This window comes from Apteryx rowi, unplaced genomic scaffold, assembly GCF_003343035.1.
Source record: "Apteryx rowi isolate R43461 unplaced genomic scaffold, aptRow1 scaffold_517, whole genome shotgun sequence".
Classification (NCBI taxonomy): Eukaryota; Metazoa; Chordata; class Aves; order Apterygiformes; family Apterygidae; genus Apteryx; species Apteryx rowi.
Window position 1 is genome coordinate 22,996 of NW_020450780.1, and position 72,089 is coordinate 95,084.

Consider the following 72,089-nt stretch of genomic DNA (forward strand, 5'->3'; position numbering starts at 1 on the left):
GGTAAAAATTTCAGCAGGAGGATATAGTTGTGATATTAGAAAACCTTTTTTAAGCACCGGAAGAAGTTGCCTAAGAAAACTGTGAATTCTCTATCAAGCTCTATCACTTTAAGGTAGGTTAGACAAGCCCACCTCTTGTGAGCAGTTTGAGAGGGGAAATGGGTTAGATTACTTCTCAAGATGCTCCACAGTCAAATTTTCTATAATCCTGAGACAAAGAACAGTGGTCCAACATCTCTTCTGCAGCTGTATAAGTTTCACTAGCTACAGATCTGGAAGAGGCCTCGTGGAGAATGTGTGTTAYAGGGCAATGCATTCTTTAAAATATTGTCATGGTCTGAAGTTCCTTATTCAATATTTAGCTACCTGAATGACAGGAATTAAATTACAAGAGACTTTAGAAGGAAAGAAAGTGCAGACATGAAACACAGAAAAGATAGGGCACCATAAGAAAAGTAGAAAAGCAGCAGTGACATTTTGCCTCTTTATACATTTTGGTGGCACAGACTGTTTCCTAATATGTGTTTAAACAATAGTTTCCTCAGTATCAACTCAGTTTCAGTGTGGATCTTATCACAATTTTTTTTTTGGTGGAATGTTTTTGATATAACCAGGCAAAAATTAGTAGTTCAAGAAGCCTGAAATGTGTGAACAAAACTTGGAGACTGAATGGTTCTCAATCAAATAAAGCATCTTCCATGCCTTACTTGTTGTAAACATGAAATATTTCTAGTTTGGTTGAGAAGGGGTAGCTGTGTGGGGATCACTTTCTTCATTGCCATTTCTCTTTTGTTCTGATTGACAAAAGCACCCATGTGTTTTGTTACAGGTTAAATATGGTAAAGATTCCTTCTTTACTCACTGAAGGGTCTCAGTTATGAATGTGTGTTCTAATAAAAAAAGAGTGCCTATTCTCTCTAGCTTAGTATAGAAAATGTTTTCCTGGATCAGACATATTTCCGCTTCCACCCCTACTCAAATTTCACTTGTCAAAACAAAAGAACTACTTACAAGTACATTTAATTCGTATTCCTTATTTCTTAATCTTCTCTGTTTTACTTTGTGTGTCTTGTCTCTGGGCCTTTTTCCTTTGTAAATAATGGAACTGAAGAGTGCTACATGATATTGAGCAAATTGAAAAGTTTCTACCTTTAGTTTCTTCTTCCAATTTTTTGGCAAGTGAAGTGATGTTTCCTTTAATTTCTCCTGCTCCTAGATGGATTAAAGTGACAGATTATGAAAATAATAGACACAGAACGGCTTAAATCACTGTGTCTTTGTCAAAAAAATGAAAATTAAAAAACAAAGGGAATGAAGAGGAATGAACTATAGGAGAGAGGGAAACTACTGCCAAGGTAGTAGCAACAGGTAGGGTATTTATTGTCCTGTTAATGATTGTCCAGAAAAAATTAACCTGAATATCAGCATTCACCATTGTTCTAGGTAGCAGTATAACTTTCCATTCTCCACATTTTTCCAGCTCACTTCCTTTGTTGAGATTTGTCTTGTATTTTGGGTCACACAAGTTGTATCAATACAATTTAAAAAGATAAAGATTCCTTCTTTCCTTACTAAGAGGTTTAATTTGTATTTGTGTGAAAGAAAACACATGCTAATAAATACAAGGACCTATTTGCTCTTCTTAGCTTAATAAATTTTTTCTGTGCTCAGACGTATTTCCCTGATCCACCTCTTTTCAACAGTTTTTTTGGTTTTTTACTAGCTAGTACTCTAAGGTGGAACATGCTTTTGCTGGCACAGTCTATTTTCATTCACAAAAAACAGAATAAGCTATCTGACTTTATCTGTTGATGTAAAATGCAGCTACAGTAGGAGACTTTGACAATTTCTTAGAAAAACTTTTCTGAATCAGGCCTAGACCAAAGTGTAGCTCCTCACCCTCCTTATTAGATGTTGTCAGCTTCTTCGCATATTTAAAAAGACACACTCAAACACCAGGGACCTCTTTCTCTTTGCRGAAGGAGACACTATGTTTTGGATTTTGTGAGACAGCTTCTAATAAAAGTTTTAGATTGATTACTGCAGAAAGTCTGCTATTGCTTCATAAAATGAATGCTTCAAATGTAGCATCTGTACAGACTTTTCTTTCATCTGCTACTAAAATTCTCTAATCTTTGCAGGCTGTGAAGTAGCACAGCCTGCCCATTCAATCTTTCACTTGCATGATGATACATCTAGCCTGGATGAAAATTTACACCAATGATGAAAATGGCCTTGTTGCTGTTTGAGACAGTGTCAGGCTGACAGGTTGTCTAGTATAGCCTCCTGGTTAGCTATGTCATATACCCAGTGTGGATGTGATTACTGTAAGTCCTGTAGGTTACTGTAAGTCTGTAGGTTAGAATCGCTTGAAACAATTCTTGACACATAAAGCTTGCGTTTGTAGTGCTTTGCATTTTATGTAATGACTCGCACATGAAAATGAGAGCAAATAAAATGTAAAATGTTTCCTGAGTTGGTAGCACTTTACACCTTCTCTCTACCTTAATTATGGCTTGATTCTCTTCTGCTTTGTTATGTAACATTTTTGTACTCATTTTTCATTTTGTGTAACAGAAGACCACTTTTGATGACCCCAGTTTTACTTGGCAAGAAAGAAACATTCATTTCATTTTCAGAAACCTTGAGATAAAACAGAAAGCCAGCAAGATCAGACTTGGATTAAACTCTCCAGTTAGGAACAATCTAGTTTCTCTAGTCATTTAATTTAGTCAATAACTGAATGAGTACAGCACTCATGCAGGATAAGGAAGATAGACTCTGTTCCTTGCTATTTTCAGAGGATCTGAACCTCTATTTTCTATTTCCTTGTAGAACTAACTTCAATATTGCTTTAAGCAATATTGTTGTGTCTTCTTTGACAAATCTCTTTCAGTCTGTTTTTACAGGATAACTAAGGATAGCCAGTGACTCAGAGTTTAAGCATTTACCTAGTAGGTAGGATATTTATATCCCTCCTCCTGATCCAATAATTTCAGATTTTTTTAGAAAATGTAACAGAAAGATTGAAAACAAGCTTCTTCAGAGTACTGTACAAAACTTACTTTTAAAAGTGAATTGGATGGCTTCAAATATTTGTACTACCCCAATAAGAAGAGAAAGTTAGCAAGGTTGCCCTTTTTTAGGTCTTTGAATTTAGCCTTTCACCTGTTTATTTCAGATAAAGCTGGTACATTCAGTCAAATTTCCAAGTGCCTTCAACTCCTACAAAACCCATCTTTTTGAGAATATACACTATCTGTCCCTGTTTTATGCCTTTATCCACCTGCTGTGATATGCACTATGGAAACTGAAAAAACTGTAGTTTTACTCAGGAACATAAAGTGTTCCTGGCTGAGACGTTATATCTGCCTCTGTACACCCCATTATGTTCTGTATTCATCTGCCCCCGTAGACTGAGTTGCAGGTGAGCAGAATGTCGGGGAAGAAAAGTGATTCTGGATGCTGGGCTTTGTGTAGGTCACCATGAAGTGCTCTGTGTGTGAGGTGGGCCAACGAGAAAAGTTTAGGTCAAGAAAGAAACTAATAGTGTGGGCAGAGAAAAAAAATAAAAAGGTTTTAAGGAGTAGTATGGACAAATTACTACCAGGACTGGTGAACAACACCATGCCTATTTCACTCTATATTGGGTTGTGATAAAGATGTTGTTCTCCCCATACTCCCCTTCTTTCCAAACATTCTGGTCCCCAGGAAAAGGAAAGAAAAATAAAATGAGTGTGTCAGACAAAGACATTGCATACTTTAACAAGTTTTCCAAGTGGGTAGACTTCAGGGAAGGTTTCAGTCCATATCTACATGATGATTTGATGCTACTTTAGATTCTCTGTGAATACAGAAGACAAAAGAGACAAATCCTCCCTTCTTCCCATGCCTTGTTTTTATAAAGACATCACCTGAGAGTGATGAGCAATGAGAAGGGTGAGAGCAATGAGAAGGAATAGCAAAGGTGATCTATGCAAGAGAGATCCTTTTCACAGAAACAGGGAAGAAGAAGGAAAATCTGAAAATACTCTGATGGAAGTCAGGGCAATAGGAGGTTCACCTGAAGTAAGACAGTTTATCTAGGAGAGTTGAGGCACTACTGGCTAGAGATAGAGGTCAGATGAGATGGCAGTGGTAAAGCCATCAATGTAGAGTTGACTTTAGGGATGATTTTAACTAAACTAGGTCATGGTGCAAAAATAGAAATATTAGCTTCTAGCTGACAATCCACTTCACTCCTACCTTACAGGTAAAAGATACATGCTAGCTTATGGAGTCAGATTAATCTTGATTTTAAACACCTTTTTCTCATAAATCTATTGATAATTTTCAAAAATTTATAGTAAAGAAAATAATTTGCAGATTTTAACCTTTATCTCAGCCAATGAATCACAGAATCACAGAATGGTTGAGGTTGGAAGGGACCTCTGGAGATCTTCTAGTCCAACCCCCCTGCTCAAGCAGGGTCACCTAGAGCACGTTGCACAGGATTGCATCCAGGCGCGTTTTGAATATCTCCAGAGAAGGAGACTCCACAACCTCTCTGGGCAACCTGTTCCAGTGCTCTGTCACCCTCACAGTGAARAAGTTTTTCCTCATATTCAGACGGAACTGCCTGTGTTTCAGTTTGTGCCCGTTGCCTTGCGTCCTGTYGCTGGGCACCACTGAAGAGTCTAGCTCCATCYTCTYGACACCCTCCCTTMAGATACTTGTACACATTAATAAGATCTCCTCTCAGCCTTCTCTTCTTCAGGCTAAACAGGCCCAGCTCTCTCAGCCTTGCCTCATAAGAGAGATGCTCCAGTCCCCTAATCATCTTTGTAGCCCTTCGCTGGACTCACTCCAGTAGTGCCATGTCTCTCTTGTACTGGGGAGCCCAGAACTGGATGCACCACTCCAGATGTGGCCTCAGCAGGGCTGAGTAGACGGGGAGGATCACCTCCCTCGACCTGCTGGCAACACTCTTCCTGATGCACCCCAGGATACCATTGGCCTTCTTGGCCACAAGGGCACATTGCTGCCTCATGYTTAACTTGGTGTCCACCAGCACTCCCAGGTCCTTCTCGGCAGAGCTGCTTTCCAGCAGGTCAACCCCCAACCTGTACTCGTGCATGGGGTTATTCCTCCCTAGGTGCAGGACCCTGCACTTGTTTTTGTTGAACTTCATGAGGTTCCTCTCCGCCCACCTCTCCAGCCTGTCCAGGTCTCTCTGAATGGCAGCACAGCCCTCTGGTGTATCGGCCACTCCTCCCAGTTTTGTATCGTCAGCAAACTTGCTGAGGGTGCACTCTGTCCCTTCATCCAGGTCACTGATGAAGAAGTTGAACAAGACTGGACCCAGTACTGACCCCTGGGGGACACCGCTAGCTACAGGCCTCCAACTAGACTCTGCACCGCTGATCACAACCCTCTGAGCTCTGCCATTCAGCCAGTTCTCAATCCACCTCACTGTCCACTCATCTAGCCCACACTTCCTGAGCTTGTCTATGAGGATGTTCTGGGAGACAGTGTCAAAAGCCTTGCTGAAGTCAAGGGAGAAAACATCCACTGCTCTCCCCTCATCTACTCAGCCAGTCATTCCATCAGAGAAGGCTATCAGATTGGTTAAGCATGATTTCCCCTTGGTGAAGCCATTCTGACCACTCCTGATCACCTTCTTATCCTCCACATGCTGAGAGATGACATCCAGGATGAGCTGCTCCATCACCTTACCAGGGATGGAGGTGAGGCTGACTGGCCTGTAGTTYCCTGGGTCCTCCTTCTTGCCCTTTTTGAAGACTGGGGTGACATTGGCTTTCTTCCAGTCCTCAGGCACCTCTCCTGTTCTCCATGACCTTTCAAAGATGATAGAGGGTGGCCTAGCAATAACAGCCAGCTCCCTCAGCACTCATGGGTGCATCCCATTGGGGCCCATGGATTTGTGGGTGTCAGGTTTGTCTAAATGATCTCTAGTCTGATCCTGAACATTAACATCACACCTTAAAAGTGTTTCAGGGCCTTCCTTGCTGCACTACTTTCTATTCAATCATAATAAGATAAGCCAGCAAAAATGTTACATGTAAGTCCTCGGRCATATGAACTACAACCTTCTTTTATTTGGCACATCTGATGACTCGTATTGTTACACTCAAAATCTTGTTATAGGCAAGCAGAAACTATCACATAGAGCTAAGAATTTACTGTTAGTCTAATTAAAATCTTAAGAATCTAATCAGAATACAACAGTTGTTATTAGTCCAGTTATAACAATGCTAACACTTATAGTCCAAATTAATGCAGAAAATCCTCATTAGGAATACCCTTAAAATTGTCATAAAAGAACATTTACCACTCTCTCTCCCTTTTCTCTGGTGTGATGCACACTCTTCCAGTGTTCCCCTGGGTCCTAAGGCTGACGGTTTCAACTTTCTCAGGAAGAAGAGGGTTGATGTGTGGGAGGCAGTGAAAGGTTTCAGGGGGAGCTACAGTAAGTTATGGGCAACATACTCCTCCCGTCCTACTAGGAGGAGTATGGTGACAGGAGCAGCCTCCTACTAAGTCCTAGATCAGCTTTTATACCTTTTCTTAGCAGCCTGTATCCTTCTCATTGGTTGCCAGTTGTTACTGACATAAAGGACTGTTGTTTCCTATGTGCTGGCTCCCTTGGTCTGTCCAACTGTTGTTGTATCAGGTATCACAGTGCTAAGGTGAAACCCTAGAGGCAATGGGCACTTCTCCTCCAGGCAGTTGCTAAACCAAGCTGAACCCAGGTCAGGCCACAGCGAGCCCGGATGAGCCCTTAGACTCTGCACCGACAGGGCAGTGCTAAGTCTGTAGCCTTTTGCTAGTGATGGCAAAAGTCATATTTACTGGGCTACCTTGCGATCCTTTAATCAAACTTCACTTGACAGAGAATTGGTCAGCTGGAAGCAAAACTGTGGAAAACTCCCTGTAATGAGACAGCCACTTCAGCACTTCTCCAAGTGAGTCAGGAGGAGTGTAAAGGTGTAGTTGGGATTTGCATGGTTATTTAATATTTTGCAGTAGCTCCCCCTACAAAGCTAACTGAAAAGGGAGGCTGGCACTTTTGCTGCTGTTGACTTTTCTGGTCCTTGGGATTTTCTTGGTAGCATAACTTTTTCCCCTGTATTATGTCTGATAAGATAGAACAAGAGATGTCTAAGACAGGGGTCATGCTCTTCTGAGTTACAGCAGTTAATGTGAACTGTCAGCCTGCAGCTGTTAATGTTAGCACTGCTTTTGGCAGAACAAATCTTCAGCTAATGTGTAGAGTATCAGGGTATGAGAGGTTTAGARGACAATCAGCAGAGGATTTAAACTCATTATATTTGTTACCATGATTTTTTTTTTAATCTTAAATGCTAGATTAATAAAGTGTTTAATAAAGCTTTGCATGTAAGGTGAACATTGCATGGCTTTTATTCTTCGTCCTTTGAAAATGAAGACTTGGCTTCAAGAATTATTTGGTGGGCAGTTTAAATATCCCTAGTGAATAGTTAAGATTAGTTAAGATTATTTTCTTCAAGCCATCATCTTTTTTTCTTTCTTTTTTCTTTTATTAAGTATTTGGAGAGGCTTCCCAAATGGCAGCTGAATTTTTTAGAGATCTGTAGAAACAGATGATGGATGTAAAGTTGCCAGCTAGTACGTATTCCCCACTTTTGTCCTGAAATGCTTCTGCCCTTTGAGACAAGAGTACCAAAAGTTCAGAGMGACACCTTGAAATTGTTAAGCAAATGTGGTTCATCACTGGAAGTCAACATACATCAGCAAATAAAAAAAGAGAAAACGGATGACACCTGAAGGCAGCTGCGGTTGGAGGTGCCCACCTCAGCTGACCCACTTGGCACCTTGGCTTTGGTAGCAATGGAAAAAAAGGAATAATAATGCCTGACTGCTTCTGACTCCACAGTCAGACCAGGTAAGTAAATAAACATTTACCCTTGAGTAAAGCAGAGCCAGGTTTTTAGTGTGAATTTATGGATAATCTGTGGTGCCTCCTGGACCAGAAAAATGACACTCCTTAGCTGCTCTAACTGTCCCCTTCTGTAAATGAAACACCTTTCCCAAACGGTGTTTGTTTTTCAACCGTAATAAACACTTTGGTCATTTTTTGAGAGCTATAATAAAATGTGCTAAAAACCACCATTGTCTTTTTCACAGAAATGAGACATTACATCCAGTTCACTGTCTATAAACTAGCAGAGTAAATTTCGACCACTATGCCTAGAAGGCAGGTGAAATGTAAGTAAAACATGATTATGCAATTGGTGAAAACTGGCTTTTAGAATTTGTGTTGGTGGGTCCTTTAGGATGTTGATTGTAGCTGTTAGCCTATATAAGTAAAACTTCATTTTCAAGACAGTGTGCAGGCTATATTTTTAGAACTTGTAAAGTAGGAATGGCAATATGAAACATTTCAGATCTGATTGTAGTCTACATAGATCAAAGCTAAAAGTTGTGCCAACATCTTAAACAAATGGGAAAGAAGAATTACATGAAAGAAAACGCACAGCACTATAAAACAAGATATAAGCATGAACTGCTAATTACTGTAGATTCCAGAGAGCCAAAAATGATTCAGAGAAAGATGCACATAAGAGACTCAAAACGGCACAGGAGCACACCAACAGCAGTGACACAAAAGGAATCAGATACACAAATTAAGGAGATGTTTATAAACAGAGAAAATAAGTTTTAACAGACAATAGTGAGTCTTCTACAGAGATTCTTATCCCTAATGTTTGCTATAGTCCCTCTGGGGGCTAAAGAAAATGTATAAAACTCATTCTCTGCATTTTTATAGCACAACTTTTTGATCTGATTTTCTTTTGCCCATAAGCTTTTGCACATTGATACTGTAGGAAAAAATCCACATAGACTTTTTAATATTCTATTTATTTTTATTTTATTCTCACCTAGACACAATTTTATGCAGTTCATAGTATGATTGCTTTTGGTCCCCATTTTCCTTTCACTTACACCAGTTAACTTAATTTTCCTTAGGGCATTCTATTCTGATTTGCCAGCTTAGAAAGGAATTACAGAAGTATGTCATAGGCAAGCAGCTGTTTACATATGAAATGAAAATTTGATAATTATGTGATTTTAACTAATTTATATATGTCTAAAAGTAGTTATTTTTTTGTCTGACTCTAAGGTGATTCTAGTACTTTCTTTAAATGTGAAACACCATTGTCCATTAGCAGCTGCAGTTTCTTCCTCTAAGAGTAAAGTGTGTTTTCTCAAGATCAAATGGGAAAAAATTAGATGGTATTCTCCTACACATCACCGGTAATAAAAGTTAATTTTTGGTATCATTTTTTCATAATGTTAATTGTATTTCCTAGTGTATTGTTGCAACAGTTGATTGAAGAAATGTGAAAGCCATTCACAATGCTATTTGTAGTTGTAAAATAATAGAAATAGAAAACTATTCACTCTGGTCTATGTTATCCTTGCTCTTTTTAGTAACCAACGGGAATATGAGTGGATGCCACAACATGCTGACCCATCCAGAAAGGATACTCATTGCAGTGTATTGCATTATGACTTTACAAGTATGTTCAGAACTTTAACTTGGCTAAAATGACCATGTAAAGTGCTTAAAGTTGTGCTTTAAAATTGTTCCTTTCCCAAGGCTGTGTCTATATTTTCATATATAAATTGTAGTATCTGTTTAATTATATTTCATTGCAGTCACACAATGCAACATTTTACTACTGAGAAATAAATAATGAATGGTTCTTGATGAAGATCTTTATTCTCTCAGATAATCATGGTAATTTTAAAAAATTAGGAAGCAAATAAACTCACAGTTACCTGGTCCATCTATTGCCAGAATTGCTCGTTGTAATGTTTTCTGTCTTTTGAACAATTTTATTTTAAAAGCCCTGTGTAACATGGCTTCCAYTATTTCCATGGGGAGGCCATTCAATTTAGAAAAGAAATAATGACAGCTCTTAAGTGGGTTCCCCCCTCCCCCGGCCTTAATTTAGGCTCACTGAATGATCTACTTCCTTTGGGCATATCTGCTCAAGGTGACATTAGAGAAGACTGGGAAGTGAGCACACTGCTTCAAAATATTCAGGCTAAAAAATCCTTCCCAAACCCACTGAAATTAAAAAGAGTCACTGCACTGACTGCAATTAGTTTTGACCTGTGCCTTTTAAAGGACATCCCTCTTGTAAAGGCTACTGACTTTCAGACATTTAAGATTTCCAGCCTATAATCTAATAGAAGAAAAAAATATATGTATTGCTAAGATCATTAATGACTCTCATAGAGGCTAAGCTTGCAAACTGCAATAGCATGCATGTTTCATCTGGCTGGTTTTTGTTAAAAACCATATAGCTGGAGCAGGGGAAGTACATCATAATATGACAGACATAGTACTTCATACTCCATTTTCCTCTTCTCTTTGTACAAACTTGATTTTCACTGTTATATCTCTGATGAAAACTTGGGTTGTTACTCTGTGATCGAGATTGGTTGTCCTCCAGATATTTGCAAATCCTGATCAGTCACATCTGCACATAGAAATCCTGCCATCACCATGAAACTGACCCAAAAGATGTCTTAGGCTAAGTCTGCTCTACCAAATTAATGGTGCCAGGGAAGGTTTTGGGGACTAGGTTCAGTCATCTGTATGGCTAAATTCTCAGAGCAGTCTCTGACTACCTGTGAAGGCCCTTCGCAGCCCATTCCATACTCTTCATCATCTGCTGTATGCTACCTAATTATTGACTTCTTTCTTTACTCTGTCAGTGACAACAGCCTTTAGTGCCTTCTCAATGCTCAGTCTAGCAAATGCTTCTGTACTTTTCCCCAAGCAGCCTCTCATGCATGCAAATCTCACAGTGAACCTCGGCAAAGCCATCTCTCCGTTGTCTTCTAAATTTCTTAAATTCCTCCTTTGTGACATAGCCAGAGGAATAAAATAAAATACAATATAATACAATACAATACAATACAATAAATAAAATAAAATAAAACAAAACAAATAGACAGCAGGTAGACAACTCCTGTGTTGAGATCATTACACATCACACTGGTCCCTGGTACATCATAATTCCTTTTACTCCACTTCTGAGAGTATCCACCTTATTTATTGTCTCTGCTCTGAGAGGTCATGGCCCTTCATTTCAGATAAAGGCTTTCCTCTAATATAAATAATAAGGCTAAACTGACCACAGATAACACAAGGAACTGTCAGGATGGTCTTGAACATAAATGTTACTTTTTATTTATTTATTTATTCTGCTAGAGGTACACACAATGGAATAAAACAAAAAAATTTTTCTGAGATGGTCTTTACTTTACACACTCATGTCTTGGCTACTCAGTCATTTAAGGAACTAGGAATTAAACATAAATTTGTTAAATAGTGAATATATACATAGGTCTCTTCCTGATCACAAAATGTATAGGATATGCCTAAGCACTGAAAAATATTAGATTCAGATTGTATTTTTTTGTTATAAAACATATATTTCCTATTAAATTATTTAAAACACAGATTTGTTATACTGTCATGAGAAATAGCAAGTTTCAGCATTTATGGGATTTTTTAAGTATCCTGAAAAATGCCAAGACATCCTACTTTGACATTATTAAAATGAAGAAAGTTGTTTTTTCCGTAACAAGTGAAAGATAATTTCATTAAAAGTAAATATTCTTGAAAACAAAACAAACTTGCAGAAYATGTCATCTGACCTGATTTTCATTTACCAATTAATTTTTTTTCAAGATATTGACCCTTTTTTAATGGAAAAATAACTAAGATGCAGAGTTTTCTTACCTAAATGACATGGGAAAGGAAGCAAGTAAAACAAGTTCTAAGCAACCTGATATTTATTTTATCAATAGGAGCACTGTAGCGTTTTTTCAAATAATTCTATTTCATTGAGGGATTTTTTTTTCATTTTATCTTCAGGCTTTGTTTTCCTATTTTATTTGCATTAAATTACACTCTAATGTAGCCATCTTTCTTGTTCAGGCACTGTATGAAAATACATAGATGAGGAGCCTGTCAGAGCAGAGGGGCAATAGCAGATGAAATCTTCAAAGTTACTTTCTAATTCTTGAGAAATAAATGTACAGAGAGAATGTAAATTAGCTCCCATTAGCTAATCAGCAGGCAGGGGTTTACATAAATGAAGAAAAAAAAATATGGTATTCCTATGTTTTCACATGTTATCTGTGTACTGTGATTGGCTGAGACAATTCAATTTCAGTATAATAATTAAAAGCTGCTTGGCCTAATGGGAACGTTCAGACGTATGAGAAGATAGTAAATGTTCTTTATCATCACAAGTTAGGAAAATACTTTCAATTAGTATCTTAAAGTACTATGCACTGCTGTGTTATATTTTAATCAGTTGTCAAGATGAAATGTTTTTCTTTTGGTATTTTATTCAGATATAGTTATTTGCAAAGAAATAAATGTTCGATAAAAGAAGAATTGGAAGTAAAACATCCACTATACTTTGCAGATCAACTTAGCATTTTTCTTCCATTTTTTCTCCTGTTTTTTCCAGGGCAAGGACACCCAGAACACCTGTCTGCTAATACATCAAAGTGCTGCTAGACTGAATGCTGTTTCTAAAGGCTTCAAGACAAAATTCAAATTGAATAACCCAGTTCAGGTATTATTTAATAATAAAGTGAAGATACAATGTATACTTCCTCTTTTCTAAGATGTTCTGACCATTACACAGAGCCAATCTTAAACCAGTTTTCTTTTGATGCACATGCATCTGCCTGATGTCCTGATGCAGGAATGATTGTATTCCTGCTCACTGTAAGGTCTCTTAAATGCTGGCTAAATTACGTTAAAGGTTTGTTGATTTGGTAAGAGCAATATTAATTGTCATCTAGGGAAAAGAAGGATCTCAGTCAAGAAGCTACTTAATCAAATGTGTGACTTTAAGCATCTTAGTCATCCTGCTATTTTTAGGTGCATTACTGATACGCAATGTGATTTTGCCATAACTAGTCTGGTCAAAGGACATGTGGAAAATTTACTAATTTATCTCCCTTCTTCTCCATATGACAATATAATTTATAAATCTAGGCATTATAAATATAGAAGTGTTTTATAAATAAGATGATCCTTTTTGTGGAACTACACAAAATACGAGACTTGGAAGCTATGATTACAGCTAACAAGTTTGAAGAACAATCCGATTTTCTCTTGAACTTGAATTTTCTATTACCTAGCAAACACATTCCAAACAAGTGTATCAACTTTTTTTTTTTTTAAGAAAACTCAGCTTTCTCTTAGCTGTCAAAGTCTAAGCACATGCTATGTATGAAAACAGAACTGTAATCAGGAATGTATTTATACTATTTTAAAATTACAGTATTTAGTTAAATAGAAATCAGTCTACACCAGTGTTGCTATTGTATGCATCTGTCATATCTCCAGTGTCAGATCAATTTGTACTGAAGGCTGAAGGTGACCAATTGTATGTGATTTATGCATATACTATATAAGTGCAGCTGATTTCTACTTTAAACCCAGACAGATAGTTTGCACTCAAAAATATCTGTAATATAAATCATCATTTAGAAAAATGGAATAAATTAGAAGTAGCCTACTCAGATTTACAGTATGTGAAAAAGCCTACACTTCTTGTTTCCAAAAGAAGCTGATCATTTTATAGCTTTCTAGATTTGTTTTTGAAATCCTTTCCCTGTTTCAGGGATGTAAAAGTTCTGAGTGTGTTGGTACATGTGCATGAAGAAAGTGAATATTAGATACAGGGGGAAATTTCTGTTCTGATGGAAAAGGATGCAATAACATGGATTTTTAGGAAGCTGAAACTACTAACACAAGCTAAGAACTCATCTTAGATACTTTATGACAATCCTGTTTAAGAGTAATTTTAAAATCTTTATATATGAAATGCAAAATATATGTTAATGTTTTTCTATTGCATAAATATACTACTAAAATTGTTTTAAGAGTCTTACTTTTCCTATAGTAGCTGCTGTAAAAGAATAATAAGAAAGTGGCTAAGTAATTAAATTCTGCTATAATTATTTTTCAGAAATCTGGAAGGAGTAAGACACATTTGTAATCCAGTGGGTTTAAACATGCCTGGTCTTTTTGCTCTTGCAGAGTTCATAACCCGTGGAGCTGATCCCCACTGAGCCTTTTTTGCCTTACCTAATAAAGCAAAACCTTACCTATAACTTCCTGAAATAGTTATACTAGTAATCATGTCTCTCGTTATAATAATTCTACTGGAAAGCAGTATCAGGAAAAAATGGTAGAAAGAAACAACAAACACGTCAATAAGCAGGCAACCTGATTTCACAGAGATGGTGAGAAACCATTTTATTCAAATTTGATGTGCTCAGGACTATGTCTTTTGCAGATTGGTTCCAATGAACAGTATATAGCAAATACTTGGAATGAAAGTTTGATGATTGATTGTATTAAACATCATTTAAAATTGAGATTTTAGTCTTTATACATCACACATCAGGATTTGGCTTCCTGTTCATATTCAGAAACTAAATGTGTTGCAGTTTAAAAATTAAAAATGAAAAGCTTTTTGATTGATGTTGCTTTTAATTTAGTTGGAGCCATAAATCATCCTGTGACTTTTTGTGAAGGATGTTGTATAAATCTTTTGTATTCATTACTGGGTCACAAAGTGGCCTCTGTCTTGTTCTCTTGACTGCCTTTTTTTCACCCCAACCATGATGTAATAAAATTGGTTTCAGAGCATGCACATGACAAATATAGATATCTTATGCCTGATTTTCATCTCATTACAATCAGTACAACTTCACTCCTAATGTGAACACACACCTATATTGCTGTAGTGTAAATGGTATCAAAATCAGGCCCTTGGTTACAATAGTAAGGAATTTTAATTTAAACAACTAAAGCTTATGAGTGAGGAAATTAAGTGTGAGGACTACCTAGAAAGGCATACTCTTTTTTAAAATGAAGATGAACACAAATCCCAGTCTTAGAACAGTCAAATTGTTATTAAAACGGAAACAAAAACAATGGAATGGAAGGCATGGGCAAGGAAATGCAGAGGAGGTAAATTCCAGCTCATCAATATTAAGCATTTATTAATGCATTTAAGCATTTTTATTAMTAATCATGAATGTGCCTTTGCCTACTCTGACAAATAAATTTTACTTTCTTTCCTAGCAAAAATAAATATTCAGTAACATTAGTTAAAAAAGACATACTACATTTTTTTTCCTCTTACAGTTTTATTCTCTCTTCCCTACTGTTACAGTGTTTTCATCTGCTCGTGAGTCAAAACTACAAACTGTGCTGACCTGCATGGCTCTTCAATAATGTGGTTAAGTGTTCCAAAGGGACTATTTTCTGAAACTATTAAGCTCTCCTGATTTGTAGCCTCGGACACAGTTAACCTTGGGCAGGAACTGTACCACTGTCTTTAGTCAGGAACTTAGGAGTAACCACACTAGATGAGAAAACCTATGCATCTAGTCTGGTTTCCTCTGTCAGATAATGTTCAAGAAAAAGGGACATATAAGAAAATTAAAATTTCAATTTTCTGAACAGTCACAAATGACCTGACATGCCAGCATAAGAAATTCCTCTTAACACCAGGAAATTTAGACTGTAGTGTGCCTGAAAGGATAGGAAACAACCTCTAATCACAGGGGGAAAAAAAATCCTTTTTAATATAAAATGAAAGGTTATGTTGTCTTTCAGAGCATTTTTTTTAATCGTGTTTTTAATCTGAAGTATCTGGAGGTATTAAATTTCACATAATCAGTACATTCTATAAGTCAAATTAAAATATTTTCTTGCCTCTCAGCTTCACTAAATGTCCCCCAGCTTCTCTTGTTTTCCTTTTTGAATACTCAAAGTAAGCTCATGCTCTGAATTGGTCTGTGTATCACCTTTGATTTCATCTGCAACAGGGTTGCCTCCTGTCTAAATTGTCCCAGTTAGGGTCTGTTGCATTTTCACCAATGAGGCTTGTATTGGAAATAAAGCTGAAAATTGCAACTGTCTGTAAATCTTTCTGTTCCTGAAGTATCCCTGTCTGAGATTCAGATTCTCTGTGTGCATATTATGAACCAATCTTCATTACACTGTGGGTCCCAAACAGAGAACTATTGGGTAAGGCATTTAAAAAAAAAAAAAAATCTGTTGTATAGGATTCCTATGGACTGAGTTGAATGGACTAACCAAAATCTAATTCAGTTTCAAGTAGAGCATTTGAAAGTGATTTTATTTTGACTCATTACTATAAAGTAAAAAATGAGTTAAAGAAGCCCAGCTGAGAGAAGATATTTCATCATCTTTTAATGGATGAAGTTGACTACTTGCTTTCATTGTTTTCTTCCAAACACCCTTATCTTGCAATGGGTGCTTGTGAGCTGAGGGTGGCTGCTATAGGAAGCCTGTCAGACTCCAGTCTCTCTCTACCTCTATAAACATTCTGATTAGATAAAAGAAAAAATAAAATCACCTCAAGAATGGTCAAACACAGAAACGGGTTGCTTACTGAGGCTGTAGAGTCTCTATCCATGGAGATATTCACACACTCAACTGAACACAACAGCCCTGGACAATTGGATCTAACTGGACCTGCTTTTAGCAGGGTATTGGACTTGCTGACTTCCAGAGGTTTCATCCAATTTGAATAATTATATGAATCAATGATCCTATACCAGGTCTCACAGTTCCATCCCTACCCATCCTCTTGAAGTCCTGCAGACTTAGCTTTTCTGTTCTTTATTCATCAGAAGTTGAAGGTTATATTTCCCAGCTTTACTTGATGTTTCATGCATATAGAGGAATAATATGAATCCAAAAAATTTTAAATGTTATTGAATGCTATATTTGAAAGGCTTTCCTTTACTACATAAGTATTAGTGCCTAGACTGRCTGAAAATATTGGTTATATTGAGTCAATACACATTTGAAGCTTTTGCCAAATGGGGAAAACAAACCAAGTAATATATTGCAAAGAATTTTCCTGAGCAACTATGGATTATGTACAGAATGGTTAGAATTAGAGAATTAACTATTGGGAATGTATATGGAGAGCAAGTTATTCCACCTCTGTTCATTTTAGTGTTCTCTTGCTAAGATCCCTTACAATCCCTTCTCGATCCTTTTGGACCAAACCAGCACTGGTTGAACCCTAGGTATCCTGCAGGAAGGGAATTTCAATGTCATTGCATTCCTGTCCTCTAAGATTATTATGACAATTGTCATGTTACTACAGAAGCTAGCAATTCTCAGCATCTTTTAAAATAAGGTGCTATTTACTCAAGAAGCAAGGGTATCTTGGTCTGTCTAACTTAGTCTTCCACAAAACACATTTGCTTATGTGTTTTTTGCTACTTTTAAATGTAGTAACCCTGATTAAGAAATAAATGTTTGGATTTGGATTTGGAACAGGAGAAAGTCTACCTATGAGCTTCTCTTTTGAATTGCTTAGAATTAAAAAAAAAAAAAAAAAAAGAGGCAAAAAAGTCCTACATAGAATACTATGTCTTATGCTTTTGCCTTATGCCTTTTAGTTCTGAAGGAGGTTTTTTGCTTCTTAGTTATGAATATCTACATTTTCTGCTTCATTAGGTAAGGCTGCCATATTAAGGCAGGTAATTTGTTTTTACAGCTTCTAAAATTAACTGACATTGTACTTGTTCTTTCCTTCAAGTTAACCTGATCATTGTGACTAATATTCTGTATATTTAGTCTGTGTCAACATTCTTTGTTCTCTGAGTCTCTGTACTCTTATCATTGTTTTAATATTTTTTAGAAATTAGAAGGAAGAAGTGACAAAAGTATCTTCAAAGCTTAATGACTAAGACATTCTGTTTAGCATGATAATCCTTCTTCCTTCTCCTTACCCTGCCTTTTAGAATTTCCTTGAGTTTTCCTCTAATTATAAAATAACTAGTAGTTTTGTTTAACTCTGTTTTAGCATAAGCACATGATGCTTCCTGTGAATCCTGCAGTTATTTCAGGATTCTCATAYAACAGCTACACTTAAAAAGCTCCTATTAAAAAAAAAAAATTGTACTCATATAAAAGAAATCCCTTGTGTTTAAAAAAGGGGCTTATTACACATATCTTTCAAACTAGGATAAACTTTTAAAGTGTGTCCACAGCAGCTCCTAAAGTCTTCTGTGCAAAGCTTCCAAGACGGCTTTCTACTTTCACTAAATCAAAGATCTTTTGCACTCCATAAAAGATATACTAAAAGCAGTCTTCTTCAGAACCGGACTTACTGTCTCCAGATGACCCATGACTAGTAAATTACTTATGAATCCTGCTTGCTGTCATGACTTATTAATATCCAAAAGCCCTTTTAATCTCTTACCAAGCACTTTTGTGAAGATCTTGTTGTGGAACTCTAAAAGTAAGCCATTGGAAGTGCAGCTCTTGAGGTCCTTGATGTTTTATTCCTTAATTGAAACTAGGCCTTTGAATTTCTGCAACATCCACATGTTTACATTCTATATATGTTATAGTCTTCTACTTTATAGTGGTTTAAATAATGGATGGGAGAAACCAAGCTTTTCAGGAATTTCCCAAGATTTAGCAGGAGCCTGAACAATCAATAGGAGATGTGAGGCAAGATCCACAAAAACATTTTTAGGACAGTAAAGCAGAGTTTAGAGCCCAATTGGTATTCTTATGGTCCCTCTGGATTGAGTCATAAAACATAAGTAGATGAGGTGATTGCTCTTTTTTCTCCATAGCTCAATATTCAGGGTCTTCATACATGGCAAAAGAAAGATATGAGAAACTCAACCCCTCATTCTGCCTAGGAGGATGTGGAATTATATCTCTGCATGTCCAGGATGAACACTCTAGTTGGCAGACTGTGAGATACTTTCCATCTCTTCTGACTGAAGCTGACCACATCACAGAGAATAACTAAATAGGAGTTGGCCAATAAAGAGTTAAAGAGAAAGAATGAATCTTTCTAGCCTTGTGGTATAATGCTGAGCAGGATGTGACAAGACGGGATGTTGCTGTCTATGCTTAGGCTATCTTACTTAGAGGTGCATCACGGAGAAACTCTAGGATRTCAGAGACATCCACACAGGACCGGCAGGTATGACACTGTCTCTACAGAAACCCATGTCTTTTCAGAGCCATAGTAAGATGCCAGGATGGAATACCACGAGATATTTAAAACAATACTGCTCACTTACATTTAAACAACTCAATCTACCACTCCTAATTTCTTCTGTAAGTAATGTGAATCTAAAATAAGTAAAGTTAGATAATTCTTTAGAGAGAGCACTATGATAGCATTTTGGCAGGTGTACAGCCTTTCTTAAGAGAAATTCTATTGCCTTTATATTCAAATTATTACTGTAGCATGTCTAAAATTATGGTATTTTCCAAAAGGCCTTTCCAACAAATGAAGAGCAACAACACATGCCAGCTCAAGGTAAAAGAGTGCTGTTTGGATGGTCCCCATTAAACTAACATATCTTGGCAATATCAATTTCAAGTACCACAAAGCCCGTATGCTCCAGTATCCTGAAAAGAAAGGTGAGCAGATAAGTCTGTGGGAGCTGCCCTAGACAAAACATTTAGCAAACTTTGTTACCTTCTCATTTACTGACAAGATATTATAACCAGCAGTAGCTATAACTGACCCAGGAGGTTGTTATATCCTCCACAATGTTAACCCAGAAGCAATGCTGAGATCTTGTCACTATGAATCCCATTTAAAACAGAGAAAATAAAAACATATCCATTCCAAATGTGCACTACTCTATTCCTTTTGCATGGGACAACAAGAAAGAAAAGGTAATACAGTCCTCCACTGCAATAATATATTGCTGGAAATGCAATTGTAGGCAACTGCATACCATGCATACAAACACAGAACTGCTATCTCCCAATGCTATGTACTGCTATCTCAAAGACAGAGAGATATTGTTGATTCTGGAAAACATCTATATGAAGGGAAACAGTCAAATATACTATCCTTTTAAATCCTTCTCAGTCAAAAACATGCCAGATGACAAGCTAACTCGGGTAGCTTCACAAAGCACAGACAGCGAAGAGCTTTGAAGATACGTAAGGCAGGAGATTCTACGTTTAAGAAAGTGCAGCAGGTTTCTCAGAAGTCCTGCTTCATCCCATATGAACTTTTAATATTATTAAGTAAAGTCACTAAAGCAAACGTGAGCTTAAAGCTCCCTAGATGTGATCCTTATAAACCTCTTGCTTTTGCTGTTAAAGATGTACTGAGCTGATGATAACAGGCTGTTATAAACAGGCCAAAATTTTTAGACAGGAATGTTTAAGTAATTTTGGATAACTGAAGACTAAATCTATTCCAGTTCTATATTCTCAGTCATACCAATGCTGGTCTTAAGGGAAAACAAACTTGCAAGACTTTTTCTTAATAAATGAAACAGATATTTTTCCCGTTCGTCTTCATTCAAAAAATGCTTGAGTTCAAAATAGAATTTAAAAAATTAAGTTTAGGAGGTGTCATCCAGGAATATTAAATTACATAAAACTGAGAAACTAATAATGAGTTGTAAACATGAAATCACTGAGCTACCTGAAATGTTGCAAAGTTTCCATCTCAATGATATTATTGCTACAGCATTTTATTATCTGGACAAATAAGTCAGTGGTCTTTAATCATATTTCCTCAGTTGATAAAGGAATAAAAACAAAACATTCCCAATATCTCTCTTGACCTATGATGTCACTTATAACTTTATGAAAAATTCTGGCCACAACGGATTAAACACACTCTTTTATTCAAGAAACCAATGACAAAAACTAATAGACACTATGTTTTCATGAGTGGAGCCATAATTCCACAAGAGTGGCATCTAATATGTTTGTGACTAAAGTTGTGTAAATAACAAATTTTTCAGTACACAAGAAGCAAAGTATTTCCAGTTAAAGTGATAAGTCATTCTGTTGTCTTTTTAGCCATTTAATTCTTTTAACTAATGTTTCTACAATTAGTTTCAAAACATTCTTCAGGAATGAAGAATGTAAATATGTCTAAATCTGAAATATTTATGCTCTGCTTTATCTAATTTTTGAAAGGCTGCAACTATTGTCTGAATTTGACTCGAACTAGAAAAAGTTTATCATCCTCAGTGTTGGGTTTTTTTTTGTAAAACCAAAGCATTCAATCAGTTCTCCTTAGGGCTCTTAGTCAGATTGGGAGTCTTTTCCAGTGGCTTACTAAAATGAATAAATGATCCTTAGCGGCTCATGAATTGGGCCCTTCCTGAGCTATTTCTACAGTAACAATAGTGCCATTTTCCCTTCTGCCTGTAAGAAGATACAGATGACATTACATTAAAGGTTAACTCAATTAAAATGCAAGTCTGATTTTTCTTTCTTTTTTTTTCTGGAAAAAACGTGTAAAATGAAGGTGGGAAGCTCAGTCATGTCTCTGAGTAATACCTTTATGCTACACATTCTTTTCCTATTTTGTCTGTATTGCTCATCAGTCATAGCTTCAGGCAAAATATATTTAGCTTGCATTTTCTCTTCCCTTAAAAAAAAAAAACATACAGAGGGAAACACATCTATCTTGGTAAAACTAGTAAGACTTTGTATTAAAGATTAAGAAACATGAATACAATTACTAAAGGGTTAATGGGAATGATAAGTCTTTTAATACTTGTTTAATTGAATGTTGTAGAGATAAAGAAGTCAATACGTTGCTCATAGTTGTGGCTTATTGCTATCTATAGTACCTCCCCTTGAGATTCTTTGCAGTCCTCAATAACAAATGCAACAGACATTTATAACATGTTTATAATGACTGTTAATCTTTAACTCCTAAACTAATGATAAATGGAACTTTAATATACATGTCTAAAAAACAAAACTTGCAGTTGTGAAAATAAAGGAGAAGGTTGATGTGCATTTCCAAATGTATAACTCCTTGAAGCTACTAAAATTGCAACTACATTCAGCCAGTGTAATTTCTACGTATCCTCTTTATCTTCATTACTTTATGAATTAAACAAACATTGTAAATAAACAAACAACTTGAGTAAATAGTAATAGCCTACTCATTTTTTCCTCCTTCTGCTTAAATTTTGTAAAGCAGATCATAATGTACACTAAATTATAATCATGTGTTAATTAAAAATAGATGGTCCTCTAGGGAACTGTCAATAAGTTGTATAACATTAAAACTAACTTAACAGGAAAATTGGTTAGAAGTAAAATTCAGCAAAACTTTGCTTTTACTGTCATTAATAATGCATTATGAAAAGTTGTCTCCCTGTCAATACAAGGTTCCCCAAAATAGTTACTAAATACAATTACGCAATAAACCCTATCCTGCAATAACTGTTTATGGATGCTCCCTTGCTAACTACCGTAGAGTTGTTCAATAACAAGGCACTCATCTTGTGTGAGTCAGTATGGGTCTGAAGATCTGTTTGTGTTCTTTTGGCAGGAACTAACTGAAAATACCAAACTCTTAATAACACTTAGAAGAAAAAGAAAAATTCCTGCTACTAATTTTTTCTCTAGTATGAGTTTTCAGAACATGATAATAAGTTGGCAATGCAGATTGACTGGTAGTGGCTTTCAGGTTAAAAAGTCTAATCTTTCCAGGCAAAGTTCTGTAAGATTATTTCTCTAGTTCATAATGATGGTTTTATTCTATTTTAACATAATCACAAAACTGGCATTGGAAGAGGTGAACATTTCCCCTCCTTCAAAGCACAAAGAACATTTGCATTAGGCTGATGGGTTGTTTACTTCTGTAATTTTATTGTAGAAGTCAGTTGAATCAGCAAGGAGAAAAAAATGAAATATTTCTTCTGGGACTGATCCAATATGCTATTTTTTTCTTTTTCCTTTTCTTCCAAATTGAAAAATCTGTTATTTGCACAGCCTTAATCCCAGCCATCATGTCAGATTTACACTAGGCCTGTATTAGGTTTGATTTCACTAAGAATGGATTATGAGAGACTTATTTTTAAGGATTAAGCTTGGTTTTCACAAGAATTTATAAAGAAACATATTCAGCTTGGTCTACAAATAGTTTGTGGTATAGGTAATAAAGTGGCCTTCTTTTATCCACATCACATGGCTGGCTTAAATCCATGCAGACTGAGGGATCTTATGTCCACCTTTCATTCAGGAAAAATGTGTCAAATAATTCAAATCCTGTATGGTTGCTGCAGCTGAAACAATAATAGTCTCCATCTCTATTACTGGGACACTTTAAAACTCAAAATAGAAGCATGTGCCAGCAAATAGCTTCCTGTTTTTTTCCAGACATTTTTTCTGAAGAAAGTTTAGCTGTGTTTATGAGAAAGAAAGAGAAGCAGGAAAAAGCAAAGGTATAACAAAGCCTTGAGGAAAAGCTTAGAGAAAGGAAACTTTTTTCATGTTGAATGTTGGCTAGTGGATCTATTAGTTCCTGTTATCAGATCCACCTGTTTTTAAGGAAAAAGAGCTTTGTATAGTCTTTCAGAATAAAAGGTTTTCATCAAAATCTCTGACTTTGTCATTTTATCTTAACAAAAACAAGACGCAGAACAACCAGTCCTGGCTACTTATATTAAAAAGAGTTAATGTGCCTTTTCCCATCCTCTGTTATCTAGATCTGAATTTTATTTTCTGGAGTGATTACACTAAAATGGCATTACCATTTTATTGAAGCAAATGTAATTTTAAGTGGTAAGGAAGCTAACAGTTTTCTCTTCTCATTAAAAAAGACTGACTATGAACTGATATAAGAAATTTAATTTTCAAATTAATTAATTATTTATTAATTATTATTATTTACTTAGTTTTTTTAATTGTACATTTTAATTTAAAGATAGATTCAGTTAAAATGAAAATAAATATTTTATAAACTGGATTTTAAAGGAAGTTTCTCCTTTGACTTTCTAAAATGCTGGAAATCCAACAGCAAATTTAAAGTTGTGGGGCTGTAAATCCATGGAGCATTTCAAGGTCAAAGATGCAGAAATCATTTTTAATAACATTTTTAATAATTTTTAAACTCACTTCTCTATTAAACATAATGGCAGATGGCATGTTAAATAACAAGAAGAAAATGTGCATTCTCCACGAACTGACTGCCAAAAAGTGTGTATTCCTGTAGGTTACAGCAGGGACCCGTCTCAATGGAAATGGAGTTTAAGATTTATTGGGAAGTGGAAAGGATTTTCTCTCCTTTGTAGCTATGCTAGTGCTGTTTAGTGTAGGCTAACCTCAGAAGGGAGGTTTTCAAAGGCACACATGTCAGTCAGAAGCCCAAATCCCATTCTTTGGAAGTCAGTAGCAGTTAGGCACCAAGCTGGTATTTATGCCTTTGAAAACCTTCCCCAAGTGCCAAATTCTGTACAATGTTGAGCACCAATCAACAGGAGATAGGGCAGCTCAGCACTTCAAGGGATGAACAAGCCTGCAATCTGTTTTATGGCATTCACCTTGCACCAAAAAGAACTCAGCTGCTGCTTAAGTGATATTGTTGCTTTAAGTTAATGCTCTACTTTGGGAATGTTGTATACTTTTGTCTTAGTATGCATTATGCCTTATAGCCTCACTTGAGGTTTTAGTCCCTGTGAGTTTGACATGTCTTAGCTTAATAAAAACAATTTATTTTGGTATGTTTGAATGGCTATATCATCTGTCTCTTTTAGCTTTCTCTCATATATCACAAAATGTAAAAAATCAAACACAAAATTAAAAAAAAACTATCCTGGCAGTGTTCTATAGAGAAACTACTTCAGCACCATGTCAATAAAGAAGCTAATGTACAATGTCAAGTGCTGTCACTCTCAAAAGGCACAGTGAGCCTGACAGACTGCAGGGAATAATGGCACATCTTCAAAAACTGACAAAGAAAAAACACATTCATTATGTATACGCACCGATAAATATAAATTTGACTGAATGAGAGAAGAAGTCATTTTAAAAAAGTAATGGTGCAACTTGTATCCCATCCAGCTAGTATTTTAGGCCTTGTTTCAGTAAAGAATGAGTATTTGTGCTGAGCTTTAACTTGTACTGAAGTGCAGTCTTATTCAGCAAAACATGTCCTTAAAAGTGAGTGCATCTGTAATAACAAAGAGGCATGTTTAATTTCATATTTGCAGAGAGGTAGGAGCCATTTTATTCTTAATTTCTGCTTGAGGACAGAAGAAATTCCTAGGTTTAGAAACAGACTAAGAATGTATCACAAGTGTTTATAAAGAATTACAAATCTTCAAGTGCARTTCTATTTACAACATCCTATTCAGATCTCAGCTCTTATTTTTGTTGCATGTTCTGAAGATTCATTGGCAAATATTTCAGGATTCACAGAAGAAATTATCCTGGTTCATCCATGTGTCAAACATACCTCTGAGCGACACCATCAACCAAACTATGCCTCGGTGACAAATGTGCAACTGTGATGATTAAAGGGGAACTAACTTTGTGTCTGTTGCTGTTGCTGCCCTGGCAACTGATTCTTGCAAAATTTATGAAATATTACAATGCACACAGAAAAATTATGACAACAAGCACAGTAAAGAGAGAAAGAAAAAAGGTACTTCAAAAAAAAAATCAGTCTCCTGAGGTTCTTTTGTGAGATGGTTAAAAATTCCCACACCTGTGTTTTTTAATAATAATGACTCTCAGGCAATCTGTCATTATATCACTTTGCATTTTGAAATAGTGACAATCAGCACACATCACGAACGATAGAAGGCACACACTAATGATCTGTACCTGTGTAAAAATTTATCCTCTTCTCTCTGTTCCTTTAAGTGTTCTGCTTACGTTTTGCCAATGGTGAAAGGTGTCACAAATAATTTGATAAGGATTTGAATTTATTAGCACCATTTTCACAATCTCATAGTCACTGAAGCTAACATGTGATTTCATGATTTCAGCTACGTTTTGTTAAAGGTATTGAACTGTATCCTCCCTTACACATTTCTGAAAGAGAYGTCTCCATCATGACAGTAATATTCACTCAATATTTCAGATGCTGAAAGTAGTACTGTAAAGATAGAGCTGTATTAATCTGATAGAAAGCCATTCCATCCATTTATAAAATGAAGCCCTCTACAAAATTCGTGGTCTCTAAGAATGTTAAATCTTTCTAAGCTGAGCATGCAGTGAGAACTCTGAAATATTTTGTATTAAAAAATCTCTGATGGCAAACTTATAAAGAGTACATCTACAAAAGACTGAAATCTGCCACTTTAATTCCCAGCTTTGAATCACTCCAGTTTTCTATTCTCTACAAAAGTTAAAAATGGAGAGGAAGAAAAAAAAAATCAGAATAAAATGAAAACAAGCCACTAAACAGTCATAAAAATGCTTTTACTTAGAGTAACAAACATAAAGTCTTCTATTTTTAGAGCCCAAACCCTGTAAACACAGGGTTACATCTCTTGAAAATATGTAAAGGAATGTGCAGATAGTGGTGATATGTGACAAAGTATCATAGATATCACATTCATTTACTTTAAAATCTTTAGTACACAGCCTAATGGAAATGTTGTTGCTATGGAATATGTATTCAAAGCCTGTTCAAAACCAGTTTACTTCAGTCACTAACAGAGTATATATAAAAATCCTGAGAGTGAGGGAATATGACAGAATTTGCGTCTTCAATAAAAAATCATATTTAAGAACTTTTRGGGGGTGAAACTCACTGGTAGAAAATTCTCCAAAGGATGGAATTTGGCTTTTGCATTCAAATCACAAAATTACATTCAAACTCATCGCAAAATTTTGGATAAAATTCCCTAATGGAAAAAGTAGTTTAATTGAAGTTAAAAAAAAAATCGAATGGACAGTGTTGCTTTCATCAGTGATGCCTTTGCTTATAAAAAAAAATCAAAATTAAAAGTTTTACTGTTTCATTTTGCCATTGRTCAGCATATTTTGTTAGTTTTGTCAGTTCAATGTTTTGTTTTCATTTTTATGATGTAATATTTTATCATATTAATGTCATATATTTGATTATGTTTCATCTTATCAAAGCAAAGTGACACAAAAGTATCAAAATGATACTTTTCAGTGTTTCTGAATGGTAACTTTGAAAGCTTTAAAATATCCCATGGAATAGAAATTTTGTCTTCAGTCCTGTGAACAATTTTATTCACCTGAACTGCTGCCACTTAGAACATTCTAAATAATGGCAATTTGCATCCACTTCTATTCCCCCTGCAACTCTGTAACTTTGGCCAAAACTAGTTCTCCTTCCCAGCAAATCCTACAGCATAGTTCCAGAAATACTCAGGAGCATGTTGTTCTGCTAGACCTGCTCCCCATCCTGTCCCGGCAGGGACTGTGCAGGAAGATCGTACGGTGTCCATGGACAGCCTGGCGAAATGCCRACAGAGTCTGTTGCTCCAAAGACATTAAACAGGCGGAGTGCTGATGCTTAGGAGCACAGGCTTTGGGGCTGCCTCTACAGGTTAGCTATCTTGATGCCCTTCAGAAAAACAATAAAGATGCATCTCTTGCTGCTTCTCTTGCAGTGTCAGTCAATTTAAAAAGAAAAAAAAAACATAGAGAGGTGGTAGGAGAGGAGGATAGAGTCGATTTTTGGCTTGTATATTACTGTGTTAGCTTATTATTCAAAATCTTGTCTACACTTCTTTGGGAGCATTCTTATACATCCTTCTCCATACCTTCTTTACATCTTCCAAATGGGATCCTTCGCTGGCAATTCTGCCTCTGAGCAGATTGGTAAAAATCACGTTCTTCATCAATTTCTCAAGCTGATCAACAAGAAATGCTCCCTGTACACTTCTTTATCATTGAACCAGTGTACTTCTTGCTTCTTCTTATACCTGTTTGGTTGGCCATTTTCTAGCAAATATCCACGAACTTTCTTCTGTTATCCTTCAAAGGTGGTAGTCCCTCCAATTGATGTTTCTTCCTCTCCAGTTATTTAAAAAATTCACAGTCAAGTAATTTATCAAAACATATTTCTCTTGCTGCTCACAAAAAGCTTGACAGCAGCTAGACAGCTGTGCCCACTGTTTATCACCACAACTTCTCATATTTTCCTAATTATTGCCTTATGCTCCTCTCCTCTGCTGGCTGCCTATCTCCTGAAAACACTTTCAGGACATCTTTTTGTTTTATTTTCATAAACTAGAGATCTACTAAAATACACGTGTATATACCCACATGTATAGCTATATATTTTCTATGAACAGTAGTGTGCTGTGAATGGTTCCTGCAGAATGAAAAAGGTTAAAAAAAGAATTAAGGGAGAAACTGGCTGAGAACCTTCCACATTTCTTTAGGATTTTCCTAACTGCAATGCAGTGGAGGGGATTAACTGACCCATGCTGACATATGTGGCACTAAAGTTTGCTGTAAATGTATGAAAGCCATTTCTGCACTATCTACAGGCAGGAGAACCATCCAAACAGCATTTCTCCAAAATGGAGATGTAGATGAAGCTGCCAGGCTTCCTAGAGAACTTTGCAGTACTGTTATGCAGTATCTGTGCTAGGCATATTCTTTCCTGGTCAACTTTATGATTAGAAAAATCTCTGTATTTTTCCACAGAATACAGGAGGCTTAATGGGTCAAACCAAGTAGATATCCTCATAGAGTTGATCTCCTACCAAGTGCTTAGGTTATTGAAAGTGCAAGCTAAGATTTTTTTTTTTTTAATCCAGCAATAAATTCCTTTTTAGGACTTGCATCCCCTAGGCATACAGAACATAAAGGATCTTTCCTACCTGGATCCCCAAACAAATTTGTTTTTGAGGAGCTTGGGCTGAAAGACTTTGAGGCTTGACTTTCACTGCTGTCTGGGATATTTGGTTGTTTTCTTATGGGTAAAAATGATTGGCAGCTCACTCAAAGCTGTTTTATGGCAAAAAATAATGTATCAAATAGCTAAAAAGTTTCTGTAGCTTTTGGTCAAACAGGCTGTTCTATTCTACCATTAAAATGAATGCTGTCAAATCCTGAATAGTGTTTTGACAACAGTGTTATTTTCCTTCATCATCTCAGATCATTTTGCTGCCCAGATACATTTTGTTAAGATTTTTTCTGTTTGTAGAATGCATACTGTAATCTTCAGAAAGTACTTTCTAACTCAAAATTGCACAGAAAAATATTTTCCATTGACAGAAATAAATCCAATCAGCTGCCTAATAAATATTGATAGCAAAACAATACTGAATAGAAAATGTATTTGTTATGTTTGACTATCATATTTATTTATTCATTTATCACCAGGGGCAAAAATATTTTTAAAAACTTTATGAAATTGATGAATATTATCAATGGATAGCCAACCAATAGAACACTTGCTGAAGAGTTTTGAAAAGCAAAGTGCTCTAAGTAGAAATAAATATACAAAAAATGTCATTACTTACATTGTATTCAAGCATTTTTAATCTTATTGACTATAAAATGTTTTCTATTAAGTGAAAGTAAAAGGCAAATGGCTAAACTGAACTGACATCTGTTATTCTTTTGTTTTCATTTCTCTCATTTTTTTTTGTTTATCTCTCTCTACATGGAAATTACTTGACATGCATAAGACTATGAACAATGTTTTTGGTGAATGAAAGAGTTCCAGTTAATGAGGACATATACTTGCAACCTTTTTCAAAAATATGCTCTGCCTAGATTAGCTTATTCTTATATTGTGCTCTGCTGCAAGGTGTTATTGGCAATATGACTTTTCTGCGAAATTCAAGCAGGCATAAGATTCTTACTAACCTGATATTTGGAAGTGGTTATCATGTGGGAAACTGTTATCGTGTGATATTCCTTATCTTTCATGTAATTTCTAGAAATTTTATGCTCTTGAGTAAAGATGCAAACTTTTTTTTTTTATCTCAACAATTCAAAAATCAAAGCACAGTTGAAGGAATTGTTTTTGAGCTGAAAAATATTCTGGGGAACCTCAATGTTTCGCTTTTGGTGTTTTATGTAAACTAGACACATTGCACTTAAAAAGGAAAAACAAATGTTAATTTTTTTCTAGTTTGTATCACACAATTTTTTTTTTAAGTCCAAAAGAAGCTGCCAATTTCAATCTGAATTAACAAATAATTTTGGTTGAACAAATCTGCTTGACAAACCTATCATCCACAAAATGAACAAAGCAGGCCTACCTCTGTTCTTCAGTTATATTTTCAAAGTTTGCATCATGCRCATTTCTTTCAGAACCTGATTATGTCAAAAGCATTTTCCTCATGAGCAAATTTCCTGAATGCTCACCACCTCTACAAAATGAGACTCACTCTCAGTCACCTCTTCTGCCACAGAACTCTTCACTACATTTCAATTGAGAATCACATGCACGTGCAACCAGACACAAAGTGAGACTGGTCTTCCATCATTCGAGAAATTGCCACCAAATTGACTTTATCAATGCACTTGATGATAGTTTTCAAGTTATGATATATGAAGCAGTGCATTAGAACTGGTGCAGGAATGCTGACAACCATCTATCTACCTTTGATTTCAGGAAGCTCTGTCACAAAAGGCACTACTATAACAGAAAAACACGTAAATGTAAATCTCTTATCATTCCTGTGTTCAAAGTTGAGACAAAAGATGTTGTACCTCAAGACAGGGTACCTAGAGGATTGCTTACCTCTGCCCCGATTGCAGCACCTGTCTGACTGGCTGTGGAGCCTGCTGCAGTCTTTTGAGAGAATTCCCAGCAGACATTAAAACAGATCAAATACCACTGCAATGTAATGCGCAAAAAATAAATGTGATGAGAAAAGGTACTTGTAAAGCGATGGTATTTTTTTCTTGCCCTTCTAACTTCTACCTGTTGCTTAGGCCTCAAAGTCTCTACCTTGCATCTCTGCTGTCTCGGATAAATTAGTCTGCTCACTTTTGGTTGAGATGTTGAGATTACCACATTGGTGAGAAACTCCATAAGGTGCCGGGTTAATCAACAGCTTGATTTTCATTGTTTTAGCTCTCGGTCTCAGTGTAGATCTACCTCTCTCTCTCTCAACCTCAGGCAACATTTGTGATCTTCACAGATAGAGATCTATCCTCCTTGTACTGATAGACTGTCTCCATCCTCTCTCACCAGCAGAGCTGATAACCTGCAGAGTCCTGCAAGTCTCTGATGTAAACTGTACATCATACACTATTTATTGCTTGAYTATCTGGCAGGCATTTAGTAGTTATCAGTTCACATCACCTTTTTTTATTATTATTTTTGTAGTGCAGGACAGGAAAAAGGCTTCATTCCAGCCATTCAATTTTAAGCTTTCTTTAGCAGTGCTGCAGTCTGCTCTGGCATTAATCATATTAGGGTTAATTGTAATGGAGAAGAAAAAATGCTTGCAATGAAAGCAACTTTTCATGAAAGTGTTTATGTTATGGACATAAGAAAGATACTTTTTATGAGGATTTCCTTGAGGAGGATTGTCAATACTTCACATGAAAACTGTGCATTTTAAAATTTAAGTGAAATTATATATTATTTTTCAAACTGCTATTGGGGAGTGGCACAAAAGCACCATAATAAATTATCTAGTTTTACTGAATTTCATTTACTATAAGTCAGTTCTTTTGAACTTAAGTCTTTTGCTAGAGGGACTAAGCTTTCTATAGTCTACATGTGATACTTCATTGTGTGGCTGTGATAGGTAGGATATGCAGAGCCTGGTTGTCTAGGGCAGTTCTTAACTACCGCTCAAACGGAATGTAGTATGGCAGTTGCACTGCAATGTGAGAAATGATTGCAAAGAAAATGTGGAAAAGAAAAAGAGAGAATTACAAGAAGAAATGTAGGATAAGTAACAGTATCTCATGCTTCATTTGTAGTAGAAAGTAGGACTAAGAAGAAAAATATGTTCCAAAGTAGTTTTAGAATTTAGATTTCATTTTCTTCAATTTTTTGATTCTTTCTCTGCCACAGACCTTCTACGTAACTTTTAGTCAAAACAAATACACAGACCTGCAAGTTATTTAGACATCTATATCCAGAAAACAACATGAGAACAGCCATACCAAGTCAGACCAAAGATTTTTCCATGCRTGGTCTTCTTTTTAACTGCAGCCACTAGCAGATGCTAAAGAAAAAGCAAAAGAGCCAGACAAGCACACGGTGGTATTTATTTGGTATATTTTAATATTCTCAGGAAGTTTGCAATAGTCTAAGACAAATATTCTTTTGAGATTTTCTTCCATTACGTTGTCCAAATTGTTTATCAACCTGTGCAAACTTTTAGCATCCATAACATTTTGTAGACATGACATCTGCAGCTTGATTATACACTACATGAAGAACTATTCCTTTTTTTTACTCTAAATCTGGTTTCTATTAGCTTTAACCAATGCCCAGTCATTCTCGTATTAGAAGCGACAGTGATCAGTTAATCCTTGTTTCCCTCTCCATGCCACTCATCATTTTATTGACTTCTGCCAAATTTTCTTCTATGCATCTTTCTCTAAACCTTTTTCAGTTCTATTTTATTCTTTTGATGATGACAGACAATAATGAGAGATACCATTTAGTCATCTAACCTCTTATGAAATTCAATGAATCTCAGTTCCTCATTAACAGAATGGGGTTAATAAAACTCCTGCAATTTTTGGGAGCATGTGGGGATGTATACAGAAAAGAGTGTGAGGCCTTACGAAAATGAGGTGTATAGAGAGTTCTCAGTGTGGTGAAGTGGAAGACAGAAGTGTGCTAGTAATGTGCCTCTAAAAGCCTTGGGATTATATGAAAATATAGTATAACCTGCTTTTTTTTAAAATCACATATAATGCATAGTGACTAATTGCCATCTATACAGCCTTGCCTTAGAATTATCATTTTCAATCATGAGAATGAAAAGCTATCAAAAACAATCTTAAACTTACAAAAATGTAAACTATCATCAAAGATACTATAGGACCTGTAGGTATTAATCTTGTAAACAAGGCACAACAGGCTACAGGCACTTTTTTCATGTAGGCTACATAAATGGCATGTGCTAAATTAATGCATGAACCTACTGAATTCTCATAATCCACTTTACTGTGTAAAAGCTTACATAGTAGTGTGTATGTCTAAATGTCTGTTTGCAAATACAACCATACATTTTGTATATGAAATAAATGTGTATACCAATATGATTGCAATATCAGTAGCCATTTCTGAAAACCCGGTCCTCAAAACCAAACAGAAAGCAGATTGTAAACTGTTTCCTCATTAGAATATGCTATTATTAAACTAGTTTAACACATTGGTGTTAATTTCAAATCACAAAGAAGGAAGGGCTTAACATATGTTGGTGCAATACTGGCAATAAATATCAAGTCCCCAGAACTGAATTTGTTGTATTTACAGGTATATTTCAGAAATACACAAATGCTTATTTGCCTTATTTTGAAGGAAGCAAAGATAAAGCATATGCAATACTATAATTCCCTATATGACTTCTCTGTGCAAATTGATTCAATTTGATTGAGGCAAATTGATTTCTTTTGCTTGTATTTTTAGCAAATTCATAAATTCATAAAACTTAGACTGCTTCTGCTCAATCCAAGAACACATCACCCATTGGGAGGAATTAACTTCTTATTTCCCAGAGGAAAACACCTGCATTGAAAATGATCTCAAAGCTATTCAAAAGCAAGTAACAGTATGCAGGTCAAGTAGCAAACCACCTCCTTTTCCCCAGAAATCCATATGTTTGAGAACTCAGGGACTCACTGACAGCAATCATCAGTGAATGCTGCAATAAGGTACTACAAATACCTAGGAAAATGTGTGGTCACAAGTGACAAAAAAGAAAGATAAAAAGCATAGCTTTTCCTTATTTCATATCAAGAAGGCTGTTTTGGGAATGGAGCTGACTATACAGGAACATGCTTCGTAATATGTCACATCAACAACAGTAAAATGTCAAAAAATACATAGAACTGCCAGAAAGTGGGGAAGTCCTGTGTGCTGGCTCATACTCCCAGAATTGACAGTGTTTTCCAAATGACACTCTGGATTAAAGAGAGCGGAACAAATCTTGGGAGCAGATGTTAGAGTACAAATCTCCTGTCGCCAGCTAAGCACCCAAATCATTGGATTCTCCCATCAGGCTTTTTCTTCAGTTGTGTCTCCTGGTTGCTTTGAATTTTGCATTACTTCTGCAGGAGAGGTGAAGAGTACTTCTTTCATTCATTACTTTTTGACTTCTTCTCTCCCCCAGCTCTCCCTTTCTGTCACATTCACACACGGGCCCATCTAGCCTACTCTACAGCATTCCTACAAATGGGAGACATGAATTTAAACCTTATCCTACTGACCAGAATATTAAACCACAGTATTCAGTTTTCTGAGCAAGCATTCTAACTACAAGTTATAATATCAAAGGATAATTAAACTGCCTGTCACCTCTTCATCTGGCTACATTTTGCCAGAAAGAGAAAGTCAAACTTTTCTTTGTTTYAATACATGCTCTGAGCATACCCATAATATCAGGATCTCTTGAAGATGTAGATATTGCTCAGTTCTATTTAAGGGTTTTCATCTAACTTTGGCAGGATGACTACATGTAGCTGCTCAGATTGGGACAGTCTGAGCATGAAGAACTAAAATAACCATCTTCTGAAAATGTTTTGGCAGTTTGGGGCAGTTCTGGAGTTGGATAGCCCCTGTGAAAGTAGTTTTCTGAGGATGTTTCTGTTTTACAACTTTAAGCTCAGGGACATAAAGTTTACTGAAGTTCTGTTTTAGTTATTTAAGTCTATATTTGACTCACAGTACAATAACACTGTAGGCTGGCAAAAAAAAAGTAAGCAAAAAAGAAATAAAATGGGAACAAGTAAAGAAACTGCAGATTTTTCTTGCTCTTTTGCATAAGCCAGAATACAGGCTAGAAGGCAACCATCCTTTCCGTGCAACGAGACTGAGCATCTATGATGTGTATCCTTGCAACAGAACTAACCCTTAAGAGACTGTGCACAGAAAAAAAAATCACAAATTAGGAATTGAATACACACTTTTGAGACATGTAAAAACTAAATTCTTCCTGTTATGCGTTAAAAGGGTTTAATGTTACTTTACATGACATTCTGTATTAAATTAGTTTTGTACAAGKCAGCAGTATCCGTTAAGAAAGAACCAGAAAGTATTTATTTGCCTGATTGTATGGTATAATATTGAATGTAAATTGTTTTTCTTTCAGCATTTTTTTTCCCAATAGCTTCACCTAATCTGTGCATGCCATTTCAGAGACAGTGTCATGACTGCACATAATGTGGAGTGCAGAAAATGTGCAGAAACATAGCTGGATAAGCACTGGATTGAGACCCAAGAGACTGCTTTCTTTTCCCGGCTTTCTAATGAACTTTTTGGATGGCTTTGTGCAAGTTGCTTCACCTCTCCTTCCTTGCTTCACCCATCTGAAAAATGATGATAGTATTAACCCATCTTGGACAAAACCAAGTCCATTGCAAGGTAGAGGAAAAGGGGCTCTTGCTCTAGGAGCCATCTGAAGGGAGGTGCCAAATAAGCACTAACTTTGCTAATGCCATTCTTGTTCTAGCTGCCAACAAAGGGAAATGGCTGCAGGAAACAGCCAAATGAACCAAAGCACAAGAAGGAACACACTACTGAAACGCCTTGCTACAGTTCTGACAAAGTCACTACGTAAAAGTTAATATATCATATATTTAGAGATATGATTGAGAATGGGGAAATAATAACAACAAACCATCTTAGGCTTTTGGGAAGTTCAGATGTTGCTATACTCTTGCCCATTGTCCAAGCTACATTTCAATATAAAGCTCTGAATATTAACATGCTCCTGTATTGAAGGTGTCTATGTTTTTTGGATTTTTATTATTGCTGGATATACCAATTACAATAACTGAAAATAAAGAATTGGCTCACTAGCATAGACTTATAAAAAAATTGTGTTGAGCTATGCCTGATACAAAGTAAAACCAAAATCTCAAGTGCAGTTGATAGCAATCTGTTCAGATTAGTCTGAACCTTCTTTCCCCCCAAAGCCTTTTAATATATAGCCATTGAATAAATATATAGAAATGCATTTTAATTAACCTTTAAAAATCATTGTCAAAACAATCAGCAGACAGGAGGGAAACTGCTACTATGGTATCACATTTTCTGCAAAACTGCCACACAAAATCTAATAATGCATGCCTGTGCTAATATTGAAGATTGAGAGCTACAATACCTTTACCATCTGTTTTTAAGTTATTAGGCATGTAATCATCCAAGAAAACCTACGTACTACTTCTGCAACATATATTTCCACAGATGCTGCAGAAAACTAGAGATGTTAGGTCTCACAGGTCCAAACATTTTTATCATCCAAAACTTAATTGAGCCATAAACAAAAAGAGAAAAATAGAGGCATGCTTTTAATAAGCAAACAACTGAACACAGTATTTTGGGTTTCCACAATGACAGCCTAGTTTTTAGACTTCGTGTCTGAGTATAGCTCTTGCCATGCAGTGACCAGCTGTTGAAAGCTCCTGGGTTGCCCTGGCTTCCCCTGGCCTGGGAGGCAGACATGGGCCATCTTCAAATTCTGAGGCTCTTCAGATTCTTTTTTTTTTTTTTTCAAATATTGGCAAATGTTTAATTAATTGGCCTTTTTCTTAAAATCTAGGTGGCATCTGAGTGCCACACATGCTCCCCAGAAGGAATACTTTTTAACAGCTTTGCTACAAGGGTATTATTGTAAGGCATATCTTCCTAGCATGCCAATATAGTATACTGGTTTCTCAAGAGAAACATTTGTAACAGAATATCTGCATATGTTGAATGTGGATTAAAGATTGGCTGTAATGAAATGGATGTACACATATGCCTTCATAATGGAGAGAAACTTGGATATGTAACTGAATTTCACAGCTCTAAAATGCAGTAGCAAAGTGTGTCACAGTTGTGTTTGGCTGACACTTTTTAAGGGCCGTTACAAAGATGGTTATAAATCCTAGTGCAGGTAGAGCATTCAGGATCAACAGGCCAGGGCTATGAACCCTGAAATCATTAACAACATTTATGTTCTTCAGAGCATGAGAAGCAGAGCTATAAAGCTGTAGATGTGTTTGAGGGGTTTGTTTCTCTATTAATAGCCAGTATTTCTGTTAATCTAATCTGAAAGATATGCATACTGGCTCTGGTTCACGTGTAGGAGTGATAACAAAACAATGACAGAGAATAATAAAGAGAAGGAAGGAGACAGGAAAGGAAATATGAATGCCGCTGCAGATATTGCTCTGGAGGGATCGCAAAGTGAGGCCATTTTTTTTCTGAGTAGTTGTTTCTGCTACTGCCTCAAAATAGAGGCTATTGGCCTGTCATGGTTCAGGCAGAAGTAGAAGCTACTAGAAGAAACCAGAAAATTTCAGAGGAAGTTTGGAAAAAATGAAATGATGGTAGGAATATATCCAAGAATTCAAAATAAAATAAAAAATATTTATAATTGTTTTTGAATAGCTGAATTTTGAAAGTGTTTCAGACTTGGGTAAATAAAATGTTCTGAAAGACCTGAAAACCCTGAATATATTGTTTGCAACTATTTTACAGATTTTGACTTGAAACCAAATTGTTTAAAACTGAAGTGAATTCAGTAATGTTTCTCATATAGCAGAAGAACATTTCCCATTCAGTTTTAACAGAAACTGCCAGACCAGAGTCCCAGCAGCTGTGCATCTTTACCAGAATCTCAGCTTTCATTGAAAAGCAAATAATACAACTTCCCAATATCTTGTTTACATAGAAGTTATTCCAGACATAAGTTTTGACCTAAACCTTTACATCCTATTCAGCTTTGCTAAGATTCAAAATAGCTGAAATACTGTGAGTTTTTTTTCTTAATTTATCCTTTTTTGGAAGGGGGAGATACATTTTGGCATGTAGGAAATACTGAAGTCACACAAGTTATTCTTCTTGACCATTCCCAACATGGATGGGCTAAAGAATAGACAAATATGTTACCAGACACTTTTTTTTTTTCCAACTTTGGTGGTATGAGAATGATTTGTATGAAAAGCTGACTCCTTCTATCCTATTCTCAACTATATCTTGGAGCTTTTGAGACATATCCTTTGCTAAATTCTGCTTGGAATAAAGAGTTGTTTTCCACAGTGTTTTACCACTGGGTAGCTGCAGAGATCAATGCACTTGATTACAGCTTGTACATTCATATCACAGAACCCATTTTACATCGTTAATAAGAGCAGCCTGACATTAGCTCAAAGAGAAAAGCAATCACTTAAGCTCTTCCCATTTGCTTGGTTTTTAAGTGCCAAATGTTACCTCCTGCACAGATATTCATGGGGAATGAGCCAAAGGGAATGTGAAATTCTGTGAGCTTCCTACTGCAAAGTTTCCTTCAAACTTTTTCTCTGAGAGGAGAAGTTTTGTGGGCCATGGAATGGCCAAGAGACATTCTCTGGGTGTTTTTTTTGTTGTTGTTGCTTTTTTTCTGCTTTTCTGGCCTTCTGTGAGCAAAAGAATCCTTGTCCCTCTTTGATAGTGTCTCAGATATAGAGCTTCAGTTAAGAAGCCCCACCAAACAGCAGCGATTCAGACATATGCGTACGTGTGTTTGTGTGTGTATAGATATAGGTATACATGAAATAAATCTGTATGAAAAAGTAAAGATGGTCACCAAGACAAGGGGATAATAAAAATAAATAAATAAATAAAGTATGCCAAACCAAGAAAAGCAATAAGGCTTTAGCAGGTTGCACAAGTATACATAGTGGTACACAGGGACTGAGATTATTTCTGTACTGTCCACTGAAGCATGGTCCAGAGGACAGCATACTTTATCAAATACTACTTACTGTATACTCTGCACATCCACATAACTAACCCTAGGGTGACAGTAACTCAGCAACCTACAYACCCTACACTGCCTTGCCGCACTTTATATCAAGCTCTTATAGGAAGGAACATGGATTGATTTATCTGTCATCCACATCACATTGTCACTAAGCATTATGGGATATGTGGCAGAACTTTTACCCAGGCAGGAAAGGACATTTCCCACTCAACCCAGGAAATAAAGGCAGGAACATGTCTAGTCCTTCAAAAATGCTAAGTTTGTGCTCAGCTGGTACCCATGCTCAGAAAYCAGGCTAGACAGCAAAGCATGTTTCTGGAGGACTTGTTCCAATGCACAGACAGTGGTAGATGATGTGAATGAAATTTAAGAAACTCTTCAATGAAAGTCTAATGATTAGGTAATGGAAATATGCAGCTTCTTGTTTCATACTTCTGTTCTTTAAGTACCCTGTATTGAGAGAAAAATGATAAATAAAATTTTGATGTGAAAAAGCTTTGAAAGTGTAGCACATTACAATACAGTACTAAGATACCTAAGCCAGCTTTTCATGAGGTAAATATTAATAAAGGCTACTCACAGCTCTGTAGAATGTGGTGAAACCTGAAAATGAAGGCTATGTTCACTTGCTCTGTATTGTTGGGTTTGATTCTTACCACTCAGACCTTCCTAAATTACTTTAATTGGTTTATTGTACACAGATTCCTTGAGCTGTTGGCACTAAACACAAGGAAACTGTTGTGTTAAAACCTAATTATATCGGGAAGCTGAAGTTCAGAGAACAAGAGTAAAGACAGGAAAGCTTTGTGATTCTGTCTAGAAAGGAGAAAAGGAAGCAAATCTCTGTCAACTTGTAGGATGTATGTATTAAACAGAGATCCACTGTCCCCCAAGAATAATGATGTGATTATATATTATATGAACCACATTTATGCATCTGTACATGCAAGACAAACTTCTGTACTTCATTGTTGAACATCTAGTTCTGTTCTGCTTTAAATTTTTATGAAGATTCAATAGGGGATAGAAGATTTGCAGTACTCCTAAGGCGACATATCTGAAGTTTAATTTGAGAACTATCATGTTAAAGTAGGGAACTAGAGGATGTTTTTTTTTTTTTCCCCATGTGTGCCATTTATCTTTAACGCACAATTTATTGTACTTTTTCCTCTGTCTGTTACTGTGAATACTGTGGATGTAGTTTTCTTGATTATTGTCACTGGTTTTTGGGTTGGATTTTTTTTTCTTTTGCTTCCTCCTTCCCATCTGTATTGAAACACTTCCCAGCACAATTCAGTCAGGAGGGCTGGAGAGCAGCTGTCTCCATGGTGCAGGCCAGTGGTTTGCCAGCAGGCCATGCTTCTGCATGGGTTCATTAGTTTTTCTCTCCCTCCCTTTTAGCTGTGATGTCACCATTTTTTATATGCTAAGTATAATTTAAACCAGGGCCCAAATGACTTCACTTTCCCTTTGTGCAGCTAAAAAGTGTTTGTCTTTCTAACACCGGTACTCTTTATGAAGGTATTATATGGAAGCTCACTTTCAAGATACTAAAATGACAATATAAATTCAATGCCGCAGGAGTGATTTATCACTTTATGATAATGCCAAAACATACAAATGATAAGACTGAGGGGCTCAGTGAGAAATACGAGGGTTTTTTATCATTATTTATGGACTTATGTAATATGAAGGAGTGCATGCTGAAGGAGGAATACAAAAACATTTTATCTAACAGCTTGATTTAGTGCTTCCCATCTCTGATCAATGACCACCCTTATGCTTAGAAAAGACTGAATACTCCGGAAAGAAGTATGTGTCTTCTTTATGAAATCTAGTCAGAGAACTAAGTGGGCTTGGCTATGTTGTTGCAATTAACTCTTTGAATAGGGTATAATTATTAATTCATTAGCTAATGTATATGTTGGTGTAAACATCAGTAAGCTTAAAAAGGGGCACTTCTCACAGAGTAGTATAGCTGTTAAGGAGTTCATCAAAGAGAAGGAGGGACTCAGTAGTGCAAGGATGTGCAGGATCATGACCAAAATTAAGATGCAAGCTGATGAATGATAAAAGGAGATTTGAAATCTTAATAATAGCAAAATGATCAGGCATTAAATTGTTGGTATGCTTTGTAAAAGAGATATATTATTTTGTTTTGATTTTCAGTTTTGGTATTATCTTAAAATGTAATCTATTTCCTTTACTCTGTCATGCAGTTCTAAACTCTACATTTGAAACTAGGTACCAGCATATGTCGTGCTCTTTTCCACCAGATACTAGTCTGATCTCCAGACACTTTCCATTTATAACAGACTGACAATAATGAAATCCCCTCTGAGTTTCAGGTTCTTGTTGCTCCTTAGTGGAATTACAGAAAGCTCTGTTTCAGGTATTGTAAAGCATAAACATAAATATTAAATAAAAAAATTACATTTGTCTTTGTAGGATGCTAGTGTCAGTTTCTGTAACTATATAGTTTATGGTGTAGTGATGATAGCTTGTAGAGTACAAGACTTATGTCATACATAAAGGCATGTGAACATACATATGTTTAACACATATATGTACTTTTAAAGCAGCCAATACACAGGAAAGTGACAGCTGCTATCTTAGATAACACAGCTCAGAGTGAACAGAGTGCCCTCCTTAAATGTATATGTGGCTCTCTACAGTCAAGAGTAAGAAGTTAGCTGAGGAAAGCAGAGATTGTAACATGTCTATATTACAAATCCAGCCTCATACTATTTCAAATCCGCAGCAACACCCATCTATGTGTCTACTGCCACTGTAGTTGCTAAGCAGAGTTGACACTGAGACAGTTATCTCAGGAGCTGGCATTTTAGCCTGAATCAGATTCCATAGGTTGTGTTACAGCGGCTGTATATACTCTGTGGTAAGGAGAAGGTAAGTAACTCAGATTAATCCCACTCCCATAAGGGAAAGTGCTAATTTGCAAATGCCAAATTTTCTTCCCAGTTTACTATCTCTGTACGCTAGTTTTCAATTTGATTATGAAAGTGTAGAGTTTGTGTGGATAAACTGATGCTTTTCCTTCCTTCATTTTCTGAACAATTGCAGGAAGACTGTCAGAAAATTCAGCTATAAGGGATCATTGATGCTGAGGCAACTGGAGGCGCCTGGACAAAAATATAGATACGGTAGGACTTTGAACTGTATCAGTGACCTTTGGGTTATTCCTGGAACATTTGTATTAGCTAATTGCTTTGATTATAAGTTTCCTTGTGGAAGATGGGATTCTTATGAATAGGTACATTACCTAGTGCTGTGATGACTTGTGCGGTCTGATATGGCCCAAAGATTGCCAGGAATGATCCTGAAATATAAAAGATATTTCAAAATTCAGAGACAGGAATTAAGAGAAAAAAGCTGGAAGCATCTAGGGCTTGTTTTCTCCCCCCAGACGGAACCTACTGTAGCACAAAAGGAGAAAATATTCTTGCTAGAAACTGCTGAATGGTTCTGTTGTAAAGTTGCAATGCAGAGCACAAGAAAAACTATATATGCCTTTGCAGAATTTTCTTGTGTTTAAAGACTGTGCTTCAGCTCCATTTGAGGCAAAAAAACAAAAAACAAAAACAAAAAAACCCACCACTTTGTTTACTCTCCCTTCTGGAGCAGCAAGACATTAAGGTACTATATGTTTTATATATTTTTTGTTAGCCTTCTTAGGGGATCTTATTTCCCCTTCAGTGAAGATATATCAGACTATGAATATATTATATACCTCAAGAACACTTTCAAGTTCCTGGCTGCAGACACATACTGTGGCTCCATCCCAAATCTATATCAATACAAGGTCCACAAATACAGCACACTTCCTGATCTCTTCCTATTTTCTTTTTCATAGAAAGAAAACATAAACCCATAGGCCAGATGCGATCAGCAGCATGCTCTGAGAAGGTGCTCAGTCTCAGCACTTAAGGGACCTGAAACCTAAAGTTCCCAGAAACATAACTGTAACAAGAAAGTATATAGGTAGTCTCAGGGACTATGAGGCCAGTAAAATATTTAGAAAACTTCTGGGTTGCTGGTTGAAAGACTGAAGTCAACTACTGTATTCTGGGCAATGAGACTCATTGAAACAAGATATGAGAAAAGTTGATTTTCCTACATAGGATGAAAACAGTAGGATGCTCAAAAGTGATGTTCCTGAACTTAGACAATAGGGAATGGTTGGCAGGAGAGAGATGCCACGATCTCCAGGCTTGGATGGTTTACTCAGGATTTATTTAGAGAAGCATTTCCACCTATTTCCAATCTACAACTTCAGACTTTCTACTGAAAGTAGGTGATCATGTTGTTATTGTTTTTTTTTTTTTCAAATAATTGAATAGAGCTAATTTATGTCTTCAGAAGCACAGGAGGAAAGACTGGATGATTTACTCCTTCCATCTTACAGCTTAGTGATTATGTAATGGCTCAGGAAAAGGAGAATCGAAGTTCATAATTTAGGTAGAGGAAGCCCAAACTAATAGGTACCACATTTCAAGACACGTCCCTAATCATTGTGCTAGAAGACATTCTTAATAGGGCATTATGCACATCTGCCACAGTGTTACTCAAAATTTTGTTATGAGCAAAAGTGAATACACTCACACACCATATTTATATATGCAGAGAGAACAATTTATTGTTAGTCTAATTAAAATCTTAAAGTCTAATCAAAATATAGCAGTTATCATCAGTCCAGTTACAGTAATCCTAACACTCAYAGTCCAAATTAATATAAAAAGCCTCATTAGCAATACCATTAAAATTATTATAGAAGGCAACTTACTAATATCTCACATTTTTATATGGTACTTGGTTTACCCATGCTTCTGGGTCCTAATTGTGTTAGTCTTCCTCAAGGAGAGAAATGGTGAGGTGTCACAACAAAACATCCTTCCAAGTTCTTTACTGGGAGGAGGTTGGTATGGCTCATGATGGGGTTTTCTTTCTCCTCAGAGAAGGGGAGCTCTTCGGTCTAATTTTATGTTTTCTTTTCTGCTTCCCTCTCTCTTGTTCCCATGTAAAGCCTGAGAGTGGCACAGTCACCTCCCCCAGCCCCAAATCCCCTAAAGGCCTGCTGTTTGTTGTGTGCTGGCTCCTTGGCTCTGTTCAACCGTATCGGGTACCTCAGAGTGAAGTTGAAACAGGAGATGCAATGGGCACTTCTCCTCTAGGCAATTGCTAAAACAAGCTGAACCCAGTTCAGGCCGCGGCAAGCCCAGATGAGCCCTGAGACCTTGTGCTGTCAGGGTAGCACAAAGACTGTGGCCCGTTACTACTCATAGCAAAAATGGTATTTCCTGGACTAAAGCTGAAGATGTGAAGAAAAGCACTCTAGATTTATTGGCCAGGGAAAGCACTGGGAAAGAGAGTGCATGAGGAAAACCATAAGGTCTTGGCTTAGTATTTAGGTCTGAGTGACAACAGACCCAAGCAGTGGTGCCTATTCTAAGGACTGTTTGTTTAAATTAAACAGTCATTGAACAAAATGACTTAATTTTGCCTGCACTACCAAGTCATGCTTCTCCTTGCTTTTCCTTCTGGTCTACCCAGCCTTGGGTTCTCAGGCATTCGGGAGGACAGCTACAGCAGCAGAGTACACCGCCCATGAAGAATAGTCAGTAGCAGAAATGGGTGATCTTGAAGTRCTGAGCTGCGTGTGTTACGTGGAGTCTGCCACCAGCTCAAGCCCAGTGGAAACAGACATGGGGGCAACTGGTTAATTCAAATCTCCAGCTCCAGGAAGAAAGAAACTTTCAGGGGCTTCTGAGCTTCCCATCTGGAGGTCTTCTTGAGACTTAGTGGCAAACCCAGCTTACCCATCCTGCAATGGGAACACTAGGGAGCCATTGTCATTATTGTTAGCCTAATTAAAACCTTAAAGTGCCTCTGATGGCTCCCATAGAGACACCTCTCCAAAAGCATGAGATATTTGTGATGTAACTGCCTGTCAAAGGAAGATTTTAGGTTTTCAGCTCATGGGGTCAGGGAGAATGGCCATCCCRTTCTATAATGGGGGGAGAACTCTCTTATGAAATGCTTTGATTTTGACAAGGATTGTTCAGTTCCTTTCTATTCAGTTAAGTTATGTTTTTATATGTAAATATATAAATAATAATGTATCTAAAGTAAAAAAAATGTATTTAAGTTCATATCAAAAGTTACACAAAATTGTAAGATGAAAAAATATTGTGTTAATTAACATTATTTCTCACGTGGATAATATATTTGAAAAGTCTTTTTTTTTTTTTAATAGACCAGGTAAAAAATCTGTTTGTTTCAATCTATAGCACTCTTTTAATATGAATACATGATTTTGTTCTATTTTGATTATAAATTTGATGTACATAAAAATGACTTTGTAAGGTAGATGCCACAAAATAACATAGACTCCTGGTATTTGTTATGTCACATGTATACTCAGATTCTCCTACTGCATATAAAAAAGAAGAAGCAAAAAAAGAAAAGAATATTTTATTCTTAACACACATAATGTAGACAATTTTAGCAAAAAAGCTTTCCTTAAAAGAAATTTGTTATAAAGCAGCTCCTTTCATATTTTCATAGTGTCTTACAAAGGGAAATCACCAGGGCACCAGGCACTGTTAATGCCCTTTCATTCTATTCTAGTGGATCTGCAGAGATACAGGAAAACTCACACTCGGAATAAACTAAACTCTCCACAGTGGCCGTGTGAGGAAATGGTAATTTGGCTATATAATCAAATTGCAATGTGTTCAGTTAGCAGATGTATGCAAATAAAGGGAAAACCAAATTTAGATTTTGTGCCAATTGCTCTTTTATATGCTTGCTCATTTTTGAGGGCTCCCTATGATTTTTTTCTAATTTGCTTGATGGTAGTAACATGCAGCACGGTTTTGAACCTTCTGGCTGCAGCACTGCAGTTTGCCAACAGATGGCACGATGCATTTCCATCACTCCATGTCTTTCAAACAAGGTAACTCCTGGCTGTTCATCTCTGAAATAAACCCAAAGCACCACCATAGGCCTCAACTCTGTAAAGATTTAAACATGTGTTTAAATTTGCATACCAGTATCACTAAATCTCATTTTCCTGCTGTGCTAAGGGCTCTATTTTTTTCCTCTGCGGTAAGAGAGCAGCTATCAATAGCTATGTAATATCAAATTATTTAGGTATATAATCACAGTAAGAGAAAAGATTCTTGAATTATTGCTATGGAACCTGTTCACTATATTGTTTTCCACAAAGACATTCAAATGTATATAATTTTATGTGAATATGGTCCTGGACTAATGAGTAAAATAATTATCTAGCACTGCACTGGAAATATTTGGCCCAATATGTTTCTAATGTTTCTTTCTTTACTTCTGGTCTGAAGAGCCAAAGAAATGTTATAAACAATTACACAGAAAGGATGTGATTTGAAATAGTATGAAATATGCACTGAATGTATACAGAATTGTGTGACATATACAAAAAATAAAATAACAGTACAGTATACACTTTCACCTTTAGATAACCACACATGGAATATTTCGTGGACCATACTTACAAATGTTCCATTACAGCTGGAGTTCAATCTGTCTAGTGACATTCAGGACTCTCTTGCTATAGGGCAGAAAAAGCCCTAGGATTACCACCCCCCCACACACAGAGGAGCAGCACAGGGTATGGATACACTGTTAGGCATTAATTTTGTAACTCTGTAGGACTTTGAGGTTAATCTTCACTTTCAATACATGGATAGTACAGTATAAGAGAAATAAGGGCAAGCAACGAAAGATTTTATTGAAGTGCAGAAATATGTATAACATGGTAAGAAAGACTAGTCTGGACCTTGTGCTGGAGGGTCAGTGGACACATAGGCCAATGTTACTTGTCTTTCATTTACAAAAGAAAACCTTGTGAAGGCTCAGATCTTCCCAGTTCCTTCTAGGCTTGTTATTAATCATGTCAGTAGAAATGCTGATATCTATATATAAATATCTCATCGTTTGGCTGTCCAGCCTAAAGGTTCAACTGCTAAACCTTTTGTCACCACTTCCCAGAAAAGGGAGCTGCTGTCTTGTAAGTATGGCATATAACCTTTGCTCTTGATCATTTTTATATTTCATCATAATTAAAGACATATTGTTCATTTTTCATGGCTTACTACCTTGTTTTTAGACATTTCAGTTTGTCAGGGTTAAGACCATTTAATGTGTTCCAGCTTGATTTTGAAATGTCCTGTTTCTTATCTATAGCCTTGCAGAAACGTGAGAGTATTACATCAATAGAAATATCTTTATCAAAAAAACTATAATCTCATAAAAAATATTAAGTTAGTTTGATTTGAAAGAAGATTTGTTTTCTGTAAACCCGCACAGACTGTTAGTAATTATATCGCCTTATTTTAATTTTTTGAGTCCTATTTCAGTCATACTGTTATTTTGTTTGGGATCAATACTGGGTTGACTTGGGTCACCAGGCAGAAAAGTACAAAAGAAAACAGGTCAAGGCCTAATCATTCCTCTAACCCCCTTCCCCACCAATTACTTGAAGTGGAAAATATCTAGAGATCTTGAACAGTGTTCTGTGTCAGTCTGATTTGAAGTCTGGATAGGTCTTTGGAGAATGTATGAATTTTTGTAGTATTTTTATGTTCACTGCTCAGTCACTCAGTCTTCAGTTTCTTCACCTATAAGTGTGGTGTTTCTAGGAGGAATATTGCATTAAACCCCTAAGAGACGAGAAGTCTGGGGTATTTTGACTGTTTGGACTGAAGTATAATGACCCTTCAGAGTTAGGAAAGGCTTTGTTCCTGAGGGAAGATGTTCACTGGAAAGGCAAGGAGAGTATAATTCACCAGACTAACATTTAACAATGATTTCTCTCTCACTTAAGGTTCAGTCTTAAAAGAAACCATGCTTGTTTGAGGAAAGGGCAAGGAGAGAAAGAATACAGGACCCTGCTAAGTAAGATGGAGTCTATTAGAAGCAGAGAGACATTGACAAATGTTTTACAGAGTTCAGGAAGAAAGATGGTCGTTTCTGTGCTCTAACTGACAAAGACTTTGCTGAGATGACATTCTGATTCAATAACTTTGCTTCTCTATCTACAACTGCACTTTTTATTTTAGAAAAGTTTCCATGTCTGGCTGTGACTTACAGCTATTTGCTACTACGTTCCTTTACAAGGGAAGCTCCTCGTTCAGTGTGGATTTAACTCTGTTAGAGAGGTCACAGATCAAGAAACTTTATCCTCAGCGCTGGAGTCCAAGAACCCTGAGGGACTTGGGCATATACAGAAACTAAACCAAGAGCGACCTTTAAAGATTCACACAGAAAGACTGTGTAAAAAAACAAAAAGATTCTTTTGCACAAATCTGTGGCAACATTTCATTTAGGGTGAAAGGGCAGAGGAAGGAAGCCTTCTGGTGCATTTAGTAAGACTAAGGTACTCAGATACCAAGATCATTTTTTCAAACTCAGAATAATCTGCCAAACAATGTCAGTATAAGGCAGGACTCGGCAGGTTCATAAGCAGACACGAGCTGATAAGCTTGTGGTAGTGCCTTGTGTGGATATACCAGCTTGGACGTCTTCACATCTGGCGTGTGAAGATTCCCAAATCTTTCTGAAACAGGATGTTTAGGGGCATCAGGAAAAAACATCACTAGAAGCATATCATTTTAACAGAAAGACCCTTGGGTTTCTGTCTAGCCACCAAATAGCTAGAGGATATGAAGTGGACTTGTTTTTGACTGCAAGACTGCAGTTTCACTGGATGCAGTATCTCCTCCAGATGAGGACTGAACACCATATAAGATATTCACTGCAAAGGGTCATAGACTGTAAAAGTCTTTCCCTCATCTGTTCAGTCAGATTAAACCAGAAAGCTTTCAGGTCAATTAACAAAGCCCTTTACAGCTCCCATGGACGAGGCAAGGAATGAAACAATGTCATTTAAGAAAGCTTTATATCACTATGTATTCTGATATAACATAAAAACTGGTAGCTTTTATAATTACAATTTGTATTTTTATAATAGCTTTTGTGAGCTTTTTATGATAATACATATGCTATGCTGCTTACTGAGTGTTTTTTTTTCTTTTTTTTTTTAAGGAACCTGAGTATTAAATGTATGCTAAGAATGAATCTTACTGTTTAAGGTTTCTGAACTACTTATTTTACATGCCTCATTTTCTTGACTGTGAATCTCAACAGATTCAGAGTTTCTCCTAGATCATGTTAATCATGCAGTACACGACTGCAGGCTGTCTTCTTTCTCCAACAAAGACATTCCTATCAATACAGATTATGTTTGTACTTTTTCACAGTGCTAGTCACCATTTCTGGTTTTGTTTATTCCTAATTTCTGTCTTTTTCTCTAATGTTTTGAAGCATTCATACATCTTTACATCCACCAAAATGTTAAAGCTGAGCAACTGATGCATTTGCAGACAAATCACTCAAAAGAATTATTCATGCATTTATTTTCTCAAGTGCCTCCAGGTGATTAAGCTTAAAGCCAAGTTCTGCTTCTGTGAGCAGAACCCAAGAAGAAGTATTTTGCCCACAGCAGTTGTGAGAATCTCTCCTTCCTTGCTCTGCCAGAAGGTCCTGAGGTACCAGGCCACAGCTGTCATCACAACACTAAGCTTGAGGCTGTATAATTACACAAATTGCTGCTTCTTCTCTCTTACATGTCTTTTGAACAACAAAATGAGTGCTTTCCATATAGCCACTGGTTCCACCTTTTACAGACCTTTGTATTTGGATGCATCAGTCACTGCACACAGTGCTGTGCTGGAAGGCTAATGACCTGCAGATCTCAGCCTGCCTCCATCCCTTGGCGCAGCCAAGCTCCAGCAGCTCCACTGTGCTGTGAAGCTCTTGCTCTCGTCATGAGCAGGTGTGATTCTTCCTCTTACAAACTGAGTGACTGACTTAATTCAGGGTGCAGCACTGAATCTGAACAAATGATTACTCACCTCAGTGGCAGACTGAACTTGCCTTCATGCAATCACCATTTACATATGGTAACAGTGTGTGAAACACATATTTACCTCAAGGCTTCTGTGGAAAAAAAATGTATTTGCCAGTTGGATACAGAAGCCTCAAATTCTGTTCCTCCTGTGGGAGCTCTGTGCATTACAATCAAGCTCCTTTTTGATCACTTTTTGCAGCTCCTAACCCCTACAGATTGTTCCTGCTCAAGTAGGCTGGTATGCAACACTCCCACTTGAGATCCTCCATGATGTCATCATTAGCATGCTTTCTTGAGGTAAACTCAGGTTAAGTAGGGTCATGAAAATGACAGCAAGAACATGAATATAAAGAATGTATCCTTGCTGTATCCTAACTTTTGTATTAATAAATTGACCATCAGCTATTTGCAAATTTGGAAGCAAACTAAGTTCAATACAGAATATGGTCACCATGAACCAGTATTTACATTAAACTAGTATGTGATTTTAAGTCATTGCCTTCCCAAACCAGAGACCAGAGCCCTGAGCCCATTCCCCACCTCCTAGGAGTTCAGCTGGCTGCTGAATGTTGGCTTGCTGGTGGGAGCTGTTGTGATGAGGGATTTGAAGGAGGCCTCACCTTGCCTTCAGCCTTTAAGCTGAAGCTCTCACCTTTGGTACCACTTCAGCTACACTGTAGTTGTGTTGCAGCCATGTCTGTGCTTGGCCATGTACTCAGTTGATCGGGACCCTGACCTGCAGACTTGACTTCGTGGCTCAACCGGCCTGCCCTTGCTGACCCATGACACCTGAGTTGCAGCCATACTTTTAGCAGAAAATGACCATTCATCTCTCCATGAGATGAGAACATTCCATGAGAATGAACATTTATCAGATTCCCTTGGGAGATAATGTTTAAATACTTGAGAATTTTTTGATAAAATGGAGAATTGCCTAAATATCAGAGATATCTAGTGCTACCTCATTAGACCATTGTTGGAAGGAAGGTGATTGAATTGCTGCTAGAGGTTTGTGTCATTTTTTTTCCATCTAAGTCCCCTGTTAAGAGAAGTTCAGATGGACCAGATCTCATTCAAAGATTTTCTTGCCCCTTTGCCATTACCCCTTCTACTGCTCTTATGTGTACAGGAGTATTTAACAAATGTTGTTAGCACTGACATATCCACCATATTGTGGTTGGTGCTGACCTCAGAAATACTTCTGTTGTACTCCCAGGGAATGTATAATGGGATGGGCAAAAAACATATTCTCATAGAGATGGAAAGCTCAGCATAAAAATGCAGTTAGGGAGCACAGAAAACAGCAGAGTGACTCTCAGCGCAGAGATCACAAAAGACCTAATTTGCCAGAATGCCATTCCAAGCCCATGACCACAGCATTATTAATGCTACAAGAGTATGGAGTGCACCTGAGCCCTCTCAATAACTTTTTGGGTTAATGTGTGACTCGCAAACACAAGGGGCTGTGTGTGTAGTACACGAGAATGGAGGAGGAAAGGCAAGCATGGAGGAAGGAAAAGAGTGGGAATAACTCAAGGGAAAGACAGAGCCCTTTTGATTCTTGAAATAAACTGAGCATTGTTTTTCTCCCACACATAACTGTAAAAAGTGAATAAAGCAAAGCATTCCAGAAGAGAGATGAATTCACATGGCTGTGGCTTCAAATATAACATATATTTAGATTAGTTATCAACCAGAGAATTCTATGATAAGGAAACTATTAAATAGTAGATACATTTGATCTCAGATTTGTCCAGATTCCAGGCCTGACCGTCTTTATTTTCTCATCAATGGCCAAGGTAAAGTGACCAGATGTCTCAGATGGCACAAGCACCAGTTTTTAATGGATTGGCCCGGTGTTCAGTGATTTTTTTATTAAGATGCAGACACATCCTTTTGTTATTCTGTCACTGATCCACCTTCAGTACAAAAATGGCTGATTCACAGACCCTGCTCCTCCTCCCCTGTATGTTATATCTACAGTAGATGATCAAATTCTCATTAACACAGGGGAGAGTACAGCCTGGCGCCTGCAAAATGTTTTCAAATATGACTGCTTAATGTCTCTTGGCAATGCTGGCGTCTAACAGGAAGCCAAATGCTGGTGCAGCCAAGGATGTATTCCACGAGGTCTCTGTCCACAGGCAATTTAACTTCAACACAAAGAATTGGAATTTGGCTTCTTCGCTTTCCTCCACTGCTGCATGCTTACTCCCATTTCCCACTTTTCAGCACCTCTTTTTGCTGTTCAGCTCAGTGTCCCCTCTCTGTTCTCTTTCAGCATCTACTTTTTGATTTCCAGATGGAGGAGCCGGACCCTTCAGAGATTATATGAATAAGGAGACTTTTTTGTCATTGTTACTTTTAGAGAGCTCTTTCTTCCTTTGCCATTTTAAATTTGGCATTTGCATTACTGTTCCTTTGACTATATCTAACAGGATGTTTCCTTCAGGTAAGAGAGGAAGTGGAGAAAGATTAGAAGTAACACAGGAATGAGACCTAAGTATCAGTTTGATTTTTTTCTACTGAAAGCATAGATCTAGACTTTCAGCTCAGTATCTGTAGGCAAAGCAGAGAGTTCAACTAGAGAGAAAAACTTGCCAGAGAACACGGACATCCCACTGCCTCTCTGCTAGGATCCCTTCCTGCTCCAGAGGCAATCACCTGAGTTAGACACTGTTCAACAATACATTCTTTTTTTTTTTTTTCCTCAGCCAGTATCAGAAATGGAGAATCACTCAGCTATGTCCTGTATATGAAAATTATTTTATTTTATTTATTTATTTGTTTTTTAATGAGCAGAAACACATTGGTCAATAATAAAGATCAGGAGATCTAGAGATAGCTGATTTTTTGAAGGTGGAATGACAGCCACAGAAATGACCAGAAGCCACAGTTTCTGTAAGTAGGCACAGGGCTTCATATCTTACTATTAAGCCAAAGGGAGAAGGACTGAGCCATGGACGGACATTGTTATCACTTACTCAAAGCCTCTCTCCATCTTCTATATTAATATCATATGCATCTGCTACAAGAAATTTCTGTTAATGTGACACAAGCCCATAGCCCATTACTGTATTTCTGCTGTCTTACACTGAGCAACATAAACCTTTAAAAAAGCATTCTGTCTAACATAGGAGGGGATCACATACCAGGCTTTTAAGACACAAATGTCCTGGGGTGTTTGTTTGTTTGTTTGTTTGTTTTATTCTCCCCAAGAGACAGATAGAAATTGCTTAAAATACCAGTTCTCAATTTCATTATTGAATATGCACAGCAGTAACATAATGCCAGTAAGCCAAATATCAGAAACAGAACTGGCTCATGAAAGAGGAAGCATATCCTACTCTGGAGTAACCTAACAAGTGGTGGCTGACGTGTCAGCCATTTGGTTCCCTAGGATCTGCCTAGAAGGAAGGCTGGCACCTAAAATATAAAGCAAGCCATATCCATTTAGTATTTTTTGTCCTTTGTGCCTGATTCTACCCATGATCTAGGCTGTGAAGTGCCTGTTCCACTGTGATGTCTGTGTATCATGACTAGGAGCACACGCCACTGCTGTCTGTAAATAGGGCTATAATAGGATTGACATGTTATGTGGTAAATAACCCACAGGTTGTTCCTGAAATTTGTGTGATTCTGGACATCCTGATCAATGACCAAGATTTTACTTCTTGGAAAATGCTGAATCAGGCACAGCAATTAGAGATAGTAGGCTTTTGAGATGTTACCTTTGGAGAGAGGCCTTAATTTTTTGTGGCCATTGTTAGATGAAAGTGTCTAGTGATGTTAAATGGCTAAACTGCCATTTAGTTTATCCAACTATTTATAATACTTTGCATATCCACAGTTTTCTTGCCATTTCAACAGGCTCTAGTGCCTTTCCTCACTGTTTTAATAAATGACTGGTACATGCTATTTGATAACATCACTTTCCATCCAAGAGATGGCAGCATTCAAAGGGAGTGAGTGCTACATTGTGCTATCAGTACAGCTTTTATTCCATACAAGTTAATCTTCTGAAGCATGTTGGAATTTTTGATCAGTCTAAAATACAGTACATTTGCTTGAAAAAGGACTTTGAAATTTTCTTCTATAAATTCTAAATGAGATAGTGATACAAGCTTCTCCAGCTCATTAATAATGAATACAGATATGTCTTTTTTATCTGCATAGGAACATAGTAAATGAAATCAAAGTAGCACAGACACAACTCTTTCATTGTCAAAACTGCTAAGACAGCTCTGTGTACATTCAGATCTTTCTTCCTAAACATACTTTCTGCTCCCATTTACTTCAAGACCAGAAAGCTTAGGTTTTGAAGGATTGGATCACTTTCATAGCTTTAATCTTATATTTTGTCATGTAACTAGTGCTAATGATGTCCCCATGTGTTCTTGCAGTTGCATATAAACCTAACTAGTGTGTTAGTTTGGGCCACATTTCTCAACACCTTGAATGAATAAACTCCAGATTTGTATCAAGATTTGTCACTAAGATATTTATAGCTGGAAGAATGCTTCTCTTAATTCAGACAGCTACTTCCTCTAGTGTGTGTAAATATAAATCACTTTTTCAAAATCTGATGTTTTGCTCTGTTTCATCGCTAGCACTCCATTGCTATACAGGCACTTCTAAACAGAATACAATCTTTTTATATTTCATTAATTAAAAATAAAAACACTAAGCTGTTCAAAGCAAATTAATATAAGTTACAGGTCAACACCATTTCCCTCTGCCTGTTATAAGAATGATGATGGATGGCATAATGTAATATGCCTGCACACTATAAAACACTGCCTGAACAGTTTAGTATCATTAGCAATATCAGCACTATATTTCATATCCCTAGCTGCTGCCTTCCCTTTRAAGGATTGAACTCTCTCATCTAAACATATGTAAATAGCAATAAATAGCAGACTGTTTCTGCTCCATGGACTTTGCTCTGATCTGTGCTGGTTGCTGGTCAGGGCTGGCTTTCTGCACTCTCTACTGCATCTTGTTCCCTAGCACGGCAACAACTAAAATTAATGTTTCACAGCCAGTGCACCCAAGCAGCAGTTCTAAACGCCCGAAGGAGTTAGGCTGGGAGGATGAAGAGTTTCAGGTGTGTATGGGTCTACCTCTGAGCCACACAGCATGCTTCACCCATAATAATGGTGCATGCCTCTGCTACCTGAGGTCTGTACAGCACCCTACTGAAACAACACTATAGGAAATAGAGATACTTTCCATCTTGTTACTTACATGAAACCTTTATTTTTAGAGAGCTGTCAGCTTTAGGATCAGAAGTCTTGTTCTCTGATTAGTTCATCTAAAAGATATTAATATGTTTATATTCCTTGTGGAAAATGTTTCTGAAAAAATATCCAAGTGAAATATCAGTCCTTGGCAGATACTCATTTAAATAGGTCAGGTTTTGGTTGCTTGGTTTTCTATCAAGTCAGTACATTTTTTCAAGGAATGTACACTTTCTTGTAAGAATTGCCATTTTTCCTAACAGCCCAGCTTTCAAGGAAAAAATGATAAAAAATGTTCATTCATCCCTAACTTCAAAATGGACTCAGTAATGTTCACAAATCCTGACGTTTTACTATGAAAGTGTATGAGGCATTTATTTTTTTTAGAATGCAAGCTCCTGACAACAAATGCTTTCATGAGAATCTTGGCTTTTTCTGTAGGGAAAAAAAGTATGGTTACAAAGTGTCAGGGAATTTTTTGAAAATTCTTAAAGTAATGTAAAAACATATGTTGTTTTAAAATTTTTAACCTAAAGACCTTATGTTACTAAGCGAGTCTCATGACTTTGGCAAGACCTGGTTCATAATTTTTGAAAGTTTAGTGTTGACAGTGTTATGAATTAGAAGCCATACTGATATTTGGCATGTCTAACTCATAAAAAATACGGCAAGACTGAATAGTAGATTGTAAGGTATTTTAGTATTTACAGGAGCGCTAATAGCTTTTTCTCTATTTTAGGAAGACAAGTAAATGAGGTAGCCATAAATAAAACATCTGTGGGTTGTAGTTCTTCATGATCTCTTCCTGAGTGAAGATCTTGGAGTGGCCTTTTCCATCCCTCTGTTACTATTAGATGTCTTCAAAAAGAATCCTCCCACAATAAATTATCATTACTACTGTTTTGCTTTTATTTAAATCTTTTCCTCCAAGGTTCATTCTCTTGATACTTTACCAACCTGAATGAATCAAACCTTTTAAGATCCTTGTGAGGTAGAGAACTCCCTGAAGTTTGAAACTTCTCTATCTGAAGCAAATATAGAAGATACAGCAGAGACAGAGACTTCCCCAGTGTTTCTGCTCTTATCATACAGGATTTCTGAGAAAGATGCCCCACTTAAATTTAAAATCTGAAAAACACATTAACTCATTGCAAGCAAATATCAGTGAGGTAAAATATTGAGGATCATCTTCTGCTTCTGATCAATTTAACAACAGGAAAAGGCAGAAAATAAAAATCTCTTCTATATATTAATAGTCTACAATTTGTCTATAATCACCTACAAATAGGTTTGCTCCATACCAATTCCGTCTCTCATACACATAGGGAAAAAAGATCTCCCTGGATAATAAGATTATCAATTCGCCAACAACTGGCTTGAAGTATCAAATTAATCAACAGACACTAGATGATAACTACTAGGTGTATTGCTACGTTGAGTCCCTGTTTAGCCAAGTACTTAAGCACATATAAATCCCACCTCATTGCAGAGCTAAGCACATGATTAAATGCTCTACTGAATGGAGATGGACTGCTGAACCAAGCCACTGGGCAGTATTTCAGCTGCTGACATCAGTCAGATCTGTATCCTCCAAAGATCTAAATAGGGGCATCTCTTATTAACTTCCCTGCATTTCAAAACAAGCTCAAAAATATATGTACTGCTTTCCAGTTCCTCTGAGCTATTTTAGTCTATTAAGAGATAGGCTTTATATAATTTGAAATTTCTGCTTCCGAATTACCACATTAGCAGGTTTTGCTTCTGGACTGCAATATTCTTTAGCTGGTAATCCATTTGCTTTTTAAAGTCTATGGTAACTAGATGCTTTATGCTAGAACTGGTCTTATCTTACCCAGTAAACTAATTGTGACTACTTGCCATAACAAAGAGAGTGAAGTAAATGAAATCTGCTCTCTCAGGAGAAAAAAAAAAAATCATTCTTCTGCCTTCCCTCCACTCCCTGCCCTAACACCACATTTTTTAAAGGAAAATGAGCTAAGTAAAGACAGCCACTCCACAAACTCCAGTGACAGGCAGCATTAAGTTATAACATTAGCCCTTAGGTGAAAAGTCTCTACCTTCTGCATACCTTAAAGCTATCAATGAGTTTAAATCTAATGAAATGAAAGTTAAAGCTATTTTGATAACCCTGCATTTGCAGAACGTTTAACCTGTCAACTAACATGTACAGAAGAGAAGGAAAGAGACAAAAACTCACTAACGTATCAGTAAACAAGAAATTTGTCAGCAGATTATGCTTTTATTTGTATCGCAGAAACTTAAAACTCATTCTTAAAAAGAAAGTGGAATATCAACATGGGCATAACCTTGCTTTTCCTTGAAACTCAATTCTGCTGAACACAAATCCTCAGATTATCTTTGCAGCTTTCTCCATGTTAGCAATCACATTTGTTCAATATAGTACTCTTCATATTTTTCTTTTGCTTTTATAAAACATCAGATTATTCAGATACTCACTCTAGCCTTTTAAACTAGTCTAACCATATATTAAAGCATCTTGCAAATTCCTCAAAATGCTGTTTTCCTGACATATTTCTTTAGCAGTACAATATCCAAATATGACAAGGAATAAAGCTATCTGATGCAATGTACTGGTCCTATAGACAGATCCCCACTGGGCAGATGGTTATTTTTAATAGTCTAACCTAATTTCTTAGTAGTGATCCAGGGATAGCATAAAGCCCTGTGGAGGAACTGGTCTATCGTGTTCAAATAACAGGAGGGAACACTAAATATTCATAACAGCAGTATTTGTTGGTCTGAGTTCAATCTCCCATGCACAGCTGTGCTTCTTACAGAGTCATCACATGATATTAAGCCAAACTAATGATCTTTAGGAGCAGAGGAATACCTTTAGAAAGTGTGGGGGGATTATGACTACAGATTTATTCCTCATTATTTCTGATTTCCTTAGCAGTAGCATTTTCTCAATCTTATTAAGCCTGAGGGTAACCAAGTTCCATTTTCTTCCTCTTTCCTTCACATCTTTCTCCAGTCCTCATTCCCTCAGATACACTTCCATTTTGCATTTGTTCTTCTTTCTAGAACTTCTAAGGCCAGAGATGGGTAACAAATCTTAGTGAAAGAAAAAAATGCAGGCAACAGATTTCAAATAAATAAATTCTACTTCTGTTCCCATTGATTTAAGTGAAGTTTTTCCTAGTTTTCACCAAAATTGAGAGAATCTAGACCACAACAAACAGGTGCTCAGAAGCTCTYATTTCTGTACAAAACAGTAGTCATGCCTAAAAAAAATAGCTGGTGAAAATAAATTTGATAAAGTATTGGCTACATTTGACCCAAATTCTGTTCTTGCATTCATCAGCTCTGCACAGACATGGATGAGAACTGCATTGAATCATAACTTGTATTCTTTTCCTCCAAAAATTCTACAGTAAAGTTAACAAGGTCAAATATATAGAGTCAAATTGACTCTATAGTCAATTGTGTATTAGCTAAAACAGAAATTTACAGATTCTGTCATCAAAGATAAGCTGCATCCAGCTTGGCTGCAGAGCCAGTAAACTACTGTTCTACCATACTATGGTGTTCTGTTGGAAGAAGGGATAGTTCCTTCCAAAAGACCTATTTGAAAGATCATGCAAGGCCTGATGGTCAGTTGGCCATTAGCACTGTACTTAGCATCTTACTTGTTTTGAAAACTGAACTTTAGCCTAGTTGCTTTAAATTTTATTTAACTGTATATATTTATTTATTTATTTATTTATTTAGAAAAACAATATTCTAATCTCATGAAAATAGTTCAGGTGCTATGACCGATCTTACTAATACTCACCCTAAGTGCATCGATCACTGAAATTGAAACACCGAGCAGGGCTTCTACACAGTCTCTCATGTCTTAATACTCCATCACCTCATGATGATGTGAAAAGAAGGTTCAAGATGAACGTTTATATTGTGCAGGTAACACATACATCATTATTTTTAAATGAGTAATGCACGTTTTTCATTTAACAGAAGTGCAGTCATGTGCTTTATCCTCTGGAGAATGCTACATGTCTATTCCAAGCACCTCATACTTCAGTGCTAGGTTTAGAGAGATATAGCAAGAGTAAGCTATAGGAAAATGCCATCAATGAAATTCTCTCTATTTATTGAAAGAAACATTTTAAGATGTCTGCACATGTTCACCCATAAATTGTAACAAAAGCAGAAAATGCTTTCTCTCCTCACACATGCCAATTGTGCATCCTTCCTAGGACACTCAAAAGAGGGCACACATTGAGTGACCTGGAAACACAGCTCTCCTCATTGTACCGTATTCAAGACCTTGCAGACTTCAGTAAGAATGGGCAGCAAGTGAAATTGTTTGCCTGTAAAGCCATTTCTCAGAGATTTTCCTGTGAGAAGCTAAAGGGCTTTATGTTAACAGACATATTATGCTTGCAGTTAGTAGCCATAATGTTAATAGACATGTAACAATTAGCTGATTTTCAGTGTAAGAGTAATCACCATGGATATATCCTAAGAGCCTAGAAATCTTCAAGTAGGCAAAAAAGCAGGCTGTATGGCTTATAAAATATGTTATTAGCCTAGAGATTGGGAGAGGGAGGTTATAAACAACCCTCTAATCAACATGGCAGCTACCTTTGGGCAAGTACTTTCATATTTCTGTGTGTCTGTTTCTGCTCTCATCCCTATTTGTTTATTCTATCTGGATTATAAAATCTGTAATTCCAGTGTAGTATACTGGCCTGGACCTCATTCAGCAAAATATTTAAGTATCAGGTGCCCAGCTATGCTTATGTGCTTAGAGTTAAGCATGTGCTCAAGGACTCTGAGAAAGTAGGATGTCATGCTACAAAGTCAGAAGCAAAGTAAGATAACAAATGTGAAAGCAAAGGAAATGCTTAACTTGGACATGCAGTTCTYAATATCATTATATGTATTATTTTTCTCCATCAGATCTCTTTAATCATGTCCTGTCAAAGCACAAATTAATACAATCTGAGTTCCACAGGCATTTGAATTTTTCTGTTATCTTGTCAAATAAATGCAAGTCACTTACATGATGCATTTTCTGTTAGTACTATAACCCATTCATTAACTGTGGGTGGTCTTTCCAATATCTAAGTGTAATTTGTTTTTACCAGCTTGAGACATTTTCTTCTCCTTTGTGGTTTTGCTTTATACATATTATTATTGTTTGATTTATATAGCATTGCTCACAACTCATGGTGCTTCAAGAAATTCCACTGAGTCAAACTAAAAGGCAAGAAACTTCAATTATTCATAAAACAGAGAAGTCTTTAGTGCAGGCTGCATGATGGGAAGCAAATACCAGCAGGATTCCTTCAGGCGTAGATTTTCAGGCAAAGGTCACAAATGGTTTTATCTTCAGAACTGTTGATCATCAAATCTCACTGAGGACGATGAGAACCGCAAGTATCCAGCAGTACACAAAACTAGAACATATATATGTCAACACTCAGAAGTGAAAGGAGGAGAAAAACACTATCAAAGCATAGATCATGTAAGAAAAAACAACAGTGGAGAACATACACAGCCCATGTCCTGAAGAGCAAAGGTGCTGAGATCTGAAAAGCCAATGGTTCACTTTGAATGTAAATCTCACTTTCAAGGATAGCTCCTGGGATGTAGCAGGAAAAAATATGCAATCACTGGCTATCCCGAAAGATCAAGAAATATTAATTCTGGACCAACCCAAAAGGAAAATTTTGGACTTTCTCACAGAAATGTCTCACTCCTCCCCTGCTTTGTATTGTGTTTGCCACCAAAGATATCACTTGCGCCCAAAGCATATAACACTAACTGGCTTGGAGGTCCATGGCCTTTTAAAATGGAACATTTCCAAATGAAATGTTTTGAAATGAAAACTGTTTAGCCTTCCTAATTAAAAAAAAAGGCTGAATTATTGTAGACAAAGCACTAATTTGCCAATAGGTTCTATTAACTTAAAAAGCATTTTACAAAAATTTCATCCAATTATGACAGAAAGCATTTTGGGATCTTCAGATTAAAAGTAGTCTAAAATGAGGTAAGTATCAGTACTGAAACCATGGATTTCAAACAGACTTAACTCAGTTTTTCCATATTGCTTTAAAGCTGTGTCAACCAGCCTGATAAATCACATCATCACCACTTCTAACCAATTTTATAACCAGTTCATACACTGTTTTGTAAGAACCCTGCCCTGTCTTTTAGTCTCACTCCTGCCTTCTGCATCTTTTTTTGTCCTGCTCTGTTTTAACTTAAATTATGTTTCCTGGTTGTAAACACTGGGTACAGTGGGATCTGGTGCCTTTTATACCACCAGTTAAAAGATAAAAATAATCATTAATTATATCTTTAATAAATACATTTATCTGGTATGCAAAGCTCGATAAGGTGGTATACTGTGAGGTATTTTTAATTCTCTATTGCTCATTCTCATCTCTACTAAGCCTTTATCTACATAAGCAACATACTACTCCTCCTTCTGGAGCAGCATTTTAAATGGTGTCAAAGGCAAGGGTAAAAAATGTTGCATTCCTATAACGTGTGTTCTCCTTTTCTTTTTTTTAGAAAATGAGCTGAACCATGAAGCCCTGACTGTGATAAATGTTCTCTGCTAATCAACACAACAAAACAAAACAAAAAACTCTAAAAGAGAGATATGGAGACAAATAAGATATAATGACCATTTGTCTTGACAGCAGGATAACACAACATAAAATACATATTTGATATGTAAAACAGGATTTCTTGAAAATGTGTTTTTGCATGGCCTGAAGCATTCTCTGTTCATTGTATCAAGATATTTTAAAGATACATGAAATACGAACTTGAGGTATTTTTGATTCACTTGGAACTCCTTGATACAAATTTTCTATTTCAGTTAGGATTCTGATGAATCCAGTTTGTTGTTCAATCAAACACTAACTAGTGGCTTTTATTATGCAGCAGATGCTGAATGTGAATACTCAATGAATGTGCCTGACTAGCTTCTAAGGAAGGTAAGGTGCTTTGATAATTTTTTAAGAGTGGTTCCTGGAAATATTAAATTTTCTTGATTGCCTGAATTTTTAATCTTAATTCTGTGCTGATTTGTCAGAGAAAGAAGATGAGGTTCCTCTTTCCGTGGTTCTAAAATAGCCAATAGGTTAATTTTAAATAAAAAGTATCCTTTTCAGGTAGGTAGTGGGAGCGGATGGCAGAACAGGTAAATCACAAGGAACTATTCCCTCTACTAATTTGTATTGGCTTCGTTACCTTGTGAAGAAGTAGACAGATTGCCTTTGTTGATTTGAAAGTGTCTGCCTCACATCATCTTCTCTCTGCATGCCTGGACTGCACACAGCTTTAGGAAGCTTTAATGTAAGCGGCTATCTATTTAAAATACTTTAGGGATGAGGTTATTGGCTAGATTTGAAGGTGGCTGGAATTTGCATTGTAAACAATAACATGCCCATGATGAGCCATCCACAGAAATGATGAGTATAGTCTATTCTCTACCAGAGCCTACTTAGGGCTTTATAACAAGTGGTGCACAGCTGATGCACTCCAGAATACTTCCACAGATGCATATTTTCAGCGTAGCATACTCCTCAACTATAATTTGTCCAACTTTAGAGGTCTGGAGTGATCCCATACCTTACCATTTCCCTTTTGCCTGCAGCTGTTGTATGCAGCTATTCCCCAGCTACACTGTGGCAGACATAAGGGAGGTAAGTTAYAAGGTCCTCTTTCTTGAATACCAGTCAGGCAGTCAGGCACAATCTAGCCAATAACAAGGGAAAAAATCTAGAAGAGACTTGAGCCAGACACTGTATTTATATACTTAATCAGTTGAAAATAAGTATGTTGGGAGGGGTTTGGGGTTTATATGGCAGGATTTCAGTAACGCTATAAAACTATTGAAGCTGTCATATCAGTGTATTGTTCTATTTACCCAAAATAGGTAGGGAAAATGGTATAAACCTACATTCTAGAAATGTCTATTCCTTCTTATTTTGTTGTCTTGAAGAGGAATGTCCTCTCTTATTCGCTCTTTGATTTCCTATTTGGCTATTTGCCTGCTTGCAGGTACTTTCTAAAGGAAATTTTCTTCTCTACTTTGGAAATTTTGTGCTACTCAATTGTTCTTAGTTAGTGTCAAGTACCAGCTGCAAAGCTCCACTTCAACAGAAAATACAAGTATATGCTTGTGTATTATTTATTCTGGTGAAACAATAATATATGCTAAAATATTTTTAAGCACTTTATGGAATACGGACAACAGAAACTAAGAGCTGCAGGCATACTCCCCTCTTTCTAACTCCCCAAATCCCGGACATATGCTCTTTCCCCCTAGGGCGACAATTGCAAGGTCGGAGTAAGCAGAGAGGCAGGCCCTGAATGCTCCAGGCCACCCCGGCTGCATCCCCATGGGGCGGAAGGAGGGAGGAGAAGTTGGTGGGGCAAGAACCTGGGTGTCCTGTTCCTTGACCGCCACCCCCACCTCTCCTCCCATCTCCCTTTATGGCCACCTCCTCAGTAGACTTAACTGGATGAAGAGCCATCAAGGGAGTCCTTTGTTTTTCCTTTTCTGTGAAAGCAGTCTGCACACTTATAAGGTGATGCTTACCATCAAGCGTAAGGATTCAGCTGTGCTAGGAGTGAAGGGGAATGGAGAGCGTGAGCCATTGCCAGAGCTACAGGGTCGCCTCCAGGAAAGAGAGATTTGGAAAGAGAGGAGGCCTTGTTGAGTGGGAGGGAAAGCAATGCCTATCAGGAAGTACCAGCAAGGGTTGTTTTAATATAAGATAAATTTGTGCCCTAAAGACTTTCTTGGGGCTCTTGCAACTATTTCAACCTGCCTAGAATATCTGGTAACCCTAATTTAGGTGGTAGTTATCTGTGGATATGGCCCTCATCCCAGCTCAGCCAGGATCAAATTCTCTTTAATTGTCAATTTTTCTGTAATTTTCACAAGCCTCACTTTCATTCCCTTTAGATACAAGCCTCAGTGAGAAGCATTATATTATAATCACCCTGTTTTTTTAACGATTTGAAAATCTTTCAGTAATAACCAAATGATCCTAACTTTTTTTCCCTAAATTATATTCATAAATATATTATTCATTTATAAGTAAAGTTATCAATAGTTCCTGCTGCTACACACAAAATAAAGCAAGAATATGAAAAGTCTCTGTTGGATATAAAACTGCACTAAGAATCATGCCTAGTTGTATTAAATAGGGAAGTTAGAAAACTCCTGTTGCTAACAGCAGCAGAGCTGAGTTTGAGTTGTTCCCCCACCCTTTCCGTCACATCTAATAGCATATTATTTGACCATAACTATTACTGCTGCAGGTAACTCAATTTCTTCTATGCAATATAATTATCACTGGAGGAAACAAGAGGGGAAAGGTACCATTCTATCTAATTTTCTATGACTTCCTCATCCAGAACTTATACCTTCCCACCCCCTAAGCACAATGCTGCACATTTTATTTTGTGCCACTGCTCTGGTCATAGGACACAATAAGGCTCATTTTTTTCATACTTCTCTCTTCTGTAAGCATGGTATATAAATCACAGCAGAGTTGCTAACAGTGTGTGACTGACAATCTTGCTTGATAGACAATCTGTGATCCTTTCAGCCTTTTACTAATAAGCTCATTAGGATAGAAGGTCTGAAAATACTTTCTAGGATATAGCAATGAACCTCAGCAAATTCAGTGCATGTCTGACCACTCAAACTTTAGAGAATCAATCTTTCTTCAATCAAAACTTTGTCAGGTTCTGCTGAATGTCTTCTGAAGGTTACTGTGTTTTTTTTCTTTTCTTTTCTTCTTCTTCTTCTTCCTTTCTTTTTAATACAGATTTCTCAGCAAACCCAACAAGCTTCCAAACTATCTAGGTCAAGGTGAAATGGTTTTGAACAGGATTTTTTTTTCTTTCTCAAGTTCAGCTTTTGAAAATCATTTAAAGGTTTTTTGCTTTTTTTTTTTTTTAATATGACCTTAGTTAGAATGAACTTTTCAATAAGCACTATTTTTAAGAAGATCCTTAAGGTACCTACAGTCCATTGACACTGGCATTTAGACTGAGTTTTCCAAAATGCAGATGTGCAACTATTTGAAGAGTGCCTAAAAAAGCTATTTCATAATTCCTCTTCCTATCCTGATCCCAGTTAGACAATTATAAAAATCCTACTTAGCACTTATGTGCACATTCTGATGCCTTAAAATTAATCTGAAAAAATGACTCTATAAAATATCACTGAGACAATAAGTGGTTCTGAAGAATTCTCTCTGCTATAGTAAGAAAAATAGGCAGTTAGCACACCAGTAGTCTGGTAAATATCTTAAAGGTGATCTCCTTCCAGACTAATGAATATCTTTACATGACTAAAATGATTGAAAATGTATTGATTGAACAATACTTAACTGACAGAAACTGATAAAATGTTCCAGGAAATGGGGCAGTTTAGTTTTGGGGGAGATTTCTTCCTATACCATAAAGAATTAAATTGCTGAGCCATACCTAGGAGCTGCAGCATACAGGACTGCACTCTTTATTTCTGGTCCTAAATATCTCTGTAATGCCCCTGCATGTGGCTAAAAACTTGTTCTCTTTCCTCCTCATGAGCTACAACAGATATTTTGTTCTGTTAGCCAAAGAATATCCCATAGATACAAACCTCCCATCCAATAMCTCAAAAGCAGTATAAAGGAAATACAAAAATATATAAGAAAAGGTTATCTTCTATCTTTGCACACTTTGTCTGTCTGTATTTTCTTTGGACTGTTCTATGGTTCCATCTTTCAATTTAATTCTTTTTTTTTCATTCATTCTTCATTCCCATTCTATTATTTTTGTTAACCTTTCTTTGTTAATGCTTGTACTCTTCTCCACTCTCTCTTGAATCTGCTTTTTAAAATTCATCTCCTGATTCTCTCAGTTCCTCCTTTCTATTATCTTTGTTATCTCCCATTTTTCTACAGTTTTTAGCTTATTTTTCTCCTTTCTTTGTTTTTCCATAAAAAAGTAAAAATAACTCTATCTTTTCGTGGGTTTCCCTTTTTATTCTACTTCTGGTCTTTTGCTTCCTGAGCTTTCCTCTTCTTCTAGACCCTCTCACTTTCAACGAGCACTTCAGCCTCTCTTTCATATTAACTATCCCTCTACTCTTCTAATCCTATTCTTTTCTACCTCAGAAGTTTCCCTTCTTTCAGCCACAATGTGAGCTGCAGTTGAATAACAATTATGAGTGGAAAGAGAAGTCGCTGTTTTCGGTAGCAAAACTACAAAGTGTTAGTGGGTTGATGTAAAGGACAATAACTGTCAAGCTGTCAATATGTAGCACTAACAAATCAATGTAGGTAGCCAAAGTAAAGAACTAGACAACAGCCTGCCTCAGGCAATACTTACAGATGCCAGGATTAGACTGAGACATCTTGACCGATGACAGGGATGTGTGTACCACTCCTTTTTTTCCCCCCTTTCTAATTCCTTCTCCTATTTACCTCCCAGACTCTTTCTACTTCAGAGGAAGGGCCTGTTAAATGATGCTTCTTTCAACTGTGTCACCAGAAAGCCATTTACCTCATTCCTTCTTATAAAAGGATAAGATAAAGATGATCTACACTGGCATCACATTAGGGGTAAGTAGAAGATGGACACGTAAGTCCAAGGGAGCAATGCAGAATGCCTTTGCTGCCATGGTCACCTAATGCCTATCAGCAAAATTCTCCGTACATATTAGCTTAAGCAGCTGCACATATCCTGATATCAGGACCTTCCTCTTTCCATTGAATACTTTGATTGCTGGGATACAGACTTGGAACCTCATAGGCTTTCTTTCTGTCTGATTGACTTTTAGTTACTTGTTGCACAATGGTCCATTTTAAGCAAGCAGATGGAACTGGTCACCAGATATGCTATTCTATGGTCAGGTGGCAGGTATACCTTTGTAGAAAGCAWGAGAGTGGATCTGATTGCTCTTAGGACCTGGTTACTCACTGTCTGTGCAAGAATGGATGCTGTGCTTTTTTTTTTTTTTTTTCCTTTTCTGACCCTCTCTAGCTCCAAGTCTCAAGGAGGAAGCTACTCAAAGGTACCCTCACATCACTCATTCACTCAGCTATGCTGCCCAAGGCAATCATCTAATTCTTTGGTCCCAAAGGGTAGGATTCAGAATACCTACTTTGGCATCTAAAATGCAAAAAGCAAGGGACATTCTTAATCTTGTAAGAACCATGAGGTCTGTTCAGAAGGTAACTTACTCTTAGGACAATTCTGCAGAGAACCATGGGGATCTGGAGAGCTTGGAGGCAGTTGTTAAGTATCACTATCTCAAATGCTGTGCTACACAGAAGAATGGAGTAGGGACACAACCTGAGGCTTAGCATTTGTTTTTGGCTAGTTCTGTGTTAGACTCTGTTCAGAGACTTTTTTTTCTTTTCTTTCCTTCAGATCAGCATGTCCTCAACTATAGCCCTCTCACACAGGAATCCACTTAGCACCTCTGGATTGCTGAATTCCTGCATTCTTTATTTTCACTTCATGTAGCACCTAAGCTGGAGTGACCTGCCTAAGTGGTCTAAGTATTTCCCTAAATCACCAATGGATCAGGTCATTTTATGATGAGAATAAAGGGAATTCTCATCAATATCTGTAGTCAGTAAAAGTTTAAGTGTTTTGGGAATCTGCTTGGATGAGAGATGCTCGCTATGTCCGATAATTGCAATGAGCAAGCAAATTAATTGTTGGAGCAATATAACCTCACCATGTACGTATTTTTAACATTTTACAAAATGACCTCTGGTAATTGGAAAAGAAGGGCAGCTGCTGGAAAAGAGGGGAATGTAACCCTTCCCCAACCCAGCCATGCAGTTATCTACAAGAAATGATTGTTCTTGCTAGGTGCATGAAATTGTTTACTGTCATGCTTCATTCTTATTTTTATTTTAAGCCTGTGAGCAAGACACATTTAATTTCTCTGTTAATTACTAATAACAAGTATTCCCTTGATATGAGGATATTGTATTGTCCTGTTTTGCCAAAATGTGAATTGAACTTAATTTAAAAATCTCTGATTAATCATGTATTTTTAGAATGCTGTTGTGTATTTTCTTTCAATGCACAATCTTATCATTAGTATATATTACTAATTTGCTTACCTAAAGCTAGATACTGTAATTGGATGCATAAAGTGCAAACAAGTTACTGATAAAATCTCTTACAGGTCATAAAAAAACAATCTTATGCCAATTAATTAAAGCTCATAAGYTGCAAGCAGAGGAAATAACTTGATTGGAATGATAAAATAGGAACAAAGACAAGAAGCACAAATAAACACTATCAGGAGGATCTATTACTAAACTGTGTCTCATTGAAACACAGTTAAAAAGTCTATTTACTCTTGCAAATGTTAATATATATCAAACAGAAGATATAACACTATTGCAGGCAGCAGTCAGGAAGTCTCTAATGTGACTGATGACTTGTGAGTTTCTCTGCAGTTTTAATGGTTCATCTTCATTCTGATGGATGGAGCAATTAAAACTTCTTCAGAAGAGATGGTCCCACTCACATCCAATTTCATAGCAGGAGTGTTGGCATACTAAAGAAGTCACTAAGGAAAGCTTCTATTCTTGTAAGTTACAGCACATGTGAATCTGGGCATAAAATGGAAGGAGCCAGCTGAGAGTTTATGGGTCAGATTTAGCAGGCACACCAACATTGTGGTCCCTGTCTTCTAAAGACAGCCTGATTGGAAAGAAGCAGATAAGGCCTTCTTCACACAACTGGAAGAAGGCTCATGCTTGCAAGCCCTGGTCCTCATGGGGGATTTTAACCACCCTGATATCTGCTGGAGGGACAACACAGCAGGGCACAAGAAATCCAGGCGGTTTCTGGAGTGCATCAATGATAACTTCCTGACACAGGTGATCCAGATGCCAACAAGGGGAAGCACTCTCTTAGACTCATACTTACAAACAAGGAAGAACTCATCAGAGATATAAAGGTCAGGGGCAGCCTTGGCTGTGGTGACCCTGAAATGGTGGAGTTCAGTATCATGAGAGGAGGGAACAAGGCAAAAAGTAGGATCACAGCCCTGGACTTCAGGAGAGCAAACTCTGGCCTCTTGAGCAAACTAATTAGAAGAATCCCAAGGGATACAACCCTGCAGAGAAACAGGGTCCAGGAGAGATGGTTAATTTTCAAGGATCACCTTTTCCAAGCTGAAGAATGGTCTATCCCAACAAGCAGGAAATCAAGGAAAGGAAGCAGGAGGCCTGCATGGATGAACAAAGAGCTCCTGACAAAACTAGAAAAAAAAAAAAGTAAGTATACAAGAGGTGGAGGTGGGGACAGGTGACCTGAGAGGAATATATATAWAAAAAAAAATCCAAACAGAATAAAGACAAGAAGGTGATGGAGAGTAGTCAGCATGGACTTATGAAGGGCAACCAAATTGATAATCTTCTACAATGAGATGACTGGCTTTGTGGATGAAGGGAGACCAGTGGATATTTTTTATCTTGACTTTAGTAAGTCTTTTGACACTATCTTCCATAACATCATCACACACAAACTAATGAAGTAGGGACTACTTCATGATAAGTTTACTATAAGTAGACAAGGAGGTGGACTGAAAACCAACTGAACTGCCAGGCTTAAAGGGTCATGATCAGTGGCATGAAATTCAGCTGGAGGCTAGTCATCTGCAGTGTACCGCAGGGATCAATACTGGGTCAAATACTGTTTGACATCCTCATTAATGACCTGGATTATGGAACAGAGTGCACCCTCAACAAGTTCACAGATGATATAAAACTGGGAGGAGTGGCTGACACACCAGAGGGCTGTGCTGCCATTCAGAGGGACACTGACAGGCTGGAGAAATGGGCAGAGAAGTTCATGACGTTCAATAAAGGAAAATGCAAAGTTCTGCACCACAGGAGGAATAACCCCATGCACCACTAAAGRCTGGGGGCCAACAAGCTTAAGAGTAGTTTTGCAGAAAAGGACCTTGGAGTCCTGGTGGACATGTTGAACATGAGCCAGCAATGTGCCCTCATGGCAAAGAAGGCCAACAGTATCCTGGGGTACATTAGGAAGAGCCTTGCCAGCAGGTCAAGGGAGGTGATCTTCCCCCTCTACTCAGCACTGGTGAGGCCACACCTGGAGTGCTGGGTCCAGTGCTGGGCTCCCCAGTACAAGAACAGTATGGAGCTACTGGAACAAGTGTTGCAAAGGACCACTAAGATGATTAAGGAACTGGAGCATCTCTCACACAAAGAGAGGCTGAAAGAGTTGGGACAGTTCAAGCTGGAGAAGAGAAGGCTTAGGGGGGGTCTTATCAATGTTTATAAATATCTGATAGGAGCATGTAAAGAATATGAAGCCACACTCTTCTCAGTGGTGCCCAGTGACAGGACAAGAGCAATGGACAGTAACTGAAATACAGAAAATTCCATTTAAACATAAGAAAAAACTTTTTCACTGTGAGAGCAGTCGAACACCGGAACAGGTTGCCCAGGGAGGCTGTGGATTCTCCATCCTTGGAGATATTCAAAACCCATCAGAACACGTTCCTGAGCAACCTGCTGTAGCTGACCCGGCTTTGAGCAGGAGGGTTGGACTAGATGATCTCCAGAGGTCCCTTCCAACTTCAATCATTCTGTGATTCTGTGATAAGAATTAAAACAGATGACCATTGTGTCATCTAGACTATGACTTAATGTAGTTTCACACTCAGCATGCAGTATAAACCAAGAACAAATATTTGCTTGGATAAAAAAAGCTACTTATTCAAGTTTGGAGAAAAGTTTGCCTAATAAAACTAATTTGTGTCCATACAACTGGGGAAATTTTTATTTGAATAACAGTATCAATATGGAAGCTAGAAACATCAGTGCCAACAAACCACTGAAAAATTAGACAAAAGTGAATAACTGTTGCCTGTATGCATGTGAAACAGGTTTGCATATACACAATACACARTGGAATCATACAACTGTATGTAAACAACACATTCCTAGCTGGACTATACAGTCCATAACTGCAGCTTCAGTATTTGCTGACATGAGGTACAGACACATGGAAGACTGCATGATATTTATACAATGCTTTTATCAAGTTCTATATTGCTATAAATAGAGTATCATGTACATAATAAATTACAGAGTCAGCTCTGGCATTTCCTAGTATTGAGGATCTAATTATTGCAAGCCTAATTGCATTCTTTTAGAATGGATATGCATGGATATTTTCTACATTTCACACAGGTTAATTTAAAATTACATTAATATTAATATTATTAATATATTATATTAAGTTATATTAAAATTATATTAACCAGCAGTGGTTCAGAAAAATGATGAGAAGGATGTATCAGTAAAATTTGGCTTGATTTCCCCATATATAAATAGGTATTTTTAAAAGTCAAATACAAGCTCTCAAAAAGCAAAGTCATCTATAGAAAAGAAAYACTTTTGAGAAAAAGAAGTGGAATCACAACTGTTACTAAGAGCTGCTGACAGTGTAATGAGCACATCATGGAAATGATAAAGGCACATGAGATTCCATCGCACAAGAAAGAAATTCAGGGTTCGCTCCAGCTTTAACAGTTCTATTTTCACACCAGAGAAACTGACACATGAGTGATGCCCCAATGCAGTAAGATGATACATTTGGATTTCATCTCAATAGTTACTTTTTTTTTTTTTCACCCCAGCAACAACTAAAGTGCCTGAGATAAGTTTATCTGCGATGAATTCATTGGTGCAGCAACTCATGGCTCCAAAAGCACATCCATCTATAAATATTTTAAAAATAAAAATAACCTGAGGCAGAGGGAAAACATCTATTAAGATCTGAAACAGGAGGCTTGATTCTGAATGAAAGAACTCATGGAGAATGACATTTCCAAAGAAAAATAGAAATTTGAGCACTGCAAGATGTAGGCACCAACAACGTGATAAGATCATTACTTTTTATGAGAGGCCAAGCACTTTGATCTTACCTTACATCTGTCTGTTAGGCTATTTTTATTACTAGTAAGAAGAAAAATCTGGGTTGTATGGCTTCAAAAAAAAATCCAATTCCAAAAGGTGGTAGATTTAGTAGTGTATCTAAAC